The sequence below is a fragment of the Schistocerca piceifrons genome, chromosome 3 (genome assembly GCF_021461385.2).
Source record: "Schistocerca piceifrons isolate TAMUIC-IGC-003096 chromosome 3, iqSchPice1.1, whole genome shotgun sequence".
NCBI lineage: Eukaryota > Metazoa > Arthropoda > Insecta > Orthoptera > Acrididae > Schistocerca > Schistocerca piceifrons.
Window position 1 is genome coordinate 757,254,020 of NC_060140.1, and position 72,089 is coordinate 757,326,108.

General features: G+C 43.0%; 1 protein-coding gene across 1 annotated transcript; it reads left to right on the forward strand.

The window, feature by feature from the left end:
• Positions 1-6,276: 6,276 nt before the first annotated feature.
• Positions 6,277-53,822, forward strand: LOC124788361. Its single transcript, XM_047255626.1, has 3 exons — positions 6,277-6,456; positions 38,264-38,482; positions 53,580-53,822. Exons 1-3 carry the CDS (start codon positions 6,385-6,387, stop codon positions 53,760-53,762), a joined length of 474 nt encoding a protein of 157 aa, XP_047111582.1. The 5' UTR covers positions 6,277-6,384; the 3' UTR covers positions 53,763-53,822.
• The last annotated feature ends 18,267 nt before the right edge of the window (positions 53,823-72,089 follow it).

A 72,089-nucleotide genomic window follows, 5' to 3' on the forward strand; every position in this document is an offset into this window, starting at 1 on the left:
GCCGACCGGTCCGCTGGAACAGTGAACAGAAAGATGAAAAACCAAACACTCTGATTAAATAAAAGTCGGTACTTATCTTTATTGATGAAGATACAGAAACACAATAGTGAACTCCGTGTCTACAGAGATCTGTCTAGTTCGAGTCGGAGCGGCTAGGTCAGCGTCGGCTGACGACAAACAACAACTCTGCTGCGATGAACACACAACTGACTAACAAGTACACAATTCGGTGGCGAGTATACAACTGAGCGGCGAATACAGAACTGTCCTAGCGCTCGCGACTCCAGCGCTTAAGAAGCCAGAAGCCAGCGGTGGCGCGCGCAGACTTGCGGCGATTTCCTGACTCGCTGGCGCTGCTTATGCGGACGGCGTCCGGACTTTGATGCTGCCAACCTTTTGGCAGCGGGCTCGGGTGACATTACTGGCTAGGATATAACAAATTAAATTCAATATTTCTTCTGTTACCGAAAGATTTCTACTAGCTCTCATCTTTTTACCTACTTGATCCTCTGCTGCCTTCACTATTCATCCCTCAGAGCTACCCATTCTTCTTCTACTGTATTTCTTTCCCCCATTCCTGTCAATTGTTCCCTTATGCTCTCTCTGAAACTCTGTACAACCTCTTGTTTAGTCAGTTTATCCAGGTCCCATCTCCTTAAATTCCCATTTTTTTGCAGTTTCTACAGTTTTAATCTACAGTTCACAACCTATACGTTGTGGTCAGAGTCCACATCTGCCTCTGGAAATGTCTTACAATTTAAAGCCTCATTCCTAAATCTTTGTCTTACCATTATATAATCTATCTGAAACCTTCCAGTGTCTCCAGGCCTCTTCCATGTGTACAACCTTCTTCCATGATTCTTGGACCAAGTGTTAGCTATGATTAAGTTATGCTCTGTGCAAAATTCTACCAGGCGGCTTCCTGTTTCATTCCTTACCCCCATTAAATATTGATCTACTACTTTTCCTTCTCTTCCTTTTCCTACTATTAATTTTGTCTCCCTTCATTATCTGAATAATTTCTTTTATCACATCATACTTTTCATCAATCTCTTCGTCATCTGCGGAACTAGTTGGCATATGAACTTCTGCTACTTTGGTAGGCGTGGGCTTCGTGTGTATCTTGGCTACAATAATGCGTTCACTATGCTGCTCGTAGTAGCTTACCCGCACTCCTACTTTTTTATTCATTAGTAAACCTTGTCCTGCATTACCCCTATTTGATTTTGTATTTATAACCCCGCATTCACCTGACCAGAAGTCTAGTTCCTCCTGCCATCGAACTTCACTAATTCCCACTATATCTGTATTTAACCTATCCATTTCTCTTTTTAAATTTTCTAACCTACATTCCCGATTAATGGATCTGACATTCCACACTTCGATACGTATAGTGCCAGTTTTCTTTCTTCTGATAATGACGTCCTCCTGAATAGTCCCCGAATGGGGGACTATTTTACCTCCGGAATATTTTACCCAAGAGGACGCTATCATCATTTAACCATTCAATAAAGCTGCATGCCCTCGGGAAAGATTACGGCTGTAGTTTCCCCTTGCTTTCAGCTGTTCGCAGTACCAGCACAGCAAGGTCGTTTTGGTTAATGTTACAAGGCCAGACTGTTGCACCTGCAACTACTGAAAAGGCTGCTGCCTCTCTTCAGGAACCACACGTTTGTCTGGCCTCTCAACAGATACGCCTCGTGCAACTAGCTCCTCTTCTTCCTCTTCTTTCACCATTTCATTTCCCGTTCCTATTATAGGATCAGCATCGTTATACGACTTTTGGCAACGTTGGTAAAACTTATTGATCAGATGCCCTCCCAGGCGCCCCCCCCCCCCCCCCTCTCCTCGAGGACTGCAGCTGTTTATCCTGCCCGTCTGTGTCTAGAGTAATCTCAGGTCGACGTGTGGAAACGGTTTACTAAATGCTTGCGGTGAGAGTGTCTGAGGCGGAACGTTGGGAACAGCCAGGTATTTACCGAGTTCGTTGTGGGAAAAGGCCTAAAATCCAAATCTAGTTTGTCTGGATTACCTTGTTGCAAATCCGCGAACCAGATTTAAACTGGGTTAGGTTCGTCTCTCCGTATTCCAGTAGCGGAAAGTTAACGCGCTGGGTACTCCGGGCGGGGATATCATGCATCCAAGTTGCTGGCAAGTACAATATACAGAACCATGGAAAAGAAAAGCAAGGCTCTTTCAGTGGATTTGTCGATCTAGCAAAAGCGTTCGTTAATGTAAAACTGTGGAAATGTTAGCAATTCTGAGAAAATAGGAGTAAGCTGAAGGGAAGTCGAATAGTATACAGCATGTGAAAGAATCAAGAGCAAGAAAAAACTTAGCAGGAATAAAGAGCACAGGTTAAAAAGGGTGCAGGTTTTCGCCTCAGTGATCAATCTATACATCGAAGAAGCAATGACGGGAAAAAAAGTTTTAAGAGGGGCATTAAGATTCAGGATGAAAGAATATCAATGAGAAGATTCGCTGATGACACTGCTGTTCTCAATGAATGTGAAGAGAAATTACAGGATGTGTTGAATGGAATGAACAGTCTAATGAGCACATAATAGGGAATAATAAAGAAAGGTGAACGTAATGAGGAGTAGCAGAAATGAGTTTTGTGATAAACTTAACGTTAAAACCGGTGACCACGAAGTGGTCGAAGGAATTCTGTTACCGTGGAAGCAAAATAATACATGACGGACACAGCAATGAGGATATAAAAAACAGACGAACACAGGCAAAGAGGGTACTCGTGACCAAAAGAAGTCTACTAGTATCAAATAACAGGCTTAATTTGAGGAATAAATTTCTGAGATTATACGATTGGAGCACAGTATTGTATGGTAGTGGATCATGAACTATGAGCAAATCGGAAAAGAGGAGAATGGAAGCATTTGAGATGTAGTGCTGTAGAAGAATATGGAAAATTATGCGGACTGATAAAGTAAGGAATGAGAAGGCTCTTCACAGAATCGGCGAAGACAGGAACATATGAAAAACAATGACAAGAAGAAAATGTCAGGGAACTACTTCCATGCTGGGACCGGCAGAACGGAAAAAACTATAGAAGAAGACTGAGATTGGAATACATACAAGTAATATTTGGAAATGTAAGTGCAGCTGCTTCTCTGAAATGAAGAGCTTGGCTCAAGAGAGAAATTCGTGGCGGGCTGCATCAAACCAGTCAGAAGACCGATGACTCACAAAATAAAAGGTTGACAGTGGAGCCAAGATTGGACCAATTACTATGCGCAAGAAGCCATTTAAGCTATCAATGTTCCTGCATTCCATATGCAAATGGAAGAGGAAGAAATCTTAATAGGCGGTGCGATGGGAAGTACCTTCTCCCACGTGCTTCTCATAGGTTTGCAGCTTGGTTTGTAGAAGGGGCGTTCAAAAAGTAATGAAAGACATTTTTTTCTGAAAACAGGTTGCTTTTACTGAGGATTCTACTACACCATATTATTCCCCAATCTTTTGGCTACGAAACCCTATTTTTCAACATAAGCTCCGTTCAATGTGACGGACTTATGCCATCGTACGCCCGCATTATACCGTCTACTGGTCGACGTCAGAGCCAACGTCTTGCTGCATTAATAACCACGCCATCATCCACGCACTGCTTTCCCCCGGAGTGCAGCCTTCATTGGGCCAAACAGACGGGAATCGGAAGGCGCGAGATCCGAGCTGTAGGGTGGATGAGGGAAAACAGTCCAGCGAAGTTTTGTGAGGTCCTCTACCAACAGAGACACTTAGCTGTGCAGCCGGGTGTTTGATTGTGATCCGTCTGTCACCTCAAATGAGAGTGGCTGCACGTTCCAACATTGCAGGAGTCACAGCTGTGTGCGACCGGCCGGCACCTGGAAGATCGGACACGTTTGCGCGACCTATGACAGACGCCTCGCCCAACGACACACTGTGATTTTGTTTACTGCCAGGTCTCTGTAGACATTCTGCAAGCGCCTATCAATATCTGCGATGCTCTGGTTTTCACCAAAAGAAACAGATTGGAACGTACCTCCGTTACAGAAGCCATTTTGTAGGCTACGTATAGCGCCGCCACCTGCCGGTACTTCATGAAACTACAGGGGGCTCAAGTGGGAATATTCTACGATGTCCCACAACGAATACCACATCTTTTCAACCGAAATTAGCCGAGAAAAAGGTGAACGAACTTCCATCGTGCCAGAGTAGCTTGGTTCAGCAACTTTTGTTAATCAGTAGAACGAAAAAGCACTCCAATTTTTGTTCATTCGATGACTAGTCTCTGGCCGAGACCTATTTTCATATCATCATAGCATAGTCGAAAATAGCACATTTTCAGTACATACAGATATCTGTGTACAATGTAAATGTTAGTTGCACATTTTTTGACACCTTCGGAAATGCCATTTTCGACTATGTTATGATGATTTTACAATGGGTCTCGGCCAGAAACTAGTCATCGAGTGAACAAAAAGTAACAATTTGCAACTTGGACTTGATCGTCTTTTATATGTATGAAATGATAATTAAATCAAGACCCTACGCTGCCGACAGGGGTTGATATACATCAATGGGGACAGTTGAAAATGTGTGCCCCGACCGGGACTCGTACCTGGGATCTCCTACTCACATGGCAGACGCTCTATACGTCTTTCTTTTTTTCGATATAGTTCGTTGCATTTGGTCTGGGCGGACAAGTTGATCGTTGTTTCCTTTACTCAGTTTTTTTTTATTACAGAGAGCAAGCAGCCTTCTGACCGAACACGCTGAGCTACAGTGCCGGCCTACCGCCGAGGGCACAGAGGATAGCGCGACTGCAGGAACTTATCCCTTGCACGCTCCTCGTGAGACCCACATTCCCAACTTAATGTCCACACACTATACTCGTAGTGCCCCTTCCCATTACACTCGTTACTCGCGGCAGACAATATTACCGAGTCCGTAAGAGTTCGGGCAATACGTGTGCATCCGCACAAAAGAAGAAGGTCAAAGGCCAGTTAGGCTTAACCATATGAAGATGGTATCTGTTCTTTCGGACATGTGCGAAAGAACAAATACCATCTTAATATTTTATATGTATAGTTTTCATCCTTTTTATTACCTGCCAGGTTAGCCAAAAGCGTTAATGCGCTGCTTCCTGGACTCAGGTAGGCGCGCCGACCCCGGGTCGAATACGCCTGGTGGATTAACGACGAGGTCCGGTGTGCCAGCCAGCCGGGATGTGGTTTTTAGGCGGTTTTCCACATTCTACTAGGTGAATACTGGGCCAGTCCCAACGTCCCGCCTCAGTTACACTACTCACAGACATTTGAAAAAACGTTCACACTATTTCACGGTTTCCCCTAGACACAGACAGGTGGGGTACACGAATTCCATCTGAGGGGGTACGGGGTGGTGGCAGGAAGGGCATCCAGCCACCCTCTGACACTAGCATCACCAAATCCATAGTAAGAAGGCCGATTCCGCGTTGAAGTGGGACAAAGGCCCAAAGAAAATGATGGTTCTTCATCCTTTTTATTGTCCGCTCCCGGTAGATGAGTGGCGCCGGCACGGTAGCTCAGCGTGTTCGGTCAGAGCGCCAGTTGGCCTCTGTAATAAAAAACTGAGTGGAAGGATCAACCACCAAACTTGCTCAGGATGTCTTGCAACGTCCGCAACGAGCAAACACAACGATCAACAACGTAAAAAAAAAAAAAAAAAAAAAAAAAAAAAAAAAAAAAAAAAAAAAAAAAAAATGGTCAGCGCGACAGACCATCAATCCTAAGGGCCCGGGTTCGATTCCCGGCTGGGTCGGAGATTTTCTCCGCTCAGGGACTGGGTGTTGTGTTGTCCTAATCAACATCGTTTCATCTCTATCGACGCGCAAGTCGCCGAAATGCTGTGAAATCGAAAGACTTGCACCAGGCGAGCGGTCTACCCGACGGAAGGCCCTCGTCACACGCCATCATCATCATCATCCTTTTATTAGATGTATCACTCAGCTGAAGAGCAGCAAACTGTGCCGCTGGCATCCCTCCCATGCCTATATGAGGCAGGGGAATGAAATCACAATAAAGGAAAAACAACTCGGACTGGTTTTTCGTTCTGTTGAAAACAAAAGTGTTGTATTATTTATTGAACGCCAATCGTAGATCTGTGTCTTCTCTTGCAATTGCTGTTCAAGGTCGTGAGGCCGGTCGCTCGTACGATCGTTGGTGACGATAGTAACATGGCAGATGTGGTCGGGGCTCTGGTAACAAACAGTTGCCAGCGAGGTCGCCGCCGGCCGGAGCGGCAGCACTGCGCTCGCGACCTCGCGACCGCGCGTGCGTCGCGTCCCCGTCTACGTCAGAGGCGCCACTGGACGCGGCTGCCCACTCGCCGTCTGGCAGCCGAGGCCCGCACAGTAGCAGCGCCGCCATGGCAGCACCACGCGCCGCGCTCCTCGTCCTCGCCGCAGTACTGCTCTGCGCTGTCGTCGCTGCACCGTCAGTACGTACACCCGCTAGCCTCGCCACTCTCTCACTTCCATTCTACATTTTTTTTACCTTTTTGTATGAATTTACCCCTACTATGAACTGCATGACTCACTCACAACTTGACGAGCTCTTCTCTTATCGCAGCGCTCCCTCATGTATTCTTCCTTTGTCCGTTTCGCGCCTCATTTACAGCTTAATGTCTAATGGCCTGCTCGAGCGGTTCTAGGCGTTTCGGTCCGGAATCGCGCTGCTGCTACGGTCGCAGGTTTGAATCCTGCCTCGGGCATGGATGTGTGTTATGTCCTTGGGTTACTTAGGTTTCAGTAGTTCTAAGTCTAAGGTACTGATGACCTCAGATGTTAAGCTTAGAGCCATTTGAACCATTTTTGGCCTGCTCGAAGTTCTGTGTTTATCTCCGTGGTAGATTTCACTGCGATTGATATTTGTTTTAAATCTTTCCGAACTAATTTTGTCCATTCAGTGTTCGGCGCTCTCCTTATGTGTATAGTGTTGAAGTTTCTTGAAGGGAATCTTGGGTTGAGCATTCAACGTGGAGTACCGGGTGGCCGTATTGGATTGCTGCATAAGTTCGTAGCGTTTTCCCATCAGTTAAATAAGCACAACAGATACACATAACAGAGATTTTAGTCATGAATAATACATTCTCCTTCACTATTTACACAGTCTGCAAAGCCCGGCGTAGCTCTTAGAGTCCGCGTCTGTAGAGATCACGGGGTTTTGAGGCGAAGAACTCGTCGAGCCTTGTTCGGAGCGCATGTCCATCCGACAAGGAAGTTTCTTGAAGGTTGTTCGTTACAGAGCGGGAAAAGGTAAAATCTCAGGGCGCAAGAGCTGGTGAATACGGTGGATGCGGAATGACTTACCAACCTAACTCCTATATAGTCTCTTTTGTCAGTCTATCAGAATGCAGGCGGGCGTTATCGTGCAGTAGCATCACTTCACGCATGCTTACTGGTTTTTGTCTTTGGATTGTGTCTGCCAGACATCTCAGTTTTTGACAGTAAATTTCAACAGTGATGTTTACACCGTGGGTAAGCAATTCGTAGTACACCACACAGTCACTGTTCCGCCAGATACAGTACATAACATTATGTTTTATGGATGCACGCATGTCTTTGTGAAGGAAATTACTGCTTCGTCTAGGCTAAACCATTCCTGTCTTTTCCTTACATTAGCAGAAAGACACCATTCCTCGTCACCATTAAAAGCAGGATAGGAATGTTCGGGGTTGTTCACTAGCCTGTTGATGACGAACGAGCAGAGACTCACATATGGCCACCCGCTAATTTTTGTGAGTTTGGCTTAGAGCATAGGGTACCCAGAAACCCGATTTTTGGACCTTCCCCACTGCATGAAAGTGTCGCGCGATGGTGGAATGATCACAGTTCATTACATTTGCCAGTTCTCGGGAACATTGTGGATTAATGCGTTTAAACGATACTCATCAAACACCGAAAGTCTTCCTGAACGTGTAGAGTCACTAATGTTAAACGGTCCTTCCTCAAATGAGAGAACCACTTTCTTGCCGTGCTCTGTCCATTCATATTATCCTCATACATGGTGCAAAAATTTATGGCAGCCTCCGCTGCTGTCACCCCTCTATTGAACTCAAACAGAAGAAAATATCGGAAATGTTCTGATTTCTGCACTTCGCACTGAATTTTCCAGCATCCTCAGCTCCATTCAGCAACTGCAAATGACAAAATGACAATACGTAAACTCATATAGGAACAGTGAATTAGAAATAAAAAAACGACTATCGATAAATAAACCCACAGCAACCGCAATACCGACATGCAAAACAAAAATGCATCAACTTAATTAAAATGCCGCTACTAACGGAGGTCCAGTATGGTCCGAAACTGGTTCAAATGGTTCAAATGGCTCTGAACATTATGGGACTTAACATCTGTGGTCATCAGTCCCCTAGAACTTAGAACTACTTAAACCTAACTAACCTAAGGACATCACACACAACCATGCCCGAGGCAGGATTCGAACCTGCGACCGTAGCAGTCGCGCGGTTCCGGACTGAGCGCCTAGAACCGCTCGTCCACCGCGGCCGGTTGGACCGAAATTATCGTATGGCAGCGAAACGTCCTGTATGGGCCTTTCTGGATTCAGAAAATGTTCGACTCCGCCGGCCGCGGTGGTCTCGCGGTTCTAGGCGCGCAGTCCGGAACCGTGCGACTGCTACGGTCGCAGGTTCGAATCCTGCCTCGGGCATGGATGTGTGTGATGTCCTTAGGTTAGTTAGGTTTAAGTAGTTCTAAGTTCTAGGGGACTGATGAGCACAGCTGTTAAGTCCCATAGTGCTCAGAGCCATGTTCAACTCCTGCCCTGACCAGCACAATCTCCGGATCTCTCACCAATTGAAAACGTCTGGTCAATGGTGGCCGAGCAACTGGCTCGTCACAATACGCCAGTCACTACTCTTGATGAACTGTGGTATCGTGTTGAAGCTGCATGGCCAGGTGTACCTGTACACGCCATCCAAGCTCTGTTTGATTCAATGCCTAGGCGTATCAAGGCCGTTATTACGGCCAGAGGTGGTTGTTCTGGGTACTGATTTCTCAGGATCTATGCACCCAAACTGCGTGAAAATGTTATCACATGTCATTTCTAGTATAATATATTTGTCCAATGAATACCCGTTTATCATCTGCATTTCTTATTGGTGTAGCAATTTTAATGGCCAGTAGTGTATAAAAGAGTATGCAATTATTTCACTTTATACCTTATGAAATGCAGGCACATTAATGTGTTTTTACAGTCCACACAATATATAAAGTGGCTCTAAATATTAAAATGTTCTTGTGCAGTGCAGGAGCAGAAGACATGCTGCTGGCGAATAAGAGGGTTTAATTTAAAAAGGAAGTCTTCTTAAGATGGGCATGATAACTCTAAACGGGTAATGACAATAAAAAAGCTTTTTAAAGCTATTTGTGGCTCGTTTCGCTCTTCAAAATGGTTCAAATGGCTCTGAGCACTTTGGTACTTAACATCAGAGGTCATCAGTCCCCTAGAACTTAGAACTACTTAAACCTAACTAACCTAAGGATATCACTCACAGCCATGCCCGAGGCAGGATTCGAACCTGTGACCGTAGCAGTCACACGGTTCTGGACTTAGCGCCTAGAACTCTCTCGGCCACAGCAGCCGGCTTTCGCTCTTTGGCAACGAATCTCTTTGAACCGTACCAGACAGCACTAACAGGGGTACTGAGTATGTTCAAGGAAGGGCAACACCAATTTCCCGAGGTTCGTTGTTTGTTAGACTCGAAGGATTGCGTCACCAATATGCTCAGAAACCTGACGGGAACAAACTCTTTAACATGTCGCACAATGCTAAGTACACACCGTTATGCACTTCAATGGTTCGTACAGTTTGCATGTAAAGGTGGACCATAGAACACTTATCTCCTCTGTTCCCTGTTATATGTGCATTTTCGTGATTACGAACAGCTCTGCATCTATCTCCTTTCTAAAAAGGAAACACATTTTTTCACGGAGTCTTTCAGTTCCAGTTTCCTGAAGTAACTACTTCTCGGGGCTCTTTCGGTATACTGTTGGTGACAGTATGGAAGTTCTTGTTATAACAATATATTGTTTATGTTTCAGATTTTACACGTATACACTTATGAGCCAGGACAATTCGACCACCTACCTAATAGCCTGTATGTCCACCTTTGACACTGATAACAGCGGCGATACGTCGTGGCATGAAAGCAATGAGACCCTGGTAGGTTTGCTGAAGAGAATTGGCGCCACATCTGCGCACCCAAGTCATCTTATTCCCGTAAATTCCGGTGAGGGGGGCGACGAGCTCTGACGCCACGTTCAATCACATCAGATATTTCGATCAGGTTCAGATCTGGCAAATTGGGGGTTGGGCCAGGGGGCAGCATATCAATTGGCACTTGCAACTGTGTTCCTCGAACCACTCCATCACACTCAAGGCCTTGTGACATGGCGCATTATCTTATTCAAAAATGCCACTGTCGTCGGGAAACATGGTAGTCATGAAGGCGTCTATGTGGTCTGCAACCAGTGTACGATACCCCTTGGCCGTCATGGTGCCTTGCACGAGCTCTACTAGACCGCTGGATGCCCACGTGAATGTTCCCTGGAGCACAATGGAGCAGCCGCATGCTTGTCTCCGTCCCACAGTGCAGGTGTCAAGAAGCTGATCCCTTGGGGGACGACGGATTCGTGCCCTCCCATCGGCATGATGAAGGAGGTATCGGGATTCATCAGACCGTGCAACGCTCTGGCACTGCGCCAACGTCCAGTGCCGATGTCCACGTTTCCATTTCAGTCGTAGTTGCCGATGTCGTGGTGTTAACATTGCCACATGCATGGGTCGTCGGCTGCGGAGGCCCATTTTAGGGAGTGTTCGGTGCACTGTATATTCAGACACCCTTGTACTCTGCCCAGCTTTAAAGTCTGATGTTAGTGCCGCCACAGTTCGCCGCCAGTCCCGTTTTACCAGACTAACCGGCCTACGACGTCCGACATCTGTAATGAGGGTCGGCCGCCCAACCCCACGACGTATCGTCCTTGGTTTCGCCACCTGTTGAAGATAATCACCACAGTACTTGTCGAACACCAGAAAAGTCGTGCAGTTCCCAAAATGCTCGTGCCAAGCCTTCATACTACTCTGTCACAATCTGCTCTCGGTCAAACTCAGATAGATCGCGCACCTTCTCCATACTATACACAGGTAACACGCTCGCTGATACTACGTCCACCTTGCAAGTGTCTGACTAGCAGTCTTTCTTCGCCAGGTGTCGCTGCTATCGCCTGGACAGGTGTATATCGATTGCAGGGCGTGGTCATAATGTTCACGCTGATCAGTGCATCTGTTCTTATGGAAATGATAAGTTCTTTACAGTATGGTTTATCTGGCTTCAGTTGCGAGATATTTCAAGAATTATACCTTTAATACCACTTTCTTTGATTGTGTCGAGTGCCGCTTTGCTGTTGATTGGAATTCTGTTTTACCAACTACGATCTTGAACGCTGTTGTTGCTGCTACATAAGCGTAAGATGGAAAATCTGCCACATAAAGAATGCAGTGCACTGGTAAAATTTCTAGAAACGTTCAAAGTGTATTAGAATTTATGACTGCCGAAAGATTATACACATTTTGTTGTTGATGTTGTTTGACTGGTTTGATGCAGCTGTCCATGCTACTTTATCCTGTGCAAGCTTCATCTCCTAGTAACTGCTGCAACCTACATCCTTCTGAATCTGTTTAGTGTATTCATGCCTTGGTCTCTCTCTACGATTTTTACCCTCCACGCTTCGCTCCAATACTAAATTGATGTCTTGACGCCTCAGAACGTGTCCTACCAACCAATCCCTTCTTCTAGTCAAGTTGTGCCACAAATTCCTCTTCTCCTCATTTCTATTCAGTACTTCCTCATTACTCACGTGATCTACCCATCTAATCTTCAGCAGTCTTCCGTGGCACCACATTTCGAAAGTTTCCATTCTCTTCTTGTCTAAACTGTTTATCGTCCATGTTTCACTTCCCTACATGGCTACAGGCCATACACATTCTTTCAGAAACGACTTCCTGACACTTGCTTCTATACCCGATGTTAAGAAATTTCTCTTCTTCAGAAACGCTTCCCTTGCCATTGTCAGTCTAAATTTCATATCCTCTCTGGTTCGATCGTCATCACTTATTTTGCTCCCCAAATAGTAAAACTCATCTTTTACTTTAAGTGTTTCATTTCCTAATCTAATTCCCTCAGCATCACTTGATTTAAGTCGGCTACATTCCGTTATCCTCGTTTGTTTTGCTTTTGTTGATGTTCCTCTTATATCCTCCTTTCAAGACACTGTTCATTCCGTTCAACTGCTCTTCCAGGTGCTTTGCTATCTCCGACAGAATTATAATGCCATCGGCAAAACTCCAAGTTTTTTTCTTCTCCTTGGGTTTTAATTCCTGCTCCATTTTTTTTCTTTTTTTTTTCCTTTACTGCTTGTTCAATATACGGATTGAATAACATCGGGTACAGGCTACAACCCTGTCTCACTCCCTTCCCAACCCCTGCTTCTCTTTCATGCCTCTCGACTCTTATAACTGCCATCTGGTCTCTGTACAAATGCTAAATAGCCTTTCATTCCCTTCATTTGACCCCTGGCATCTTCATAATTTGAAAGAGAGTATTCCAATCAACATTGTCAAAAGCTTTCTCTAAGTCTACAAATGCTAGAAATGTAGGTTTTTCTTTCCTTAATTTATCTTGTAAGATAAGTCGTAGGGTCAGTTTTGCCTCAAGTGTCCAACATTTCTACGGAATCCAACGTGGTCTTCCCCAAGGTCGGCTTCTACCATCACATACACAGAGCAGTAGTCATTGTAGCCGATGGCTTACATATTTTTGGCAAAATAGTGCTCATGCGGTGGAGACAGGCGTCCCGTACGCAGAGAAGGTTCTTGATTTTACGTTTCTCCCGAAAGATGATATTGCTTTCTACTTGCATTAATCTCTAACTGAATCAATTTACCTCTTTGAAACTTTGCAGAGTCGTCAGACTGCTACAAAGTTTGTCAACTGAGGAATGTGAATCGAAAATTGAATACATTATTTAAAAATATAACTGTAACATCTTCTGACAGTACGATAAATTACACACACTTGCCATCAGTCACGTCATGCTGATACTAGGAAATAGCTGTGCACGTGTGTATGAAGTGGGACGGTGTAGTCTCAGATGAATGGGAGACCTCGCATTTTTGATAGCGTACTCGTTATCAGGAGAAAGAAAACTGGCGTTCTACGGACCGGAGCGTGAAATGTCAGATCCCTTAATCGGGCAGGTAGGTTAGAAAATTTAAAAAGAGAAATGGATAGGTTGAAGTTAGATATAGTGGGAATTAGTGAAGTTCGGTGGCAGGAGGAACAAGACTTCTGGTCAGGTGACTACAGGGTTATAAACACAAAATCAAATAGGGGTAATGCAGGAGTAGGTTTAATAATGAATAGGAAAATAGGAATGCGGGTAAGCTACTACAAACAGCATAGTGAACGCATTATTGTGGCCAAGATAGATACGAAGCCCACACCTACTACAGTAGTACAAGTTTATATGCCAACTAGCTCTGCAGATGACGAAGAAATTGAAGAAATGTATGATGAAATAAAAGAAATTATTCAGATTGTGAAGGGAGACGAAAATTTAATAGTCATGGGTGACTGGAATTCGAGTGTAGGAAAAGGGAGAGAAGGAAACATAGTAGGTGAATATGGATTGGGGCTAAGAAATGAAAGAATGGTAGAATTTTGCACAGAGCACAACATAATCATAACTAACACTTGGTTTAAGAATCATGAAAGAAGGTTGTATACATGGAAGAACCCTGGAGATACTAAAAGGTATCAGATAGATTATATAATGGTAAGACAGAGATTTAGGAACCAGGTTTTAAATTGTAAGACATTTCCAGGGGCAGATGTGGACTCTGACCACAATCTATTGGTTATGAGCTGTAGATTAAAACTGAAGAAACTGCAAAAAGGTGGGAATTTAAGGAGATGCGACCTGGATAAACTAAAAGAACCAGAGGTTGTACAGAGATTCAGGGAGAGCATAAGGGAACAATTGACAGGAATTGGGGAAATAAATACAGTAGAAGAAGAATGGGTAGCTTTGAGGGATGAAGTAGTGAAGGCAGCAGAGGATCAAGTAGGTAAAAAGACGAGGGCTAGTAGAAATCCTTGGGTAACAGTATAAATATTGAATTTAATTGATGAAAGGAGAAAATATAAAAATGCAGTAAATGAAGCATCAAAAAGGAATACAAACGTCTCAAAAATGAGATCGACAGGAAGTGAAAAATGGCTAAGCAGGGATGGCTAGAGGACAAATGTAAGGATGTAGAGGCCTATCTCACTAGGGGTAAGATAGATACTGCCTACAGGAAAATTAAAGAGACCTTTGGAGATAAGAGAACGACTTGTATGAATATCAAGAGCTCAGATGGAAACCCAGTTCTAAGCAAAGAAGGGAAAGCAGAAAGGTGGAAGGAGTATATAGAGGGTCTATACAAGGGCGATGTACTTGAGGACAATATTATGGAAATGGAAGAGGATGTAGATGAAGATGAAATGGGAGATATGATACTGCGTGAAGAGTTTGACAGAGCACTGAAAGACCTGAGTCGAAACAAGGCCCCCGGAGTAGACAATATTCCATTGGAACTACTGACGGCCTTGGGAGAGCCAGTCCTGACAAAACTCTACCATCTGGTGAGCAAGATGTATGAAACAGGCGACATATCCTCAGACTTCAAGAAGAATATAATAATTCCAATCCCATAGAAAGCAGGTGAAAATTACCGAACTATCAGTTTAATAAGTCACAGCTGCAAAATACTAACACGAATTCTTTACAGACGAATGGAAAAACTAGTGGAAGCCAACCTCGGGGAAGATCAGTTTGGATTCCGTAGAAACAGTGCAACACGTGAGGCAATACTGACCTTACGACTTATCTTAGAAGAAAGATTAAGGAAAGGCAAACCTACGTTTCTAGCATTTGTAGACTTAGAGAGAGCTTTTGACAATGTTGACTGGAATACTCTCTTTCAAATTCTAAAGGTGGCAGGGGTAAAATACAGGGAGCGATAGGCTATTTACAATTTGTACAGAAACCAGATGGCAGTTATAAGAGTCGAGGAACATGAAAGGGAAGCAGTGGTTGGGAAGGGAGTAAGACAGGGTTGTAGCCTCTCCCCGATGTTGTTCAATCTGTATATTGAGCAAGCAGTAAAGGAAACAAAAGAAAAATTCGGAGTAGGTATTAAAATTCATGGAGAAGAAATAAAAACTTTGAGGTTCGCCGATGACATTGTAATTCTGTCAGTGACAGCAAAGGACTTGGAAGAGCAGTTGAATGGAATGGACAGTGTCTTGAAAGGAGGATATAAGATGAACATCAACAAAAGCAAAACAAGGATAATGGAATGTAGTCTAATTAAGTCGGGTGATGCTGAGGGAATTAGATTAGGAAATGAGGCACTTAAAGTAGTAAAGGAGGTTTGCTATTTGGGGAGCAAAATAATTGATGATGGTCGAAGTAGAGAGGATATAAAATGTAGCCTGGCAATGGCAAGGAAAGCGTTTCTGAAGAAGAGAAATTTGTTAACATCCAGTATTGATTTAAGTGTCAGGAAGTCATTTCTGAAAGTATTTGTATGGAGTGTAGCCATGTATGGAAGTGAAACATTGACGATAAATAGTTTGGACAAGAAGAGAATAGAAGCTTTCGAAATGTGGTGCTACAGAAGAATGCTGAAGATTAGATGGGTAGATCACATAACTAATGAGGAAGGTATTGAATAGGATTGGGGAGAAGTTTGTGGCACAACTTGACCAGAAGAAGGGATCGGTTGGTAGGACATGTTCAGAGGCATCAAGGGATCACCAATTTAGTATTGGAGGGCAGCGTGGAGGGTAAAAATCGTAGAGGGAGACCAAGAGATGAATACACTAAGCAGATTCAGAAGGATGTAGGTTGCAGTAGGTACTGGGAGATGAAAAAGCTTGCACAGGATAGAGTAGCATGGAGAGCTGCATCAAACCAGTCTCAGGACTGAAGACCACAACAACAACAACACTGAGAAATCTTAGTGTGTTTAGTAATTGTACGAGATTGAGCCAACAGAGGATATCAAACGTATATGCATAAAAGGTCAATTGAAAAGGTGCCCGAATCGTCACCAGGCAGAATCGAATAAAATTACGAAAATGCTTAAAAAATAGCAACTGACCGACAAACGAAAAATGGCGCTCATTATCTAACGAACACCATACTCTGAATACTCTAAGGAACACTTTTCACTATGACGTCCACGAACTTACTTTAGTCCCTTATAAACCACTCCTGCAGAGACCATGAAGATAAAATTAGACAAACAAGGCTCCATACGTTCAAAGAAGGAGAAGAAATCTTGAAAAAACTCACAATAAAAAACATTCTTTGCGACACACTCTTCGCTGATTTACAGAATATCCGTGTCGACTGACAAAATCTTCAGTGACCATAAAAGTGAATGTCCCGTGATGACAAAGGGGGTCTGAGAGCAAGCTGTTCTAGGATCTCTGATAACTTTGCGGCGCTGTTCAGTCATCAGCTGGGCTGTACATTGCAACAAATTTTTAGGAACTTACTATTGTGAGGCATCATTTTGTATTCAGTTTCAAAATAAATTGTTGAAATAACGTTCCAAGAAGCAAATGCTTCATCGATAAATCGTTTTGACTGGAGTGTCACAATGCCTACAAGTAGTCTAAACTGTTTTTACTGTGTTTTTAATAGCATTTTATGACCGCTGAATTTTCACAAAACCATGTTTAAAAAAGTTTAAAAAAAAGTTAAATGCAGTGCCTAGTCAGGCGTATGGAATTTTAGAAAGTTTAGAGGAATCAGAACACAAAATTACGGAGTTAAATATTAATATCAATTTTAATTACGTAGTCCAGACTGTTTTTATAATACGTGGTTAGCAGGGGTAATACAGGAGTAGGTTTAATAATGAATAAAAAGACAGCTTACAAGCTACTATCAACAACATAGTGAACGTATTATTGTAGCCAAGATAGACACGAAGTCCATACCCACAACAATAGTACAAGTTTATATGCTAAATAGCTCTGCAGATGATGAAGAGATTGAAGAAATGTATGATGAGCTAAAAGAAACTATTCAGATGGTTAGAGCAAATGATAATTTAATACTCATGGGGCTGGAATTCGACAGTAGGAAAAGAAAGAGAAGGAAAAATAGTAGATGAATATGGACTCCGAGAAAGGAATGAAAGGGGAAGCAGCCTGGTAGAATTTAGCACAGAGAAAATTTAATCGTAGATAACACTTGGTTTAAGAACCATGAAAGGTCACATACATGGAAGAGACCTGGAGACAGCATAATGTTTGATTGATTATATAATGGTAAGACAGAGAGTCTGGAACCAGATTTTGATTTGCAAGATATTTCCAGAGGCAGATGTGGACTCTGACCACAATTTATTGGTTATGAACTATAGATTAAGACTCAATAAACTTCACAAACGTAGGAATTTAAGGAGATGGGATCTGGATAAACTGAAAGAACCAGAAGTTGAAGAGAATTTCTGAGGGAGCATTAGGGAACGACTGACAAGAATAGGGGAAGGAATACAGTACAAGAAGAATGGGTAGCTGTGAGAGATGAAATTGTGAAGGCAGCAGAGGATCAAGTAGGTAAAAAAACGGGGGCAAGTAGAAATCCTTGGTGAACACAAGAGATATTGAATTTAATTGATGAAAGGAGAAAATGTAAAAAGGCAGTAAATGAAGCAGGCAAAAGAAAATACAAATGTCTAAAAATGAGATTAACACGAAGCGCAAAAAGACTAACAGGAATGGCTAGAGGACATATGTAAGGATGTAGAAGCACATATCACTAGCGGAAAGGAAAATTAAAGAGACCTTAGGAGAAAAGAGAATCACCTGCATGAAAAGTAAGAGCTCAGATGGAAAACCAGTCCTAAGCAAAGAACGGAAAGCAGAAAGATGTGAGGAGTACACAGAGGGTCTATACAAGGCAGATGTACTTGAGGGCAATATTATGGAAATGGAAGAGGACGTAGATGAAGATGAAGTGGGAGATACGATACTGCGTGAAGATTTTGACGGAGCACTGAAAAACCTATGTCGAGACAAGGCCCCGGGTGTAGACAACATTCCGTTAGAACTACTGATAGCCGTGGGAGAGCGAGTCGTGACAAAACTCTTCCATTTAGGTGGCAAAATGTATGAATCAGGCGAAATACCATGAGACTTCAGGAAGAACATAATTCCAATCCCAAGGAAAGCAGGTGCTGATAAGTGTGAAAACTACCGAACTATGAGTTTAGTAAGTCACGGTTGCCAAATACTAAAACGAATTCTTTACAGAAGAATGGAAGAACTTATAGAAGCCGACCTCGAGGAAGATAGGTTTGGATTCCGGATAAATGTTGGAACACACGAGCCAATGCTGACCCTACGAAAACTTATAGAAGATAGGTTAAGGAAAGGCGAATCTACATTCATAGCATTTGTAGACTTAGAGAAAGCTTTTGACAATGTTGAGTGGCATTCTCTCTTTCAAATTCTAAAGGTGGCGGGGGTAAAATGTAGGGAGCTAAAGGCTATTTAAAATTTTCACAGAAACCAAATGGCAGTTAAAGAGTCGAGGGGCATGAAACGGAAACAGTAGTTGAGAAGGGAGAGAGATAGGATTGCAGACCATCCCAGGTGTCATGCAATTTGTCTGCTGAGCAAGCAGTAAAGGAAACAAAAGAAAATTTGCAGTAGGACTTAAAAGTCCAGATAAAAAAAAGGACTTGGAAGAGCAGTTGGACGGAATGGAAAATATCTTGAAAGTAGGATATAAGATGAAGATCACCAAAAGCAAAACGAGGATAATATAATGTAGTCGAATTAAATCAGATTAGGAAATGAGACACTTAAACTAGTAGATGAGTTTTGCTGTTTGGACAGCAAAATAACTGATGATGGTCGAAGTGTAGAGGATTAAAAATGTAGACTGGCGATGGCAAAAAGTGCGCTCCTGAAGAAGAGAAACTTATTAACATCGAATATAGATTTAAGTGTGAGGAAGTCTTTTCTGAAAGTATTTGTACGGAGTATAGCCATTATGTAGGTGACACATGGACGATAAACAGGGGTAGATCACGTACCTAACGAAGAGGTACTGAATAGAACTGGGGAGAAAAGAAATTTTTGGGACAACCTGACAAGAAGAAGGGATCTGCTGTAGGACACACTCTGAGACATCAAGGGACCACCAATTTAGTACTGGAGGGAAGCGTGAGGGGTAAAAATCGTAGAGGGGGACCAAGAGATGAATACAGTAAGCGGATTCAGAAGGATGTAGGTTGCAGTAGTTACTCGGAGATGAAGAGGCTTGCACAGGATAGAGTAGCATGAAGAGCTGCATCAAACCTGTCTTTGGACTGAAGATCACAACAACAACAGATTTTCATTAGTGATTTTGTGGAATTGCATTTGTCGCAGAAAATTCGCTGCCCCCTCACGGCCTTCGTGAAACTTCTGTTACTAATCAGCAGTCGTAGCACATAACAGGCTGCTATCCATACAATGGAGTTGTTCCCAGATGTTTAGCAATTATGCAGCGTCACTTCTTCGTAAAAGGAACTTCTGTTGCTGTTTCGTCCGATTTTGCTCAGCACGAGCCATCCTTTCACACTAATACCGCATGCATCCATCACATCATCACCCACAAAGCCTGGACGCAAACATCCGCTTTCAAAACACAACAGATACCGTATCACACGGCATGATTCCAACGGGGTTTCATTTGAACTCGCCTTGATTAATGAAGATATCTAAGTCGTTTCCAGTAATGTTCAACACTGCTGTAGACAGACGACTGTAAGTAATCCACTTTCTTTCTTTTTTTTTTACACATCGTCGTTTTAACTACACCGATATGCACCAGAAATTTAAAAAATGTAACACTTGTGACTATAATAGCCGTTCTAGCTGCAACATTTCAGTTGTTCATAGACAACTGGTGTAGCTTGGTGGCTAAGAGGATGTCAGACAAAATTTCAAACACGCAGGATTGATTCCTAAGGTGGCTTTAGAATTTTCCGTCACTTGTCGCTTTTTTTTATCTTCGGTAATCATTATAATGTAAATAATTCAAAGATGTTTCTTGAACTGTAAATCTCCCTATAACCGGCTGTGTAATACGGTTCAAGGATTGGAGAAAGTCGTTGACCTTGCGCACTAAAGCAGTGCGACGTTCAAACCAATATTCAGGTTGAGGATAGCTTTGCGTCTCAGACAATCCAGTAAATTAAACAGCTGACACACAATTACACGTCAGAAACTCACTAGAGTTATAAATTTTGTATGCAATAAGAAACATGACTTTCCGTCACTGTGATTACGCTCATTTGTACATGACAGCATTTCAGAATCAAAGATTTGCATGCATTCCTTTTTTTAATTAGCGTTCCAAATGTAACTGTAGCGGTAATATCCTCCATAAACAATGTATTAATTCACTTAGAAATTTTTCATTTAAGAAAGATCATTTGTATTACACTTCGCACAATCTGACTACTATGTTTTATTCCATAATGTAAAGGTCATAGAACCAAACTTTTCTGGAATTACTAATAGAATTCAGGACAATGGTTGTGTACAAATAAACTAGGACGTGGCCATTTTACATTAGTTTCATGCCTGCACAGTTGTCAAAAAACTGGATCGATTTTGTATAAAGTAACCCTTAAAATTAAAATTCTGTATCCATATAACAAACTTTTCGGCTTAGCAGAACAGAAAATGCGATTTTTTTCCAGAACTAACACGAAAATAACACTACTTTTGCACCAAGTTCGATCAAAAAAGAGCTTCGTCACATGTAGCGGGGGCTGCACACTAGCGACGCACATGTAAAGCAGCAACTGGTACAACTCTCCCGGACTTACTCTATTAGCACTGAAGGTAATCTCCATTGGAAACAATATACGTTTGGCAATGTTTATTAACCCTTGCGTGGTTAGTGGGAGACGTATGTTCTGCTAAAGTAATATGCAGTTTTGAGCTTTGGGACGTCTTGTATATTTGTCTATCAAGCAAGATGCCTTCATAGCTTGGAGAAAACTAATACGGACCATGGGGTGGATATATAGAAGGCTGTGAGGAATCAAATGGGGCGGCCTGTGTTTGTATGTAGCACAGTGCGTTTGTTTCACGAAAATCGGATTGAATCACCATCGTCAGCATTCCAAGAATGTCTGAAGTAACAAATCGTGTTTTCTTATAAATCATAGACATTGTTTTGAAACATCACTTCACACGTCAGTAATTCTGCTAGTTTGTACATAATTTGTATGTAGTGGGACGTACGCGCTCCAGAAAATTTGACAGAATGTAAAAGACAATGGTGTGTGGTACGTCACAGCCATCTTCAAATGTTATGCTGAAAACTTGTGTCAGATACTTCATGTTTTTGATTGTCAGGAGAACAAACATGATTTGGAACTGATGTGTTACACTTTTTTCATAAGAACTATCCTGCTAAAATCATTCGAAAATTAAAAACTTAACTCTGCAAATCCTAGGTTCACATGAAAGCATAGATCTGATTAGAGTCTTTGGACACATGCGACTAACATCACCGATTTTCAAACTCGGTCAGCTTAAAATTCTTTTGCTAATGAAAGTATATTGTCTATCACAAAGGAAGATAGTTTTTGACCTTTAGTTTTCAAATATACGCAGCATAAATTTTAACTATGAAAGGGTTAAACCACTGGAAACTCTCGGTGAACGTTTCTCTTGTAATCGATCTAACCATTGTAAAACATGTGCTCCTCAGCGTCCATAAATTTCAAGAACGACATCTTTTTTCCTCAGAAACACCATTCAGCTGCGTTTAAATAATTTTATTATCTAGACAGTGCTGTGGTTTAGACCACTATAATGGAATAAAATGTATTAATTTCCGGTTTGGATTATTTTATTATACTGTCCCGATCCAGCGATATTGTCCGTCGAAAAAGTTCCGAGACTGATTTTATTCCTGGCGTACAAGCGACGGCAGCGTAATAGCTACAGTGGCAGCTTGAACTAATAATTGTAATGAACAGATGTGCATTCGACCAGTCAGCTGTGAGCAGGCAGTGTTAACTATCGTACTTGGCCCCGTGGTGTGTAAACGTTCACATGTCACGAATCGCGTAGAGTAACATATTTCAGTCAAATGTTCAAGACAATCACCAGAATTTTTCAAGAAGAGAGATGTGTGTGCAAAGTTTGTGTTGACTGAAATGAAAAACGCGGACAATTCTTTTATGGAAAAAGTTCTCATGGGTGACGAGACTTAACATCCAACTTCATCGGACTTCTTTTTCTTGTAGACCGGTGTTTTCGTCTATGACCAGTGATTAAGGACGCCCAGGGTCCTAGGTTCGAAGCCAGACATTGTTTCAGTTTTGCATAAAACTCATCAGCAACAGCCGCCGAAAACTACCGGTATAACGAGTCACCCTCGTTCTGCGAACAGCTTTGTTAAAGAGGCCCCCTGAAAGGTGGAAGAAAACCAATAACCAATGGCGTGAGAATGCAGTAGGCAATGGAAACAACTGCTTTAACGGCACATAATGTATATCCACAGTACATGGAGCCGGAAATTGAAATAAGTGTCCTAATGACCCCTCCATTGATAAAAAATTCCAGATTAGCCCCCCACTCGGAACTCAGGGAGGGGGCTGCCAAAGAGGAGTTGGTTGACCATGAGAAAAAACTGAATAACCAATGAAAGGGTAATCTTTCACGAGCCAGAATGAAATGTCATACATTTGAACGTGACAGGGAAGCTAGAAAATCTGAAAATGGATAAGTGGACTATGATTAGTTACGAATAACAAGATACATAACAGTTAAGTTGCTCCAAACAATTCGGCGATAGGATTATTTTCATTTGAATCAACAGCAAAACCAACACCAACAACAATAGTTTATGTAAACACGCAACGTCTTAACAAGAATATGAATAGACATGAAAAGGATGTGGGGCAATTAACGAGTAGCTCAATATATGAAAGGAGGTGCCAAAATGATCATAAGGTTTTGGAGTGCGGCAGCAGGGGAAAGAAGTAACAATAACGGGCTTGCTGGTAAGAAAGAGAGAGCAGAAGCACTAATTGAATTCTACAATAAAATTCAGTAAGTAATAGCTGTTCAATAGGAGGAAACATACTTTTAAAAAAAGGCCCAGAGACACGGGTAGACTGCAACTAGATTATGTCATGGTCAGACACTGTACTGTAAGGCGTACGCAAGAGCAGATATAGACTTGGATCACGATTTGGGAATGATGAAGACTCGACTGAAATGCAATAGCACAGTCTTGAAGAACTAATGTGGACATAAATCTGATAATGATTTACCGAGGAATGATGCAATGCGTTTAAAGTTCTCGAGGGGTGTAGATGTTGCAATAGTGAATGCCAGAGTGGGTAGTTCAGCTGAAGAACAGTGGACATTTCTAAAAAAAGACTATCACTAATGTTGAACAAACACACGTAGGTACAAGGAGCGTAAATGCGAAGACATTTTTGTTAACATAAGAAAAATTTCAGTTCCTCGATGAAATAAGGAAGTGTAAAAATGTTCAGGGATACACAGGGATATAGCAATATAAGTCATTTAGGAATGAAATAAATAGCAAGTGCAGAGAAGCCAAGTCGAAATAGCTGCATGAAAAATGTGAAGATATCAAAAAAGGAAGGTAGTTATTCAGCGTGAGCAAATGTCAAAACAGCCTTCGGTGAAACTTGTGTTCAGATAATGCAGAAGGGAAAGATAACATTCCTTCCGAATTTCTGAAGTCATTGGTGGAAGTGGCAACCAAGAAATATTCAAGCTGTTGAGAAAATCTATGAGAATGGAGACATACCATCTGACTTTCGGAAAAATATCATGCGTACAATCAAGAAGGTGACAATAACATATAATTGTGAGAATTATTACACAATCAGTTTAACATGTCATGTACCCAAACTGCTGGCAAGAATAATAGACAGAATAATGGAAAAGAAATTCGAGCGTCTTTTAAATGACGATCAGTTTTGGATTTAGAAAAGATAAGGGAACCACAGAGGCACTTCGGCCGTTGAGCTTGATAATGAAATCAAAACTTAAGGAAAATTAAGGCATGTTCATTGGATTTATCGACATAGAAAAAGCGTTCGAAAATGTAAAATGGTGCAAGAAGTTCAAAATTCAGAGAAAATAGGGGTAAGCTATAGGGAAAGACGAGTAATATACAACATTTACAAGAACCACAAGAACCAAGAGGAAATTTACGAATGGAAGACCAGGAACGAAGTGCACGGATTAAAAAGAGTGTAAGACAGCTATGTAGTCTTTCGCCCCCTATGAAGAAAATAAAAGAAAGTTTCAAGAGTCGGATTAAAATTCAGGGTAAAAGATTCCAATGAGACTCGTTGATGACATTGCTGTCCTCAATGAAAGTGAAAAAGAATGACAGGACCAGCTGAATGCAATGAATAATCTAATGAGTACAGAAGATGAACTGAGAGTAAATTGAAGAAAGACGTAATAACCTTTATAAAAATTAGTGACCACGAAATGGGTGATTTGAAGGAATTGTGCTGCCTTGGTAACAAAATAACATATGACACACGCGGCAAGGAGGATACAAAAGCAGATTAGTACAGGTAAAGATGGCATTTCTGGCCAAAAGAAATTTCCTAGTATCAAACATAATTGAGGAGGAAATTTCTGATAATGTACCTTTGGATCGCAGCATTTTATAGTAGCGAATTACGGACTGTGGGAATAACGGAAAACAAGATAATTAAAGCGTCTGAGATGTGATACTGTAGAAGGATGTTGAAAATTAGGTGAGCTGGTAACATAAGGAATGAAGAGGTTCTCTGCAGAATCGGTGACGACAGGAACACATGGGGAACACTGTTAAGAAGATAGGACGGGATGACAAGACATGTGTTTAGATTTCGGGGAATAACTTCTTTGATACTTGGGGAAGTTGTTGAGAGTAAAACTGTAGGTCAAGACAGAAACTGGAGTACAGTAAACAAATATTGAAGACGCAGGTTGCAACTGTTAGTCTCAGATGAAGAGGTTGGCACGAAACAAGCCAGAAGTTTGATGAATCAAAAAGCTTAAAACTTACAAGGCAGTACTTATTCTACGACTTCTCTCAGAAGGTAGGTGAAAGAAAGACTAACCTACGTTTATTTCATTTACAGATTTAGAGAAGGCTTTTGACGATGTTGTCTGGAATAGTTCTTTGAAATTCTAAAGGTAACGATGACAAAATGCAGGATGCGAAAGATTTTACTATACAACTTGCACTGAAACCAGACGGCAGTTATAAAGAGTCGAATTACATGAAAGGAGAGCAGTGGTTGAGAATGGGGTGAGGCAGAGCTCTAGCCTACCCCGATTTTATTCAATCTGTTGACTGAGCAATCATTAAAGTAAACCGTGGAAAATTTGGAAAGGGAATTGAAGTCCAGGGAGAAGAAATTAAAAAATTCAGGTTTGTAGATGAAGTTGTAGTTCTGTCAGAAATAGCCACGGACTTTTAAGAAAAGTGGAATGGTATGGATAGCCTCTTGAAGAGAGACCAAAAGAATTTCAACAAGAGTAAAGTAAGAGCAATTGGATGCAGTCGAATTAAATCAGGTGATGCTCAAGAAATTAGATTAGGAAACGAGACACTGACAAAAGTAAGGAGAATATGGCTATAGTACTAAAAGGATATCTGACAAGGAGCATTCGTTCGCAAGAAAAAAGTATCACTCTGTGATTCTGCTTAAGCGTCACGCGGAGCCATAAATCTCGTTTCGTCACGCAGATAAACATGTCAAGCTACCGTCTAGTCACAGTACTAGATAATTCGGTAATTCATTACTACAAGGAAAAGTGAAACCCATATAAGTATCTGCTGGAGCACTGTGCGAGTGATACTGAGATTGTTCAATACCATACTCTACTCTCATAACTCGTAAGAAGATAAACAAGAAATGCTAAGATTATGTGAAGTTTGATACACGTTTTATGCGCCTGTATAGTAAAATAGTAACAGCAGCCTTAATTTTGTAGCACCTACAAAGACAGTACATTTTTCTGGATTTCTAGTCGAATCATTGATGCCGAAAACACATGACATCATCTCTCACGTTCTTCCAGCAACGCTATGAAAAGAGTGTATCCAAGAATGGAAGACGGAAGCTAGGCAGAGGAAGGGAAAGGGCGACGGGGGTAGCAGCTCAAATTGGTTTCGCGGTGAATTGCGAAATAGAATTGTACGAGAAATGACTCTTCGTATACTTGCTGCTAGTAAATAGTAATTAATTGTTTCAGTTTTCTTCAAACTGATAGTGAATTGATTCGTCTGTGCACGGTTGGGGGTCACATTGCCCTCGCTATGTACTCGCTTGACTACCAACAGAAACATGACACTTTCAGCCATTATAAGAGGTCTGTGAGAAAAGTAAAGAAACTGACAACCCTGCGAGCAAAGCTATGTTGTTCTACCTGTGTAGACCAGCGTGTTCGTCCTTTCAGACGCTCAGTCCAAGTTTCAGCTCTCTATAGCTGTCACGTGATTTTTGAGAGAGCCATCAGTGATGTCGTGTTTTTGTGTGTGCTGTGAAAATGGAACAGCAGAATTTAGAGCAACGTTATGCCATCAAGTTTTGTGTTAAACTTGGGACGTCTACGAGAATGATCTTTGAAAAGTTGAAACAGTTCGACAAGGAACATTCCCAATCAAGAGCACAAGTTTTTCGCTGTCACAAATCATTTTTGAGAGGCCGAGAACGCGTTGAAGAGGAACCCCTCTCAGGGAGACCGTAAACTTTAAAAATGTGGAACGTGTGCGTGATCTTGTGAGATCAGACCGACATTTGACAGTAAGGATGATGGGTGACCTGTTAAACTTAACACTTTCAGTGTACATCGAATTTTGACCTAAGTTCTGTACATGCTAAAAGTTTGTGCCAAAATGATGCTGAAAAATCTCACAACTGAGCAGAAGGACAATCTGAGAAGTGCAGCTACTGATGTCACGCTAGCACCACATTTCAAGACAACTCTGCCGAACGCCACCATGCATGTCCCAAACGATGGGAAGGTCATCACACTCCCTCTTGCCTCCGTTTCACCCCTTACTTTGAGGACCTGCGATGGAGGTCAGAACCATGACACCTAGCTTTGAAATCATGCAGTTGTCTTATGGGTGGCCGAAGAAAACATTTCAAATATACCGCCACTCAGAATTGCCAGGAAAGGTTCTCATGTGGTGGAATAAAGTGTGTCGATGAAACCACTCCTTTCTTCTGCACAGTCATTCCCTCACATTGCGCCGTTGAAAATGACAGTTCGCGTGGTGATAAGCAATACGGCTACGTTCTTGACAACTTTCGACTCTCCTGGCACCCTCTGGGCGTTTCAACCCTACCCTAAGGATACGGTGGGGCTGCAATCCCACTGAACCTGACCTGACCCCTTAGGGTGTAATGCAACTGCAATTTTCGCTCCGGTGTACGGCCTGGAGCCACTAGAGACCGTTGAAAACGATTCGACGAAATCTGAACGTGATCCGAAGTAGCAAAGGGTTTTATATTTTTTCATCCATCCTTTTTGGTGCCCTCGTATGGCTTGATCACTAGCGACAGGAGGGGAAGGGGTGTAACATTAAGATGTGCGTGAATAGAACGACAAAGAGTCCCTCTAAGACTTCCCAGCTCAGTAACACTCTGGGTGCCACACACACATCTTGGTTGAAGACGTTACATATGTACGTGTCAGAAACTTCGACACACATTCTGCCTTGTGGCTGCTGCAGTGCCTGAAGGCAGGCAAACACCACTGGAAGGGTGTCGAAGGGATTGCCATTGGAGAGCTTGGATATTCTGGAGACCGTGAGCTGTGTTGAAATTTGGTGTCAATGTGACATTATTAACCCCCCTTGCAGCTCGTATGAACTTCTGAGCTGCTGTTCTTTTTTTTTTTTTTTTTTTGTGTCGCCGACCCCGAGGGTGACGTCGCAGGGCACCACGTCTTTGCACAATTACAAAGGAATATTGTGGGCATCTTTGAGCAAAATTTCAAACTGATGCGTCGGAATGGAAGACAATTACAGGGTTTCGAAAAAAGGATCTTTTAATTTTGTTGCGCAGTGTTCGCTTTACACACAGTTTTGCTCTTCAGTCTCACTCATACTGAGCTACAAAATGCATTTATTTAAGAAACAAAATGAAAATCAACCACACGCATACAGCAAATTGGAACGATTGAGCATCAGCTGCAGTGTGTTAACTGTAAGGTGATCGATCGGTCTCCTGCAACTGAGTCGGCAGAAGCTGGTAAAAGTTAGAACCTCCAGCCGGTATTTGTTTTTGATTGCAGCCAGCGTTACCTAGCTGTCAGTATTTGCGAGGTGGGCATTGTTTTCTGCTGTGTTACTGGTTTGTACTTCATTTTCGTTCCTTGTGATTCCTGTACGTAATTGTTGCTGTTCGGATCTTTATTAAATATATCAATATATAAGACGATTTCAGTTTCGATCGCACATATTAAGGTGCCTGCACTGCGGCAAGAGCGTAGGGCTTATTCGTGTCTCACGGCTCTTCAGCCTACTGCGGTCTATGTGGGGACTGGGCTTGTTTGTTTCTTTTTCCAGAACCCTCTCTGGCTAGCTGCTAACTTACAGTCAACGTACTATACCGGACATGGTGACATCATAGGCCACAGCGTGAAGTGAGGTGAAAGGGATGAGACTAAGATGAGTGACACTGAGATGCCATTTGTATAGATACACATTATATTTCATTTCATAAAATATCCGTGACAGAAGAGAGGGGGCGAAAATAACGTTAAGGGGGGGGGGGGGGGGGGCAGGAAGGAGAGGCGTTTGCCGTATAGAACTCTCCAACACAGTGATAGTTTCATGCCTTTTAGTCTCCGAGGTACGTACCGGCGGTTCGTTATCACGTGAAGTAGCAATAAGTGAAGCACAGTTCCTAGAAATAAATGTTCTTCTGCCTCAAACATTTAGCTCTCTGGCAAAGTGTCATTGGCAAAGTAAACACACATAGTCAACTGGGTTTGCCTTCCAGTCATCCCTGTGTCGAGGTGACTGTACAGCTCCAGTTTTCCCCACTGATGACAGATGGAGTGAGGTGGAGCAGTTTCTGTCCTGCCATTTGGACTCACCATTTACTTTTCTATACTGCACTGTCTCTTATCAATGGCTGCTCATCGAGTTTTCCTCAAAAAGAAGTGTCTCACGATGGAATAGCGAACTCCTTGGTAAACGGTCGAGGACTATGGAAAAATAATCATTAACAAATATGTGAACTGAAAATATTCGCCGCGCTGGATTAGCCGAGCGGTCTGGGGCGCTGCAGTCATGGACTCGGCTGGTCCCGGCGGAGGTTCGAGTCCTCCCTCAGGCATGGGTGTGTGTGTGTTTGTCCTTAGGATAATTTAGGTTAAGTAGTGTGTAAGCTTAGGAACTGATGACCTTAGCAGTTAAGTCCCATAAGATTTCACACAAACTTTTTTTTTTTTTTTTTTTTTTTAATATTCCTGAAACATTCTCACACGCAAACCTCCAGATGTCAGGCTGTCAGATCGGTACCAAATGTTGTATATCGATGGAGTATCATTCAAAACACCGATATAGTTTGTGCTATGCACTATCGTCCAGGAGAACGTGCGTAAATGGTAAGTAATAGGCACCACATGATTTACCGAGCACAGGAAAAGCGTAACTGTGAGAGCCTGTCGTGTGACACTCTCGTCGGGAATTCTGTAGTGCGTTAGTTCTCATACTAAGGGTTCCGGTCTGAGTCCCGATCATGCCAGTTTTTGTAGTTATATGGGACTTGTCCCTGACGTAAAAGGGGTGTTCGGAGTTTATAGATGTATGGCGGTGCTGACATCCAGCAGTCAATTATTACTATTGTTATTATTATTATCACTATTAATACTTCCACACATGTGACGCAAGTGTTCCTTTAGTCTTCTGTTCCGATTGTTAGTATTTATTTTGCGAAACTACAGATGTACTCTATAGTTTAGCTGCTCTCAAATAAACGAAGTGAAAGCCTACTGCCAATGGAAAATTGCTGTAAACTCCAAACAGTCCTTTTATACGTCATGAACAATGTCCCATATAGCAGTTTCACAGTTAGTATTGTACAAAAATTGGCAAAACCAGGGCTCGAACCCGGGACCCTTGTTACTACCAACTAATGCTCTATCAACTTGTCGACTGGAGCTCTAAACGAGAGACGCCCACAGTTACTCTTTTCCTGTGCTCCGTAGGTGATGTGTTGCCTATACTTTCAGTTTACGCACATTCTCCCGGACGACAGCACACAGCGCGAGCTATATTGGAGTGTTAGTTGACACTCTGTTGATATACAACTTTTGGTACCGATCTGACTGACATCTGGAGGTTTGCGTGTCAGAGCTTACACACCCAGTTCACATACCATTTTCTTTCTTTTGGTGTTCAACCCTGAGGTTGGTTTGCAGCAGAGCGCCATTCCTCTCTTCTGTCTGCCTTCCTCTTCATTTCCACGTTTGTGTTACATCCAACGTCATTCATGATCTGTTGCATGTATGATATCCTTGGTCGCCCCAGCCGATTCCTTCCCTCAATAGCTCCTTCTGCTATTTTCCAATGATGTTGTTGTGTCGTAGGATGTGCCCTACAAGTTTGTCTCTTCTTGTTTGGATGTGCCTCCACAGAGATCTGGTTTCCTGTACTCTTCGAAACACCTCTTCATTTGTTACTTTGTCTCTCCAGCTGATCTTCATCATCCTTCTATAGCACCACATCTCCAGGGCTTCTAGCCGTCTTATCTCTTCTCTTCCTATTGCCCAAGCTTCACATCCGTACAGGTCCACACTCCAAACGAAACCTTTCGTGATACGTTTCCTTATTTTCAGACTGATGTTGTTGCTGGTGAGTAAGTTCCTTCTCCGATTAAATGCAATTTTGGCCTTTTGTATTCTGGTCGCAATTTCTTTCCGGCTTCTACCATCTCTTGTGATTTTGCTTCCCAGGTAAGTAAATTCCTCTATCACTTCCAGCTCCTCTCTTCCAATTCTCATTCTCAGAGGTTCATATTCTGCTGCTGTGCTGCATACCATCACTTTAGTCTTTTTCTTGATTATTCTCATTCCATACTGATTGCATAGAATTTTTTCCATTGTTCTGAGGACTTCCTCTAGATTTTCTTTTGTCTCCGAGACTATAGCAATATCATCTCCATAACGTAGCATGTCTATCTTCTGCCCATTAATTTTGATCCCCACCTCAGTAGTTTCTCGAACTTGGTCTATAGCTTCCTGGATGTAAGCATTGAATATAAGAGAAGAGAGAGCACATCCTTGCCTTACCCCTTTCCTCATATTTGCTTCTCGTTCATGGTGACGTCTTATAGAAACTGAGTATCACACGGATGTCTTTGTACTTTATTCCACTTTTCCTCAGCACTCTGAACATCTCTTGCCAGATAACGTTATCAAATGCCTATTCCGCGTCTACAAAGGCAGTATAAGTTAGTTACCACTACACACTCGTTATTGTTAACGTTAATGTGACACATCATATTCGTCTTAAAACGTTTCTTCTGACCTTCCACACATCATTTGCCCACTGTTAACTCAGACTACAACACCTGTTTCGAAATGCGATTATTGAGTACGGACTACATGCCCTGTCCATCGTAACTGGCGTCTTAAAACCATCTTTTATACTGTTTGTATGCCTGTTCAAGGGCGCTAGCATTTGTGAGTCTGTCTTACCATATCATATACAGAATCCTCTTCAAGCATCGCTGATAACACTATTCGAGCTTCTTAAGATATTTCCAGGATTCAAATCCATAAGGCAGAGCAACACTACAACTGAATTGTACACGAAGGTCTTTGTACGCCTATTTTAACATAGCAGAGTTGCGACTGAGGATCGGGACGGGAAACTCCTTCGGCTCCCAGAACAAAACATAGTTTTAATCTACCAGGTGACACATTTTTCACACTTTATTTTTGCAGACTTTTAATCCGTATGGTCAGAAGAACACGTGGCTCAAAGACCAGTTCGCCTGCGAGCAATACTGTGAGAATCGGCCCTACAGCACAGTGGCCAGCGTCTCTCAGTGCTGAGGCCCACGTCAGCTTTCCAGAACAGCCGGGCTACATGACCACACGCCGGCTGTTGGGTCATGAGAGGTTGATGGAAATTCAAACAGAATTCTGAGAAGTTGTTCCATATTAATAAGTAATGTCCGTAGTGACATAAGCAATGCATCACTGGCACAGGAAATTTTTCCACACAGGTTAAAATATGCAACTGTTAAACAATTTCGAAATAAAGGCGACAAGATAGACTTACACAATTATCGTCCAGTTTCCTTACTGACACATTTTTGCAAAATATTCGAAAAAGTAATGTACTCAAGTGTAGGCACACACTCAGGTGTAAACAATTTACTTAGCATTTCACAGTTTGGTTCCAGAAGGTTTGCTCGAGTAAGAATGTTATTTATACATTCATCCATCAAACAGTACAAGTGTTAAACAATAATATATAGCCAGTTGGTATTATTTGTGCTGTTTCCAAGGCGTTTGGTTGTTTAGATCATGTTACTCTGTAAAAAAAAAAAAAAAGAAAAAAAAAACTCAAGTTTTATGAAATTGATACCTTTACACATAGATGGTTTAAATCGTCCTTAACAATCAGAAAGCAAAAGGTTGTGCTGAATAATTCTGACTATGTAGGAAACGTAGAAAATTTTGGTGACTGGACAAAAATCACAAAGGCAGTCACAGGGTTCAGTTTTGCGTCCACTCCTATTATTTATATATGAATGACCTTAACTTAACAATCAACAAGTAAAATTGGCCCATTACAGAGAAAGCAACAGAAGACTTGGTAAATGACATTTTCCGAAGAATTATTAAGTAGTTCTTTGAAAATGGACTCTCCTTAAATTTTGAAAAAACACACAGTATTCAGTTCCGTACAACTGATCGGCATACCAACAATCGATGAAGCCATGAGCCGGAGTCAGTATATAGAGTAGAATGCTCCAAATTTTTGGGTATATATTCTGACGAAAACATGAAGTGGAGGAAGCATATTAATGAGCTTCTCAAACACTTAAGTTGGGCTACTTGTGCTCTGCGTATAATTGCTAATCTTGGAAACAATCGTATCAGCCTCTTGACATATTTGGCATATTTCCTCTCAATAATGTCTTGCGGAATAATTTTCTGGGTAACTTATCATTTAGAAAGAAAGTCTGATTGCACAAAAGCGATCACTAAGAATAACATTTGGCGGTCTTCATGCATTCGCTTATGAAATTCATCATAATAAATCCATCACAATTTGAGAAGAACAGTGACGTCCATACCTACAACAGTAGAGGGAAAAATGACTTTTATTACCCACTAGACTATCGCCCGCTGCTTCGCTCGCGTAGGTTGTATGGTCCGTACAGATGTTTTTTGTCTATCTTTAACCGAATTTTTGTGTTGTTCACAAATTGCAACATCTACTAAACTTTTCGCGCTAATTAAGGCCATAGAAGCATCGTATTTTCCGAATATACTTCTAGCCAAAAAGTGATTCTGCTAGGTGGAGTCCAAAGTTTTTCTTAATCATGCTTTTGTGTTCTGGCGGTGTTAATTCCATAGGAATTCTCATGCCCTAACACACATTTCTTTATAACTAACCAAGAAATGAAATACAAATTTTTATAGTTTATCTTTGAATATTTTTGATATAACGAAATATTTTCTTAAAAATTTTCATCCCTTATTTCAGTCCCTTAGGGAGACAATTTCCAAAAGTAGTGAAACGTGTATTTTTTATTCTTAACAGACAAGCCAAATAGAAATTTTCATAGGTTTAGCTTTGAAAATGCTTTCGTAATAAAATAATTCCATAAAATTTTTCATCCCCTTTTTCATTCCCTTAGGGCACTGAATTTCCAAATACACTGTAACACGTATTTTTTTTTTGTTTTCATGGATGTAGCTTTAAAAATGCTTTAGTAATTTTTTAATAATGATTTATTTTCAAACAAACTTTCATCCACTATTTTACCACTTTAGTGGTTGAATTTCCAAAAATGCTGATTAAATTTTTTATTTCTGACCGAAGAACGAAACACCAATTTTCGTAGACCTAGCTTCAAAATTGGCTTAATGGCGACATATTTTCAGAAAAACTTTCATCCATTATTTCACCCCCTTAGGGGTGGAATTCCGAAAAATCTCTTCTTACATGACGTCTATAGTATAAGATCAATACCCTCTGCAAATTTGCAGTTTCTATCCTTAATGGCTGGGTTGGGCGCTGATGAGTCAGTGAGTCAGTCACTCAGTGGGGACATTGCCCTCTGTATGCAGAGTTTGTTAAAACTGTCAGCGACTCAGAAAGGAGTTTAATATGCAGTAACAAAAATTTTTGATTATTTGCCCAATAATATAAAATGTTTGACAGATAGTGAAGAAAGTTGTAAATCTTATTTTTAAATCATTTCTCCTGGTCAACTCCTACTGTCCCACTGACGAAAGTCTGCTTAAAAACTGGTAGCAATTTTTAAAAAAAGTTTAATGTAGTTGTTGCACGAGTAGGATTAAAAACAGTAAAGTGTTCATAAATGTTAACACTAATCGTGTATGCATATCCCGTAAGCTGACTTGTTCCACATCATTTCGATAGAAGAATCGTTCAAAGGATCCGGGGAACACGTAACTATGAGATCTGAGTTTCTCCCGGAGAAACTTACGGGATACAGCCGGGCGACATCGTCGACGACCGCCGATATTTCAACAGGAGCATACCCTGCGATTTTCAAGGCAAAGCTGCAAAAGGTAAGAGCTGTTCAAAAAATGGCTCTGAGCACTATGGGACTTAACATCTATGGTCGTCAGTTCCCTAGAACTTAGAACTACTTAAACCTAACTAACCTAAGGACAGCACACAACACCCAGCCATCACGAGGCAGAGAAAATCCCTAACCCCGCCGGGAATCGAACCCGGGAACCCGGACGTGGGAAGCGAGAACACTACCGCACGACCACGAGATGTGGGCGGTAAGAGCTGTCCAAGAGAATTTAAAACCTCGGTTTTCAGAGAAACTCTGGGAAGACAGCACTCACGCACACTGTAAACACTAGCGCAATCACAGACCGAAGATGACCGACCTCTGAAGTTTTCGATAGCGAAATTACTACAGATGAGGTAGCATTAACTCATTCCCTCTGTTTGTTGACAGACGAGAGAGCAGGATTCCATACAGAATGTAAACAAAAACAACCGTCTCTATTTATAAGGCTACTTGCTAATCTAATTTCAACTGCTTTCTTAATAACACTGTCCCACTAGTTGTAAGTGCATCTGGTATAATCATGTTGTTACATTTCAATGGATGACCCGAGCCAAAACAAGGTGCTGCAATCGGGCATTTGCTCGGCTGTTGTACGGGCTTGTGCAATTTATGCTCAGTACACCGGTCCTCCACAGTCGTGATAGTCTGACCAATATATGATCATCATCGTCGTCGTCGTCGTCGTTGTCGTCGTCGTCGTTCGTGTGGCATGAGTGTAAATGTAGCTCGAGTCCGCAGTAAAATACAGCATATGCATCCTGGGTACGCTAAATAAACGGGACCGTCTTGGCAGCCAGCCCTTTGTTGGATTTCCTGGCTACAAACACGCAGACTATCCATCCATGAAGATATGCTGGTGATTTTAACAAACACTACGAGCGGCGAAAGTATGCACGCAAAAACGATTGTGACCAATATGCACCTGCGTACTATCTTGTAGGGCCCACTAATGTCTGAAATAGTGCTGGAGGGAACTGACACCAAGAATCCTGCTGCAGGGTTGTCCACAAATCAGTAAGAGTACGAGTGGGTGGAGATCTCTTCTGAACACCACGGCCGGCCAGAGTGGCCGTGCGGTTATAGGCGCTTCAGTCTGGAACCGCGCGACCGCTACGTCGCAGGTTCTAATCCTGCCTCGGACATGGATGTGTGTCATGTCTTCAGGTTAGTTAGGTTTAAGTAGTTCTAAGTTCTGGGGGACTGATGACCTCAGCTGTTAAGCCCCATAGTGCTCAGAGCCATTTTTTTGAACACCACGTTGCAAGGCATCGCAGATATTCGCAGTAATATTGGGGAGATTGGTGGCCAATGTAAGTGTTTAAACTCAGAAGGTAGTTCCTGGAGCCACTCTGTAACAATCCTGGACGTATGGGGTGTCGCATTGTCCTGTTGGAATTGCCCAAGTCCGTCGGAATGCACAACGGACATGAATGGATGCAGGTTATCAGACAGGATGCTTACGTACGTGTCACCTGTCAGAGTCGTATCTAGACCTATCCGGGGTCCCATATCACTCCACCTTCACACGCCCCACACCATTACAGAACTTCCACCAGCTTGAACAGTCCCCTGCTGACGTGCAGGTTGCATGGATTCAGGAGGTCGTATTCACACACGTACACGTTCATCCGCTCGATACTATTTGAAAAGAGACTCGTCCGACCAGACGACATGTCTCCAGTCATCAACAGTTCTATGTCGGTGTTGACTGGCCCAGTCGCGGCGTAAAGCTTTGTGTCGTGCAGTCATCAAGGATACACGAGTGGGCCTTTGACTCCGAAATCCCATGTCGATGATGTTTCTTTCAATGGTTCACACGGTGATGTGTGTTGATGGCCCAGCATTGAAATCTGGAGCAATTTTCCGAAGGGTTCCACTTCTGTTACGTTGAACGATTCTCTCAGTCGTCGTTGGTCCCGCTCTTGCAGGATATTTTCGGGCCGTAGCGATGTCGGAGATTTGCTGTTTTACCGGATTCCTGATATTCACGGTACACTCGTGAAATGGTCGTACGGGAAAATCCCGACTTCATCGCTATCTCGGAGATGCAGTCTCCACCGCTCTTGCACCGACTATAACACCACGTTCAGACTCACTTAAATCTCGAAAACTAGCCATTGTAGCAACAGTAAGCGATCTAACACTGCACTAGACACTTGTCTTATATAGGCGTTGCCGCCCGCAGTGCCGTATTCTGCCTGTTTTCATATCTCTGTTTTTGAATACGCGTTCCTATACCAGTTTCTTTGGCGATTGAGTGTATGACATGCCACAATTGCAAGAAATGCGGTAGATATCCATCTTGATCGAACAAGGATAACCCTTTACGGACCCTAAAGGGATCATGATCTTAGATGCTGCTCGAAAAACACACTTTACATCATATTTCCGCAAAATACGACCGGTCCTGTTCAAAAATGGTTCAAATGGCTCTGAGCACTATGTGATTTAACTTCTCCGGTCATCGGTCCCCTAGAACTAACCTAAGGACATCACACACAGCCATGCCCGAGGCAGGATTACAACCTACGACCGTAGCGGTCGCGCGGTTCCGGACTGTTGAGCCTAGAACCGCTCAGCCACTCCGGCAGGCCCATTCCTGTTCGAAACGCTTCCTACATAAAGCAAAAAGGCCATAGACTTTAGTGCCGCCTCGGTATTATCATCAATTCATTACTCACTCGGTGCACAGTTGATCGATAGCGCAGCGCACTTTTGAACTTTCTTTCACTGTAACCATTCTGACGAAATGTGTGACTACGAGATGGGCTGATTGGATTGACAAACTCTCAGGATCCGAGGTGACATGTATCGCATGAACCAAGGTACGAAGTACCCCTTCACGTTGAACTAGATGGTGATAACTGTCTACCCGCAGGCACAAGTCTGTGTGAGTAGGCTTCCTATAAACAGCATGTCCCAAAGTACCACCAACCTTCCTCCTGAGCAGCACATCAGGGGTGGGAAGACGGCCATCGTTTTCCACGCGAGCTAAATATTCGAGTGGGTTGAATTCAGGTGTTCTAAGAAGTCCTTCTACAAAAGTATTGTCTAAATAATTGACGAACAGCTGTTGCTTGGCCTCGTGGCTCTAAGAATCTGAACGACTTTTTAGAACACCTGAGTGCAGCTGCACAACGCTTACCTGCTGCAGTTTTGCATTGAAAATGGCTACTCCTCTCGAAATATCGGCTTTTGTCGACGACGTCACATGGATGCATTCCCATAACTTATTTGAGCATGTAACTAACTACTTGCGACTGGCGACCATTTTGCAGGGCACCAAGCTGACGAAGGAGCAGCTGCGCGCCATGTTCATGAAGAACCTGCGCCGCTTCCGGTCGTTCCCGTGCCGGGAACCGCAGAGGCGCTCCGTGATGGTGGGCGACCTGCTGCTGCGCAAGGGCGAGCTGTCCCCCAGCCAGACGATCGCGCCGCCGGCCACGGTGCTGCACCTCTGCGGGCCCTCCACCGGCTGCTGCTACAGCTCCGACACGGTAACCCCACTGCAGTACTCGTTACTCGACATCTCGCGCCTTAAACCTTAGTTCCTCCACCCAGAACACCCAGTGTTACACTTCAACTGTCCACCTAATTTCCAAAGGGTCCTAACGTAGCGGCAGCCCACTTTGCAGTGTTCACTTAGGGAATACAAGCGTAGTCTGTTATAGGGCACTGCCGGCAGCGTACTTCGGGGGCTCTGAATTCTGATACAGTACATTTATCTCTTTCTAAATACAACCTACTGTCTTGAAAAATGATTGATTGACATACACTGACCAGCCGAAACATGGTGACCACTGCCCACAGCGAGAGTGAATGCCGCCTGCTGGTGTTTGGGGGCACACGACGTGGTAAGGAAGCGCGAGGTGCCGGGGCTAGCAGTGAATCTAACACTAAATTCGTCTAGAAACTTCATATGGAAATGACGCTCTAAACCCCCCCTTTTCTAACTCCGACTTCTGCTGTTGCACATGGATTAAGAAGAAACGCGAACTGACTGTAATCGACCCTGCGAGTGGAGCAGAAAAGAGTTTGGCACCTGCAATAATTTAATTTGATAGAAATTAATTTGGTAAAGGAAAGTTTCATTAACGTGGTGAGAAATGAAAGGGTTGCTGTACCGATCTACAGAATGAAAGTTTTGTCCAAAATAACAATTTGATTTATTATAACTAAACTCAAAATAATAAACAAAACACATGAAACCTTTGCAGTACGTCAAATTGGATACTCAAATAAATCCTGTGAAGGTGGAGTTGTCCATAAAGTAGCTTGTGACATTTATGACCATGTGGTATGTGTAGCCAATTCCTTGCAACTCAAATCTTAAGAGAAACACCCAGCCAACCCAACATTAATTGCTGCTTCAGAAGTGAGAACTGAGACAGTGAACACCCAAGACAGAACCACGTTAGAAAAGACGGGAACACGCGCGCTCTGCTGAGCTCTGATTATCACATAGCAAAATTCCATAATCTGCCAGAGCTGCGGACATACATTACCAAGCTGTCTTCTTAACTGCACGGACACGATCTGGCTTACTGGAGGCGATGACTGGTTGCTTCGACGTCCCGTCGTGGTGATGATAATGTCTTGTGTATAGCCCAAAACAAATTGTCCTGGTCTGGTTGTTTCAGACTAAAGACTTCCTAGCAATACAAATGCGCCTCTGAGGTAGACGAAGAAGGCTCGCCACATAATCGCTGACGTTACAGTGATTGATTTTAACAAGCGAAGTCACACAGTAACTTCGATATAGTCAACTTTAGCCAAAACTGCTCAAGACGGACAACATAGGCCGCTTGTACGCAGAGCGCTCAATTGCCAACTGTACTCGGAAAGTTACGTTGAAGACGAAACTTCAGCAAATTCGTCAAACAGTTACAATTAAATGTAAGTCCAATGGAAGACAGGTTGTCCAAAGCAGCGAGAGCTCAGTCTTGTAACCTACTCCGACCGAAAGGCGACAGTCGACTCTACCAAGAGCACCCGTACAAGCCAAACGCAAAACATTACCGCCCCCATCACAGTGGCCGTGGTTAAACATGCCAATCAGCAACTGCTACTCGAAAACCGGTGGAAAATTTCACTCTCTTGCTGAAGCACTACTATTCCACCAATGGAGTTACTTGGCTCCAATTTCTGCGCCGATTTTGCTACATCTCAGAGCTATCCCCTGGGCAAGCCAATCACAGTTATGATTTTGCAGAGCCGTCTGGTGTGGCCTTGCAGTTCTAGGCGCTACGGTCGCAGGTTCGAATCCTGCCTCGGGCATGGATGTGTGTGATGTCCTTAGGTTAGTTAGGTTTAAGTAGTTCTAAGTTCTAGGGGACTGATGACCACAGATGTTAAGTCCCATAGTACACAGAGCCATTTTTGATTTTGCAGAAAACACGGGAATTTGGCCGCGAAGACTGCCTGGGAACACAAGTCATTCTCACGCCTCGCTGGTAGCCCGTCAGAAAGTGTTTTCACTAAGTTTCTGTGAAGTAACGGAATCTCTAACCCCAGCCACTCCTTCAGGCCCCTGTGGGCGTGTCGCCCCCACTCTTACGACAATGTCGGCTTCTGGACAGCATCCACTCAACTCCCTCACAACCGTCGGCATAACCCTTTCAAGATCAGCAGAACCCGCCTGTCACTGGACCACCCGGGTGATGAGAGACGCTGTGTGGGAAATCCATGTGTGAAGGAATAGCAACTTTTCATTGCATGCAATTAGAGAAAAAAATATTCATATCTTCTGACTTCTCAATACTAGCCTTGCAATGACCATATTCAGCTGTACTTCCCCAAATCGAATTACTCAGAGTAAGATATAAATATGAGAGGGGGCAAGTCACTGTGTGGATCGTAAAGGCATACCACCTCTCAGAAGGCAGCCAGGTTATTTACACTGAGATGACAAAAGTCGCGGGATACCTCCCAACATCGTGCCAGACCTCCTTTTGCCCGGCCTAGTGTAGCCTTTCGCCGCTACAGTTCAATCTGTACATCGAGGAAGCCATGATGGAAATAAAAGAAAGGTTCAGCAGCGGAATTAAAATTTAAGGTGAAAGGATATAAGTGATACGATTCGCTGATGGCATTATTATCTTGAGTGAAAATAAAGACGAATTACATGATCTGCTGAACGGAATGAACAGTCTAATGAGAACAGAGTACGGATTGAGAGTAAATCGAAGGAAGACGAAGGTAATGAGAAGTAGTAGAAATGAGAACATCAGGATTGATGATCACGAAGTAGGTGAAGTTAAGAAATTTTGCTACCTACGCAGTAAAATAACCAATGACGGACGGAGCAAGGAGGACATCAAAAGCAGGCTAGCAATTGCAAAAAGAGCATTCCTGGCCAAGAGAAGTCTACTAATATCAAACATTGGCCTTCATTTGAGGAAGAAATTTCTGAGAATGTACGTCTGGAGTACAGCAATGTATGGTAGTGAAACATGGACTGTCGGAAAACCGGAACAGAAGAGAATCGAAGCATTTGAGATGCGGTGCTACAGACGAATGTTGAAAATTAGGTAGACTGGTAAAGTAGGGAACGAGGAAGTTCTGCTCAGAATCGGAGAGGAGAGGAACATGTGGAAAATACTGATAAGGAGAAGGGACAGGATGATAGGACATATTTTAAGACATTTCCATGGTACTAGAGGGAGCTGTAGAGAGCAAAAACTGTAGAGGAAGACAGAGATTGGAATACATCCAACTAATAACGGAGGACGTAAGTTGCAAGTGCTACTCTGAGATGAAGAGTTTACCACAAGAGAGGAATTCGTGGCGGGCCACATCAGACCAGTCAGAAGACTGATGACAAAAAAAAAGTGCAGCAACTCGACGTGGCATGGACTTAACAAGTCGTTTGAAGTCCCCTGCAGAAATGTTCAGCCATACAGCGGCCCGTAACTTCATAAGTGTTACCGGTGCAGAATTTTGTGCACGAATTGACCGTTGAATTACGTTCAAAAATGTTCGATGAAATTCATGTCCGGCAACCTGGGTGGCTAATCCATTCGCTCGAAATGTCCAGAATGTTCTTCAAATCAGTTGTGGCCCAGTGATATGACATCGCTGTTTGGGAACACGAAGTCCATGAATGACTGCAAATGACCTCTGGAAACACGAAGTCCATGAATGACTGCAAATGACCTCTGGAAACATCCCCCAGGCTGTGGCTAAGCCATGTCTCCGCTATATCCTTTCTTTCAGGAGTGCTAGTTCTGCAAGGTTCGCAGAAGAGCTTCTGTAAAGTTTAGAAGGTAGGAGACGAGATACTGGCAGAAGTAAAGCTGTGAGTACCGTATGTGAGTCGTGCTTCGGTAGCTCAGATGGTAGAGTACTTGCCCGCGAAAGGCAAAGGTCCCGAGTTCGAGTCTCGGTCGGGCACACAGTTTTAATCTGCCAGGAAGTTTCATATCAGCGATCACTCCGCTGCAGAGTGAAAATCTCATTCTGGAAACATCCCCCAGGCTGTGGCTAAGCCATGTCTCCGCTATATCCTTTCTTTCAGGAGTGCTAGTTGTCCAAGGTTCGTAGGAGAGCTTCTGTAAAGTTTGGAAGGTAGGAGACGAGATACTGGCAGAAGTAAAGCTGTGAGGACCGGGCCTGAGTCGTGCTTCGGTAGCTCAGATGGTAGAGCACTTGCCCGCAAAAGGCAAAGGTCCCGAGTTCGAGTCTCGGTCGGGCACACAGTTTTAATCTGCCAGGAAGTTTCAGACCTCGAAGTAATTGAACATAACCAGGATATAAATTGTAGGCTGCCAATGGCAAGAAAATCATTTCTGAAGAAAAATTTTTTTTAATATCGAGTATACATTTAAGTGTTAGGAAGTCTTTTCTGATGGCATTTGTCAGGAATGTAGCCTTATACGAAAGTGAAACGTGGATAATAAGCAGTTCAGAAAAGAAGAGAATAGAATCTGTTGAAATGTGGTGCTACAGAAGAATGCTGAAAGTTACATGTCTAGCTCGCGTAGCTAATGAGGAGGTACTACATAGAATTAGGGGAGAAAAGAAATTTGTGGCATGATTTGACTAAAAGAAGGGGTAGGTTGATAGGACAAGTTCCGGGTCATCAAGAAATCGTCGGTTTAGTACTGGAGGGAAGGGTAGAGGGTAAAAACTGCAGAGTGAGACCCAGAGATCACTACAATAAGCAGGTTCAAATGGAAGTGATTTGCAACAGTTATTCAGATATGTAGGGGCTCGCACGGGATAGAAGAACTAGGAGAGCTGCACCAAATCAGTCTTCGGACTGAACACCACAACAACAACTACGACTACAAACATGCCTGATAATACACAGCTAATAGAGTCATTGTTAACCTTTTGTTTTCAATGCGATTCCAACGAAAATCTGTTATGTGACCCGTTGGGTGTCACCAAATCATGGAAACAACAAAGGACATGTGACATAAACCGTTTTATCCAGCTTGTCAGTAATGTAACACAAGTAAAACAGCAAACATAGAGACCCCGTTTCTTGTCCACCAACATTACACCCAAAATGAAGTTCGCGGCACTTCTTTACAAGAATATTCAACTTTTGTTCCTCACTTAACTATAAAAGATATGACAAAAAGAATTTTTCAAAAAGGGTTTTTTCCGTCACCTGAGAAACAAAGAACATTGGTGAGCCTAAAGCAACAAGCAGTCGCCTACAACAATTCCTGTTAGAACTCTCATTTCTGAAACGCAAGTGGCAAGTAACATAATACAGTGTTCAAGCGTGTCTAATCGGTAATGTTGCTAGGCCTTCATAATTTCCTTCGGGTAGATTTCCGAACTTGGGGTCGTTTGTGAGAATCCATGTACTTGATTCGGTTGTTTCCGACATTTGCAACAGCAGAATAATTAAAATGAGGCCCAGCACAATTATCAGACTGCAGTATTTCAAAGGATTTCGGCAGGGTGGTGGATGTGTACCACAAGAAAACTTAGCTCCAAAGGAAAACAACTCATTTCATATTGGAATACAGAAACTACAATTGCGCAAATAAAATTATTCAAATTCTGTCTGACTGAGATGTGATTTATCTGTTTAACAGAAGAATCTGGTCTTTGTTAGACGACGTCATGATTAAGGTCGACTACGGGAAGCTATTTCGCTATGGTGTACACAAATCCTCAAGCTCCGATGCCACCCATGGAAATTTCGCTCCAGCGTGGAACACGTACTGAATCTGCAGCTGCACCTTCTAATGCTATCGCGATAAATTTTCGCCATCGAAACAACTAAATCAGTGTAGGGATATCTTGGGTATCTGTGATTGTTATTAATTATATGCTCTACAAGCAAAACATTTTTCGGGCAGTATCCACACTTGCCGCTGAATGTACCTATAAAATTATAACTTGGTATGAGACATAGATCAGGAGATATAGTCATAGACTCTGAGACGTGTGAAAAAATGCCGTGTCATGCATGACATTTATTACTTCTTTGCTGCTAATTCTATTCATAACATATTTCGTAGACAATATCCACTTATGCGACTGAATGTATCTCTACAAATGTATCATTGTACGCACATAGTTCAACAGATATGATTTCATAAACACTAAGACGTATGAAAAAATGCCGATTAGTCATGAATTTTTAATACATTTATTCTTTACTACTAAGACACTTTTACAGTCGAGTCAGCATCAGGAAACCCCTGACACCCGGCAGCAGCGTTTTGACAGCTTTCAATAGCGAAGCGACAATAGCCGCCTGCAGAACTGTGAAGATGGCAGCTGTGGTCACGAGGACGTACGGTCGCAAGAAGACCGGGTTCCGGACAGCCATGTCCCACTACCGGAAGGGAAGACCATCGTGTTCGGTGTATGTCTCTGGCACATCGTTCTTCATCTGCAGCAGCAATTTGAGCTGCAGTTTGCACCACAGTGACACAACCGCTACTTCCAGGACATGTCCGAGCCAGACGCCCTGTAGCGTGCATTGCACTGGTGCCAAATCACCGCCATTTGCGACTTCAGTGGCGTCAAGCGAGAGCTCAGTGGAGAGCAGGCTGGAGGTCTGTCGTGTTTTCTGATGAGGGCTGGTTCTGCCTCTGTGCCAATAATGGCCGTGTGTTGGTTAGGAGGAGGCACTGTTGAGGGCCTGGAACCAATCTCTCTGTATGCTAGACACACTGGACCTACACCTGCAGTTATGATCTGGGGAGCGGTTTCGTAGGACAGCAGGAGGGCTCACGTGGTTACCCCACGCAGCCTGACTGCAAATTTGTACGTCAGTCTGATGATTCGACATGTTGTGCTGTCATTCATAAACAGCAGTGCAGAGGATGTTTTCCAACAGGACAATGCTCGCCCACACACCACTGTTGTAGCCCAACATGCTCTACAGTGTGCCGACATTTTGCCTCGGCCCGCACAATCATCATATCTGTCTCCAATCGAGCACATATCGGACGTCAACGGACGACAACTCCAGCGTCATCCAGAAACAGCATTAACCGTCCCTTTATCCCTTTATTGACTGATCAAGCGTAACAAGCATGGAACTCCATCCCAGTATTGCTGTGCGGTGTGGGATTTGCATCAGGTGAGACTGACGGATGACATCGAAAAAGTACAAAGAAGGGCAGCTCGTTTTGTATTATCGCGAAATAGGGGAGATAGTGTCACAGACATGATACGTGAATTGGAGTGGCAATCATTAAACCACAAGGCGTTTTTCGTTGCGACGGGATCTTCTCACAAAATTTCATTCACCAGTTTTCTCCTCCGATTGCGAAAACATTGTGTTGGCACCCACCAACACAGGGAGAAATGATCATGATAAAATAAGAGAAATCAGGGCTCGCACAGAACAATTTAAGTGCTCGTTTTTCCCTCGTGCCGTTCGAGAGTGGAACGGTAGAGAGACAGCTTGAAGGTGGTTCATCGATCCCTCTGCCAGGCACTTTATTGTGAATAGCAGAATAATCACGTAGATGTAGATTTAAACCTGGCACCTGTACAAAAGAATGCACGTACGTTTGCATGCTTGCATTCAACATTCTGGCAGTTACCCCTATTATTAATGTAGCAGCATTTCACATTTGCAATGGCTTATTTCGCGCTTACGTTAGGCTGTGATCGTATATTGTTAATCACTTATGTTACATAGTGAAACGTATTGTCGAAGTTTCATTACTGCACATTAATTTTGGTGTTGCGTTTATTTTTCCCGTCAATGTACGAGGGCTATTCGGGAAGTAAGGAACGATAGGTCGTGAAACGGAAACCTCAGTGAAAATCAAAACTGTTTTATTTGCAAGTTAGCTACAACTTCCAGCTACTTATCTCCATAGTCACCGATCCTACTTAGACGTCTGTCGTAGCGTTGTACCAACTTTCCAATACCCTCGTTATAGAACGCAGCCGCCAGTGCTTTCCGCCAATTCTCTACGCTGGGCTATAGCTCGTTGTCTGTGCCAAAATTTCGTCTTCGTAGCCAGCGGTTCATGTAGGTAGAGATGAAACTCAGAGGGAGACAATTACGAGCTATATTGTGGGTAATCAAACATTTCCAATTGCAAACGATGCAGGAATATTTTCATTGCCCCTGCAGAATTCGGCTGAGAATTGTCTTGGAGAAGAAACTGCACGGCAGTTAAGTAATGTTGGTTGCATAGCTTTAGGCGAAATTTCTTACCAGGCCCTCGTACTTGGTGAGAGACACTATTGTTCTAGGTATCTTTATGTGCTCCCTCCTTGCTTAGAACCAAAAAGAACGACGTAACGCGATCGACGAGCATACTAGAGACATTGCCCAACACTCCTGTGCAAAACTTCATCGGATTTTCACTGTGGTTTCCATTTCGCCACAGATCTTTCCTCACTTTCTGAATAACGCTCGTATAAAATTTCGTTTCTAGCAGAAAATCGGCAACATGAATACCCAGTCAATGCCGGGTTGGTCAGCTAGTAAGAAAATAAGAGACGTAGACGAAGGTAATGACTGTGCTAGAACAGAAAGAAATCAATGACGAATTTTCTAGGACAAGAGCACTAGCTCGAATTCTCAACAATACGGCAGAAAAGCAACCATGATCTTTTCGAAGGAAGCATTAAAACTTCAGCTTAAGTGATTTAAGGTAAGTGCGGAAAACTTAATTTCACTTTGTTGAACGAGGATCTGAATCCGACTACCCAAATATGAGCCTGTTTTCTCGAACACTGTCCATCTCGCTCCAACATCAAATCAGTGAACTGAGGACACACACATACAAGTATACACGTATCGAACACTACTGTACATGAATCGGAAGCAGCAAAGCCTTATCTTTTATCTCGAAAGAGATGTTGTACTCTACTATCTGAACACTGATTTGTTGCGGCTTTCCACACTAGTCTATCACATCCAGATTACTTTATCTTTGCGTAACTGCTGAAACCTCTACCTTTCTATTCCCATAACTGCCTCCCCTAAGGAAACACGGCTGTTAGCTGCGTCACAACACAGAGAAACGCGTAAAGGAAGAGGATCGGATCTGTGCGCATAGCGACTTCGTTGCCTACGTGCGTACGCCAGACATACGCGTGACTGTGCAAGCCACGCAGGCGATGTGTCATTAAGCGAGATTGTGTTGGTCATTTTCCGCAACTTCCGCCAAGCTGTCCGCAGCTTATTCGCCCCGCACTCGCACACTGCAGCCGAGTGAACACTACTTGGATCAGGCACGCGCCTGCTGTGTTCTACATAGTAATCCTTGAAACAGTTTTCAGATCCTGAGACTAAGAAATTGAAAAAGGAATGCGTTTGTATGGAACATACTTAATTCACCTTCTATACAAAGACGAGATGTTGTTTCAAAAATCTCTAGAAACTCTAGAACCGATTTGCTTCAAAGGAAATATTCTTAGCAAAAAACACGAATAGTTATTGACCGATTTACTTTAACTTTTTACACGGCGCTCCAATAAACATTCGGACGGATGTAGGCTAAATATACAGTATTTTTAATATATATAGGGTGTAGGGGTGTAAATGCAGATATTTTTGTATGTAGTACCTTAGTATGTACACACATCAATATGTTCGTTGTTTCTTCTCCGTGCCGAACGTTCTTCCCAAAAACACGTCACAAACCTTACGAACTAACGTTTTCTGTATGGCTGTAACTGCAAAACTAAGTGGAATATGCCTGTCAGTCTAGGCCATCCATTTTGTGTCCACACATCTACAATTCAGTATCCGACCTGCTGCCCAGGGAAAATTAAGCATTAATGTCTTGCTCTAGTCACATGTATTTGGAGACACTAACCAATCTAAAAGGATACTAATCCCATTAGTCCGCAAACAAAGTAAGTACTAATGTCGTGTTGTTCAGTACACCGTCGTCGCTCACGAACAGAAATATCCGTTACACCCTGCATAGTACATAAATATATATAATCATAATAGGGAAACGTTAGGAAATTATTTCGAAAAGCGACTGATCAATTTACTTCAAAATTTTGCGCGATACTCTAATAAACATTAAGATGGATGCAGACTACACATTTTTAACAGACATAAATTGTGCTAAACAAGTTATTGATTGAATACCGTTAACAACTAACAGGTGATTTAAGATGACACTGGACAAGGATCCTAGGTGGCAGAGACAATCTGAATTGATATGACGCTGAGCAGACTTTGATTGTTCAAATCTTCTGAAGTCTCTCTACTCAGGTGCAGCTGAGAGCAAGTGGCGATTGAGATCTGTACAACCTGACAATGCCGGAGCAGCAGTACATTACCCTGTTTGCAACATGCGGCGATGTAACTTGCAGCTGGCGAGATGTGGGCGGCGGAGGTGGGACTTGGAGGCGACACCTGTGAATCGATCGCGGCCACGAAAGAAATGCAAAAATCTCACAGTCTAGCGATCAGATAGACAGGTTGCAATTTACTCTCTACCAGAGCCTTGAAAACACGGTAGATTTCAGCGTCTGACACACCCGTTCGTTGATCGTACCAAGAACAAATCTGGCTCACTTACACGACAGAGCGCACGAGGATACCAAACGTCAAAGCTGGTAAACCAAAAACGCGTAAGTGTGCCCTCGGGAAACGAGTAGTCCGAGACGTTTGAAGTCACACTGTCGGTACGGTAAGAACTTCACCACAGGCTCCCCAGTCTAAACTACTCGCAAATGAAGTCAGTCTCAGGACAGGCCCCAAGTACCAATCATACATGTCAGAGTTTCGACCAGAAGTGCTTACCCAAGCAAAGTCCCGCACCCGAGTGCTTTGCACTACTCCAGAAAAAAATCCGTTTTCCTGCAAAGTTCACGAACGACACCGCCTTCATCCCGTCTTGAGCCAATAACAGGGCTCTAGAGGCGCTAAATCTCCCCTCCCACACTACAGCACAAACTCATGTCGAACCAGTGCAAGAGTTAAGAAACATATTTTTATTACATGTGGCTCTGCCCAGTTGACAAAAAAATGGCTCAAATGGCTCTGAGGTCATCAGTCCCCTAGAACTTAGAACTACTTAAACCTAACTAACCTAAGGACATCACACACAGCCATGCCCGAGGCAGGATTCGAACCTGCGACCATAGCAGTCGTGCGGTTCTGGACTGAAGCGCCTAGAACCGCTCGGCCACCGTGGCCAGCTCCAGTTTACAACTCCACTGTGTAGACCTGTTCCTTCAGACCATCGCCCCTCCCCAGGCTTCCACTGGTGCTGCAGCAGGTAGCTCTGCGTTGTTCTGCTGGAGACCTGTCTCGGCGAGGGGCTCCCTGTCTGCCCTGTACAGCTGTGGACCTGTCCGCCAAGATTTACTAAGGGATGGGCTTTCAACTCACAACATGCTGTTTCTATGAGCTAAGAATCATAAAAATACCTCATGCTTTTAGCGCCCTGCCAGGCACCATCAATGTCTGCTCAGGCCATTAACTTTCTAGAGTCTCGCTCAAGATGCATCAGGTTCTAATGAAATCTTTAATAATTTTCTGTATACGAAAAATACGTGAGAGAGTAACTTGTCCTCTCTCAACACCACTGAAGTCGCAAAAGGCGATCGTTTGGGATCAGTGGAATGCTTGCTGCAGGGCGTCTGGCTCGGAGCTGTCCTTGAAGTAACAGATTTGTAACAGTTCGTTGTGCCACTGTAGTGCAAACTGCTGCTCAGATTACTGCTGCAGATGCAGTACGATGCACTGCAGTCATACGCCGAACACAGTGGTGTCCCCATTTCGGTAGTGCCATGTGGCCGTCCGGACCCCGGTCTTCTTTCGACCATACATTCCCGTGATCACCGCTGCCAGCTGTCATGTACAGTGGCTACATTCCTGGCAAGTCTTTCTGCAATTTCGTAGAAGAAACCTCCAGATTCTCGTAACTCTATTACACAACATAGATCAAACTCAGTGAGGTGTTGATAATAGTGTCTTTGCCGCCTTAAAGGCATTCTTGACTAACATCAGGTTACTACGTTCAACTCCACAGGTGCTCAGTACCGTTACAGCGAGAATTTAAAGTAAACCTGATTTGCATCTTCATAATGTCGCTCCTAGCGCCACTCTTATGCGACTATCACGAAATTGGAGCAGACATCATCTTTCAGATATACAAACAACCAACATTCGTTTATATCGCACAGCTACTTCTTGGTGTTGCGATTTTTTCCGTCAGTGTAATGTAAAAATATATATAAAATGTATTATATTTTTAAATATTTTAAAACTATTTGTAATACTATAATAGCTTGTGGCTGAAGAGCGGCATGTTGTCCTGCTGCACTCCTCACAGGCGAGGGAATGGAAGAACAGTGTAGGAGGGAAAACTGCGCTTGACAGTGTTTGCGATGTGTAACGTGGACTGTTAGGGTTGCGAGCACCAAAAATACAGTAAAGAGCCAAAAAATCTGGCACATCTGCATAATATCGTGTAGGGACCCCCACGCCAATGCAGAAGTGCCGCAACACGACGTGGCATGGACTCGACTACTGTCTGAAGTAGTGCTGGAAGGAATCGACGCCATGAATACGTCTGCAGGGTTGTCCAGAAACCCGTAAGGGTACGAGGGGGTGGAGATCTCTTCTGAATACCACGTTGCAAGGCATCCCAGATACGCTCAATAATGTTCATATCCGGGGAGTTTGGTGGCTAGCGGAACTGTTTAAACTCAGAAGAGTGTTCCTGGAGCCACTCTGTAGCAATTCTGGACGTGTGGGGTGTCGCATTGTCCTGCTGGAATTTCCTAAGCCTGTCGGATTGCACAATGGACATGAATGGATGCAAGTGATCGATCGGACAGTATTCTTACATACGGGTTACCTGTCAGAGTCGTATCTAGACGTACCAAGGGTCCATTATCATTCCAACTGCTCACACCCCACACCATTACAGAGCCTCCACCAGCTTGAACTGTCCTCTGCTGATATGCAGGGTCCATGGATTCATGAGGTTGTCTCGATATCCGTACACGTCCATCCGCTCGACATAATCTGAAACAAGACTTTTCCGACCAGACAACATACTTCCAGTCATCAATAGTCCAATGTCCGGCCGCGCAGGGTAGCCGCGCGATCTGAGGCGCCTTGTCAAGGTCCGTGCGGCTGCCCCCGTCGGAGGTTTGAGTCCTCCCTCGGGCATGGGTGTGTGTGTTGTCCGTATGGTTCGTTAGTTTAAGTTAGATTGAGTAGTGTGTAGGCTTAGGGACCGATGACCTCAGCAGTTTGATCCCATAAGACCTTACCACAAATTTTCAAAATTTTTGCAATGTCGCTGTTGACGGGCCCAGTCGAGACGTAAAGCTTTGTATCGTGCAGTCATCAAAGATACACGAGTGGGCCTTCGGCTCCGAAATCCCATATCGATGATGTTTCGTTGAATAGTTCGCACGCTGACACTTGTTGATGGCCCAGCACTGAAATCTGGAGCAATTTGCCGAAGGATCGCACTTCTGTTACGTTGAACGATTCTCTCAGTCGTCGTTGGTCCCGTTCTTGCAGTATCTTTTTCCGGCTGCAGCGAAGTCGGTGATTTGATGTTTCACCGGTTTCCTGATATTCAAGGTACACTCGTGAAATGATCGTAGAGGAAAATCCCCAGTTCATCGCTCCTTGGAAATGCTGTGTCCATCGCTCGTCCGCCGACTATAGCACCACGTTCAAACTCAAATCGTGATAATCTTCCATTGTACTAGCAGTAACCGATCTAACAACTGCACCAGAAACTTGTCTTATATAGGCGTTGCTGACCGCAGCCCCGTATTCTGCCTGTTTACATATCTCTGTATTTGAATACACTTGTGTGTACCAGTTTCTTTGGCGCTTCAGTGTTATATAAATTACTCTTGAAATAACCTTTACTTATTTGGTCTTGACTACTTTAGTAAATTGCTTTCGTAGTAATATAACCTTTTAGTAACTGTTGGAGAGTTCTATTCCTGTTTGTTTCTTTAGGTGTAACTGAGATGGTAATGCCTTTTTACTACTTTTCCCAAATGGTGCATCACGTGTGGAACCCGGCCAACAGCTTATCATGTTTAAAAGTTTCGTTTTGGCATCAAAGTTGGTTTGTATATTTTTAATGGAAAAGAAATTTTTGCAGTTTCCCTATGGTTCTGCTTCTGCTCAGAAAGACAAAATGAGGGCATATGTATACAATTTATGGCCTCCATGATATTTTGGGATACCACTTCGATAGAACTGCCTTTTTTTTATATACATATTCTTGTGGCATGGACACATACAGTGGTTTTAAGGTAGTTAAACTGTTTATCGCACTGTTAAAAGCTCTTTCAGCAGTGTTATGATGAAAGTTAGTGAGATCGCCTACTACGATTTGATAAGAATCAGTGCAAAAGATTCATAGTCCACAAATAATTCGCAGTTTATGAGAAAAAGCGCGATTCCTGTTAGAGTTAAGCTGCAGCAATGGCTTCGCCATAGCAAGCAGTGACAAAAGATTCCAATCGAAACCCAGTCCGCTCACTGAAACTACTCTCGCTATATATCGCAAATAGGCCTCTTCTCTCCAATAAAAGTCTCTTTTCTGGGACGTCTACCTCTTTCTTTATTTTCACATATTCTTCATAGTCCATGTGATCTGTAGAATCTGATATTTAACATGCAGAAACATACTTTACTTTCTAACTTTTCATCTATAACTGCTGAGGAGAAAATTTTAGCCTTATTTCCTCTTTCAGTTAATAAAGTCGTAGCTTACTCTTTGATGGAGCTCTGCACAGTTCTGGAGTGAATTGATTTACTTCACCAGTAAATGAAAAATTTACTCCTGCAGTAATTTACGCCTTTAGTTCAGTACTTTCGACTGGAAGTTAACGATTTCCTTCTCTCTTAGTAAAGTACTACTTCAGTTTCACTTAACGCTTGGTTGGTGTTGGTCACTCTTAGTGTTCTCTCCTCACTGCGAGTAACGAGTCTGGTTTACTGCCGCGCGGAATGGCCGCGCAGTTTGAGGCGCCATGTCACGGATTGTGCGGCCCCTCCCGCCGGAGGTTCGAATCCGCCCTCGGGCATGGGTGTGTGTGTGTTGTTGTTAGCATAAGTTAGATTAAGTAGCGTGTAAGTCTAGGAACCGATGACCTCAGCAGTTCACACACGTTTGAACATATTCTCGTTTACTTCCGCAGGTGTGTGCGCCGCTGGAAAACCAGACGGTGACTCTGCCGTTCCGAGTGCAGGACACCCTGCAGGGCTCCGACTTCAGCGACATGTCCATCAACTTCGTCAACCACACGCGCTGCGGCTGCGTGTCCAGGACTGAGGCCCGTGACACGGAGGAAGTCGTCTGGGAGACCAACAGCGTCGCTTGACTCGCTCCGGGGGCGAAGCCCGCGTCGACACGCAGTGCCGGTCTGCGACACGGTAGCCGACAGTGTGCCAAACGAGCGAATTAACTGATCTTGTTGCAGGCTGATTCTCTGCAACATTATAAGACTGCATATCATTTGTTGTATTCATAATATTGTTAAATACTTAAACCTTCTTTAACATCTTCCAATCATGTATTTTTTTTCTTTTGTGAATCACAATAAATGGCACCTAACACTTTCTAATATCAATCATATTAATTGCCAAAAGCAGTCTTTACTTGGCACTGATAAAGTAATAGAACGCTATATTGTTGTCGAAATGTACTACCACACGTAAACTGACTGACACACAGTTTCCGTATCCCAGGTCGCTTGAATGAAAAGAGCTCGCGCGCGTTAGCGGATGAGGTAAATATTGCGAGGCCATCGGGATCTCATGCTATTATTCTACCCAATATCAGACCTTGGGAAGGCTACTTTCAGGGATACATTGACTTGAATAGATACTCAGGGAAGGTGCTAGAGTTAGCAACACAAATAAAAGACTTAGCGCAAAGAGATATATTCTGAAATTAGCACAGAACAACGTACTCTCAACCGTGGGCAGCCTCCACTGATACAGACACGTTCGCAGAATGACATATACACCCCTAGCTACATAAGTTGAACTGAGAACACTTCGGAGTACGAATTCTGAACCATGAGAACTAGGGGGGGGGGGGGGGGGGGGGGGGGGGGGGGGTCAGAATAATCCGGTGATGAACCTTACTTACCACATGACAGGGGTTGCTACTCTCCCACAAAATCGCGAAGTGCTAGCGATCGCCAAACAACTGAAACGGTGATCGAATGCGAGCGTCATTATTAGACTGTGTCTGAAGTCACGATCCATTAAGCTTTACCCTCACAAGGCGGAGCGTGCCTATGGACAACAGGAGATCGCGGACGAGGTGGCAGCTAATGACCTTCCAAGAAGAGGTTCAAGAATGAGCTCGGGCGGCGATGCTCAGGGCCTTTGTTAGCTGGTCGGCACCTCACACTAGCGTGTCTATGAGTGATAGAAGTAGTTCCTGTGTTAACTTCCTGGGTAGTCAAGCGGTTAGTTGTCGCCTGCTGGGCCATAGACCTGGCCGCTTCCTTTTCTCCCCAGAAGTTTTCTTACCTGGTGCATCCCCGGCCGTTGGGTCGGCAGGATGTTCTCCATTCATGCGCGCCTCAAGACGAAGAAAACGCTCCGTTTAAACTTGAATCTTTTTTAATGGCCGCTGCCATTTTGAACAATGTATTATTTCGCCACAAAATGACGACAGCCGAAATCTGTTTACAAGCTTTAATTTGCTGTTGAATCTTTAGTTACTTCGAAATAAATTTTATATGCGAATTATTGATAGAGCAACGGTTTTTTTCCTCGTCAAAAGGTTCCGCATCTATCACATGATTTCATATTCATTAATTACTCTCGACACATTCTTTGTTTCCGGCCCATTCGGAGCCGTCCACGCACTCATCACTGCACGTGGCATTCTTGGGAGGGTTCGTAACACGATGTGTTATAGACAGCGAGATAGTATCCTGTCTGAAAGTAGAATTAAAAAAAAAAAAAAAAAAAAAACACCGCCGTGTCTGTAACCTGAGCCATTACTATTAAGATCAAAATTACGACCATATTTCAATTACTTGTGATTATATGCCTTCTGTGTTCACTGTTGTCACCTTACAAGTGTATTCATTAGAAAAAGCAATGTTTGATGTACTTTTGTGTTGGGGACGATCATGTATCAGTCAATGATAGTTTTCTAACATGTTGCAAAGTAATATTTATGATAATAAATTTACTGTGTTTGGCAGGTTTTGTCTCTCCATGCATCTGACAAAATGTTTCATTTTTCCTATGGAGACGCTGGTAAAAACGAAAAAACTACAAAGAACGATACTTGTCTAGCTTGAAGGGGAAACCAGATGGCGCTATGGTTGGCCCGCTAGATGGCGCTGCCATAGGTCAAACGGATATCAACTGCGGTTTTTTAAATAGGAACTCTCATTTTTTATTACATATTCGTGTAGTACGTAAGGAAATATGAATGTTTTAGTTGGACCACTTTTTTCGCTCTGTGATAGATGGCGCTGTAATAGTTACAAACATATGGCTCACAATTTTAAACGAATAGTTGGTAACAGGCAGGTTTTTTAAATTAAAATACAGAACGTAGGTACGTTTGAACATTTTATTTCGGTTGTTCCAATGCGATACACGTACCTTTCTGAACTTATCATTTCTAAGAACGCATGCTGTTACAGCGTGATTACCTGTAAATACCACATTAATGCAATAAATGCTCAAAATGATGTACGTCAACCTCAATGCATTTAGCAATACGTGTAACGACATTCCTCTCAACAGCGAGTAGTTCGCCTTCGTAATGTTCGCACATGCATTTACAATGCGCATGTTGTCAGGCGTTGTCGGTGGATCACGATAGCAAATATCCTTCAACCTTCCCCACAGAAAGAAATCCGGGAACGTCAGTTCCGGTGAACGTGCGGGCCATGGTATGGTGCTTCGACGACCAATTCACCTATCATGAAATATGCTATTCAATACCGCTTCAACCGCACGCAAGCTATGTGCCGGACATCCATCATGTTGGAAGTACATCGCCATTCTGTCATGCAGTGAAACATCGGCAGAACATTACGTAGGAAATCAGCATACATTGCACCATTTAGATTGCCATCGATAAAATGGGGGCCAATTATCCTTCATCCCATAATGCCGCACCATACATTAACCCACCAAGGTGCTGATGTTCCACTTGTCGCAGCCATCGTGGATTTTCCGTTGCCCAATAGTGCATATTATGTTACCGCTGTTGGTGAATGACGCTTCGTCGCTAAATAGAATGCGTGCAAAAAATCTGTCATCGTCCCGTAATTTCTCTTGTGCCCAATGGCAGAACTGTGCACGACGTTCAAACTCGCCGCCATGCAATTCCTGGTGTATAGAAATATGGTACGGGTGCAATCGATGTTGATGTAGCATTCTCAACACCGACGTTTTTGAGATTCCCGATTCTCGCGCGTCTGCTACTGATGTGCGGATTAGCCACCACAGCAGCTAAAACACCTACTTGGGTATCATCATTTGTTACAGGTCGTGGTTGACGTTACCGAGCAGCATACACAGCACACGCCCATTGGGCATTTTGATCACAACAGCCATACATCAACACGATATCGACCTTTTCCGCAATTGGTAAACGGTCCATGTATCACGAAGCAAATACCGTCCGCACTGGCGCAATGTTACGTGATACCACATACTTATACGTTTGTGACTATTACAGCGCCATTTATCACAAAGCGAAATATGTGGTACAACTAAAACATTCATATTTCTTTACGTACTACACGAATATGTAATAAAAAATGGGGGTTCCTATTTTTAAAAAACCCAGTTGATATCCGTTTGACCTATGGCAGCTCCAACTAGCGGGCCAAAAATATCGCCATCTGGTTTCCCCCTTCAAGCTAGACGAGTTTCGTTCTTTGTAGTTTTTTCGTTTGATGCTTATTTCGCGAGATATTTGGGCCGGTCACTATCAATGGACCACCCTGTATACTTTTCATTCTACCGCTTATTAACATGAAGCTAGGAGTATACAATGCACATCATTTTTCTACGTAATCTCCCTCCTTCTCAATGCACTTGGCCCAACGGTCAACAACGAGCTTACATATTCCTCCCAGATAAAAGGTTTTCGGTTGGTCGTGAAGCCACTTTTGCACCTTTTGCACTGCATTTCGCACGTCCTCATCTGAGGCAAATCTGTGACCACTCAAAGCATGCTTGAGTGGCCCAAACAAGTGAAAGTTACTTGGAGTAAGGTTTGGGCTGTAGGGAGGGTGTTCCAGTACCTCATTTTTCGTCTTGTTGATGGTTTCAGTAGTGTGACGGGCCGTGTGTTGGCTTGCATTGTCGTGCAACAACAACACCCTCTTCGACAGCAAACCTCGGCGTTTGGTCCGAATTGCTGGCTTCAGCTTCTTTTCCAACAATTCGTTCCCTTTCCGATGAACTCTGCCAGTATGGGTCCCTGTCACGGTGAACATAACCTCTCCTGCGGATAGCCCAGTCTTGAATATTTTCCTCGGCGGCGATCCAGGATGTTTCCACTGCATACTCTGGCGCTTGGACTCAGGCTCGTAGTGATGCCCCCATGTTTCATCTCCGCTGACAGTTCTGCTCAAAAATGCATCACCTTCGTTGTTTAAGCGAGTGAGTAAGCGTAGACAGACCCTAACACGGGTGAGCTTATGGTCGTCGGTAAGCGTTCTTGGTACCCACCGGGCACAGACCGCATGGAAACCGAGCTCGTCGTGGATGATGTGATGGGCGGAGCCATGACCGATGTTCAGAGCGGATGCTACCTCATCGATAGTGATTCGCCTATTCGCGAGAACCATCTCTCCAGCTTGCTAAATGTTGTCATATTTAGTGGAGGTTGACGGCCGTCCCGCTTCCTCTTCATGCGTTATACTTGTCCGACCACTTTTAAACTTCTCGATCCACAAAAACACAGTTTTACGTGATAGTGCAATTCTCCCATATGGCGATGATAGTCTGCGATGAACGTCTGCCACTTTGACACCCTCCAACCAGAGGAATTGGATCACCGGCCGTTGTTCCTCTTTGGTGCCCACTTCTAAAGGAGCTGCCATGCTATATCTGCAACAGGAGGAAGAACAAGGCGGAAATAAGATCAAAATGTCACAGCATTACCACAACAGCAGTATAACACTGGCATGTGCGAGGACAGAAGACATTGTCCGCAATGTAACAAACGTTATGGCAAAATGTAGATAAATTTCGTATTGCCCTCATTTATATATAACCTTTGCTGTCATCAATCGTTTCTCGTTTATCGACTGGTTTTGACAATTTTGTTGTGTCCGACACAGTGTTCTAATTCTATTTCACGAACAGATCACACAAAAGATTCAAACCAACCGTTGGTGCTAACGGGTATTTTTCACAAACAATTCGAATACTTTTTATAAAATAAAACATAATTGTATTTCCCAGGTTTAACACCTCGACAGGGACATCGCGAATCACCAAATACTGAAGTAGAACATTTTTGTGAACAACTCATTTATAACAAGATTAGTAGAAAAAGAGGAAAAGGATATCTAACAAACTGTTCTGAAATTTTTTCAAAGACATGGTTCATAATTATTTTGGTTCATTTTGCACAACAAATTTCGCACTCCACTCCGATCTAAGGTATGCATTTAGGAAAGCTAGAGAACCATACTCCTTAATACTACTTCAAACATGTAAAGACAAAAATAATTAATGGAACATGAAAAGCTCCAGAAGTACACAGAGTACAATACTCGTGCTCGTTAGCATAGCTGTGGTACATACCATACGACCAAGCCAAGACATAAATGTAAGTTACCAATTAATTTAAGGCTTTGTCACCGCTACGACTGAAAGAACCAGTTTCGGTACTTCGACCCTCAGACAATTAAGAAATGTCTTCGCACACAGTTTAGGAGAATGTTACACAAAACTAGCAGTACCGTATGAAACGAAGCGTACGCAGTGCGGAGTTGAGCCAAAACAAATCATTACATGCAAATGAAATTGTATTTCAACCGTAGCGGATGCAGTTGAACTCCATGACTGCCCCTTATTAGTGTGCAGAATAATGCAAGATTTTATTTAACACACAGTTAGTTCCTCGCCTGTGCTCATTTTCAGGCGGTTTACATTCACTTACGTGTTTCCACACTCCGTCCTGGAGTTCACTGTATAAATAAAAAGCAAATAATGTGATGACGACTAAATAAACGAATTTGAAATAACTGGAAGTGGCTAAGCGACGTGTACTTACATATATTTTCACATTATATTTATCACATTTTTTTACAAACATATATCAATTTTTCACACGTTAGCTGTATATTAGTCACCATGGTAATTACTGGAACTTCCATATTATGGCTTTGTTTACATTGGAAAACAGAGGGTATGGATTGTGTACTTCTGCAGTTACTAACATCTATAGTGTCAATATTGTGTCAAAGGCGCAATATGAAAGTTGTAATTACCATGGTGAAAAATATACAGTTAATGTGTGATAAATCGAAATACGTTTGTAAAAAATGTGGTAAATGTAACGTGAACGTGATATGGATACTCCAACTATTATGTGAAACCACTAATATTTTCAACATAACTCGCTTAATCGCTTCCTATTGTTCCAGCTGTGTCTGTTTAGTGAGCATCACATTATTTGCTTTTTATTTAAAAAGTGAACTCCAACACTGAGTGTGGAAACATGTAAATGAATGTAAAGCACACGAAGATGGGTACAAGCCCGAAACCGGTCGGGTGTTAAATAAAATCTCCTTGTATTGTGAGTAGTAGTAGTTATTACTGCAAAGCCTTTAATAATAATATTTCTTAGAACAGAAACGCACCGTCATGTGGCTCGATGTTTAACAGATTTTTTAATAGACTTACGTAATCTGAGATCTACTTTTCCCATGAATGTGTCTGTGTTATTGTTCTAGCTTCAGGAACTGATTACACAATTTAGAAATCAAATATATCTCACTGTAAACGCAGGTAACAATCTGAAAAATTGCAATCATGAAGTATCTACTTTTATTTTTCCCATAATGGATGTCTCCAGCCTTTCTACTTTTATTAATTTTATTTAACTTTGTGTCTTGGATCCCAGGAAATTTTATAATAAATATCACTGTTACTTGACAATACTATTACTAAATTTTAATATTATGGAGCATGAAAAATAGCAGAATATCAGAATGAATGCTATATTCCCTGTGTCCCACTTTTATACCGGTATCGCGGCGGCGGAGTACTGTTTCCACATCATCCAAGATGACGTATTCCCTTATTTGAGTAAGAAATCGCGAACTTCTGCGTGACAACAGCAATCGGTTTCATGTTCAACACAGATAAATTCTAAATTCCAAGTATTTTAATTACTCATAACTAGTCATCGGATTTTGGAGAAGGAAATGCCATAGAATTCATCTCTTTTAAAACTACGACAAGAGGAAGAAATTAGAATACTTTCATTTGAAACAGCTAAGTTGCTACGGACAGCTCTGTAATTAATGTAACTGAAGAATGAAAAGAGACCATATCACACCCTGGCAAGAACAGTGACACAACTCAAAAATGCACTACTTCAGATAAATCGACTAAAAGAATTCTATGAAGCTTATATTGAAATAGTAGTAGCGTCTTTTAAATTCTAAGTACGTAATTTTGCCAGTAAAGTCCATTATAGTCTTTACAGCGCTAATATAATTATGTTCTCGTCGATTGTGAGGTATTGAGTTGTGTCACATTTCTTGATTTTCTGAAACCTTTTTTGTTTTTATTATGACCATTCGTGTAATACATTTGCCATTTTTTCCACGCCCAAACAATATTTTTTTTACTTATTGTAGTATAATACGCCATTCAGACATTCATCAGACAACATTAAAACTTAAGTTAAAATAAAAAATGGAAAAGAGATGGAAACTGTTTTATTAGAAGAAAAACTCAAAACTGTAATTTATGAAAATTCATAGAATTTAATAAGGAACATCAATTAGGTAAAATGTAACCCTTTCAGACCCACTGGATACAATCGCGTACATTAATACACAACTGGCCTTTAAAATTGCTACACCAAGAAGAAATGCAGATGATAAACGAGTATTCATTGGACAAATATATTATACTAGAACTGATACGTGATTACATTTTCACGCAATTTGGGTGCATAGATCCTGAGAAATCAGTACCCAGAACAACCACCTCTGGCCATAATAACGGCCTTGATATGCCTGGGCATTGAGTCAAACAGAGCTTGGATGGCGTGTAGAGGTACAGCTGCACATGCAGCTTCAACACGATACCACAGTTCATCAAGAGTAGTGACTGACGTATTGTGACGAGACAGTTGCTCCGCCACCATTGACCAGACGTTTTCAATTGGTGAGAGATCTGGAGAATGTGCTGGCCAGGGCATCAGTCGAACGTTTCCTGTATCCAGAAAGGCCCGTAAAAGACCTGCAACATGCGGTCGTGCATTATCCTGCTGAAATGTAGGGTTTCGCAGGGATCGAATCAAGGGTAGAGCCACGGGTCGTAACACATCTGAAATGTAACGTCCACTGTTCAAAGTGCCGTCAGCGCGAAGAAGAGGTGACCGAGACGTGTAACCAATGGCACCCCATACCATCACGCCAAGTGATACGCCAGTACGGCGATGACGAATACACGCTTCCAATGTGCGTTCGCCGCGATGTCGCCAAACACGGATGCGACCATCATGATGCTGTAAACAGAACCTGGATTCATCCGAAAAAATGACGTTTTGCAATTCGTGCACCCAGGTTCGCCGTTGAGTACTCCATAGCAGCTCTGTCTGTGATGGAGCGTCAAGGGTAACCGCAGCCATGGTCTCCGAGCTGATAGTCCATGCTGCTGCAAACGTCGTCGAACTGTTTGTGCAGATGGTTGTTGTCTTGCAAACGTCCCCTTCTGTTGACTCAGGGATCGAGACGTGGCTGCACGATCCGTTATAGCTATGCGGATAGTATGCCTGTCATCTCGACTGCTAGTGATACGAGGCCGTTGGGATCCAGCACGGGGTTCCGTATTACCCTCCTGAACCAACCGATTCCATATTCTGCTAACAGTCATTGGATCTCGACCAACGCGAGCAGCAATGTCGCGATACGATAAACCGCAATCACGATAGGCTACAATCCGACCTTTATCAAAGTCGGAAACGTGATCGTATGCATTTCTCGTCCTTACACGAGGCATCACAACAACGTTTCACGAGGCAACGCCGGTCAACTGCTGTTTGTGTATGAGAAAGCGGTTGGAAACTTTCCTCATGTCAGCACGTTGTAGGTGTCGCCACCGCTGCCAACCTTGCGTGAATGCTCTGAATAGCTAATCATTTGCATCTCACAGTATCTTCTTCCTGTCGGTTAAATTTCGCGTCTGTAACACGTCATATTCGAGGTGTAGCAATTTTAATGGCCAGTAGTGTATTTAATATGTAATAGCTGCAAAAGAAATATTTTTCCTCAATGGAAATCTCGTGTACAAAATTTCTGCTGTGCGTGCGTGCGTACGTGTGTGTGTGTTTGTTTGTGTTTGCGCTGTCTTCTGAACATTCATCACGCTTTTTCATGGGAAAAAGTCGATATAGTCATTTGAATGGTAACTGAGACCTCTGATTTATTTTAAGTGCTTCTACGAATACCTTTCGTAGTGTGTTTTTACGTCAGTTATGAACTAAATATTATGAAAAAACTTTGCACTATGTCCTCTCCTCAATGGTTGGATCTGGACGCAACCAGCCCTTATAGTTTGCAGTTCTGACGATTTTTACTATATCTTTCTGGTTTCGGAGTTGAAGACCTTGCTGCAGTATCATAAAAACAGGAAAGTACCACTTGCAACGCTTCTACAGCGGTCTGGTACTGGCCACTTCCATTCCATAAGAAGCAATTAATCCCTGCGTGACACTGTGTTCTCAAACCACACGTTTGTTGTTAACCTCAGGTCAGTGGGTAGCCATTCTGATTAGGTAATATAACATGCGTTAAAAGTAAGTTTAGTCGAAAGAAAAATAATAATTTGCATATCAAAACATAATGTCTTTCTTTTGTAGTATTTATTTTTAAAAGATATTCACGTCGCATTTAGCCCAAATAGTTCGATTGTACAGCTTCCAACGATGTTACAAATCTCTAAATCTATTGTCGACACAAAGCGGCTGGTAATGCTGGAGCATTTCGAAGCAATGACTCGGAGCAGTCTGTTACGCACCTCAAAAGGTTTACATTTTAAAGGAAACGCTGAATCAGGACAATAATAAACGCAAAAGTAAAGTAAAAATGTATAAAATTTATCATAATGATCAAAATAAGCTGTGACTGTTTACGCTGCCTTGACAACCAGAAATGAAGAGCGGAGTTACAGGAATGATGTGACCATCCAGATTTAGGTATCCATTGTACCTTGCACCTGTGGGTTGGGGATAGCGACTTTTATTCTCTTCAAAACGTCTTCGGTCCCGGGTTCGAATCCCGACGCTGCTTACATTTTGATTAATAATCAGCACTGGCGGCCGAAGACTTCCAGCATTCTGCCAACGGCCTTGTCAAAGAGGGCGGAGGAGCGGGCAGAGGTTCAGGGCACTCTCTTGTTCTATGGGTGGGAAAAGGCGGAAGGATCAGCAATGATCAATGGCATGAAGATGCAGAAGGCAATAGACACCACTGCATTAAAGACATGTAACGTGTATCCACAGGACATGTGGCCTGTAATTGAAGAAGTGTCATGATGACCTCTCCATTGGCGAAAGATTCCGGATTAGTCCCCCATTCGGATCTCCAGGAGAGGACTGCCAAGGGGGAGAAAAAGACTGAATAATCAACGAAAGGATAACGTTTTATGAGTCGGGGCGTGGGATGTCAGAAACTTGAATGTGGTAGGGAAACTAGAAAATCTGAAAACGGAAATGCAAAGGCTCAATCTAAATATGGTAGGAGTCAGTAAAGTGAAGTGGAAAGAAGACAAAGATTACTGGTCAGATGAGTATAGGGTAATATCAACAGCAGCATAAAATAGTATAAAGGGAATAGGAGCCGTTATGAATAGAAAGATAGGGCAGAGAGTGTGTTGTTGTGAACAGTTCAATGACAGGTTTGTTCTTGTCAGCATCGACAGCAAACCAACACCGACAACGATAGGTCAGGTTTACATGCCGACAACGCAAGATGAAGATGAATAGATAGAGAATGTGTGTATGGACATTGAAAGGGTAATACATTATGTAAAGGGGGATGAAAATCTAATAGTCATGGGGGACTGGAATGCATTGGTAGGGAAAGGAGTAGAAGAAAAGGTTACTGGAGAATATGGGTTTGTGACAAGGAATGAGAGAGGAGGGAGACTAATTGAATTCTGTAACAAGTTTCAGCTAGTAATAGCGAAACTCTGTTCAAGAATCACAAGAGGAGGAGGTATACTTGGAAAGACCGGGTGACATGGAAAGATTTCAGTTACATTACATCATGGTCAGGCAGAGATTACGAAATCAGATACTTGATTGTAAGGTGTAAGGAGCAGAACACAATTCAGTAGTGATTAAGAGTAGGCTGATGTTTAAGACATTAGGCAGGAAGAACCAATACGCAAAGAAGTTGGATACGGGACTACTAAGGTATGACGAGTATGACGAGATATGCTTGAAGTTCTCTAAGGCTATAGATACAGCAATAAGGAATAGCTCAGTTGGCAGTACAGTTGAAGAGGAATGGACATCTCTAAAATGGGTCATCACAGAATTTGGGAAGGAAAACATAGGAGCAAAGAAGGTAACTGCAAAGAAACCATGGGTAACAGAAGAAATACTTCAATTGATCGATGGAAGGCGGAAGTACAAAAATGTTCCGGGAAACTCAGGAACAGAAAAATACAGGTCGCTGAGGAATGAAATAAATAAGAAGTGCAGGCAAGCTAAGACGAAATGGCTGCAGGAAAAACGTGAAGACACCGAGAAAGAAATGATTGTCGGAAGGACAGACTGAGCATACAGTAAAGTCAAAACAACCTTCGGTGATATTAAAAGCAAGGGTGATTACATTAAGAGTGCAACGGGCATTCCACTGTTAAATGCAAAGGAGAGAGCGGATACGTGGAAAGAACACACTGAAAGCGTCTGTGAGGGGGAAGATTTGTCTGATGTGATAGAAGAAGAAAGAGGATTCGATTTAGAAGAGATAGGGGATCCAGTATTAGAATCAGAATTTAAAAGAGCTTTTTGAGGACTTAAGATCAATTAAGGCAGAAGGTATAGATAATATTCCATCAGAATTTCTAAAATCATTCGGGGAAGTGGCTACAAAACGACTATTCACGATGGTGTGTAATGTATGAGTCTAGCGACATACCATCTGACTTTCGGAAAAGCATCATCCACACAATTCCGAAGACGGCAAGAGCTGACAAGTGCGAGAATTATCGCACAAAGAGGTTAACAGGAAAGGCATCCAAGTTGCTTACAAGAATAATATACAGAAGAATGGAAAAGAAAATTGAGGATGCGCTAGATGACGATCAGTCCGGCACGAGAGAGGCAATTCTGACGTTGCGGAAGCAAGACTAAAGAAAAATCAAGACACGTTCATAGATAGGATTTGTCGACCTGCAAAATGCGTTCGACAATGTAAAATGGTACAAGACGTTCGAAATTCTGAAAAAAGTAGGGGTAAGCTGTAGGGAGAGACGGGACATATACAATGTGTACTTCAGCCAAGATGGAATAATAAGAGCAGACAACCAAGAACGAAGTGTTCGTATTAAAAAATGTGTAAGACAAGAATGTAGCTTTTCGCCGCTACTCTTCAATCTGTACATCGAGGAAGCAATGAGGGAAATAAAAGAAAGATTCATGAGTGGAATTGAAATTCAAGGTGAAAGGATATGAATTATACGATTCGCTGATAACATTGTTATCTTGTGTGAAAGGAAGAAGAATTACATGATGTGCTGAACGGTATGAACAGTCTAATAAGTACAGAGTATGGATTGAGAGTAAATCGAAGGAAGACGAAGGTAATGAGAAGAAACAGAAATGAGAACAGCGAGAAACTTAACATAAGGATTGATGGTCACGAAGTAGATGAAGTTAATGAATTCTGCTCTCTAGGCAGTAAAATAACCAATGACGGATGGAGCAAGGAGGACATCAAACGTAGGCTAGCAGTAGCAAAAAGGGCATTCCTGGCCAAGAGAAGTCTACTAATATCAAATATCGGCCTTAATTTGAGGAAGAAATTTCTGAGAATGTACGTCAGGAGTACAGCACTGTATGGTAGTGAAACATGGACTGTGGGAAAACTGGAACAGAGGAGAATCGAAGCATTTCAGATGTGGTGCTACAGACGAATGTTGAAAATTAGGTAGACTGATAAAATAAGAAATGAGGAGGTCCTGCGCAGAATCGGAGAGAAAAGGAACATATGGAAAAACTGATAAGGAGAAGTGACAGGATGATAGGACATCTGTTAAGACATCAGGGAATGACTTCCATGGTACTCGAGGGAGTTGTAGAGGGCAAATACTGTAGAGGAAGACAGAGATTGGAATACATCCAGCAAATAATTGAGGGCGTAGCTTGCAAGTGCTACTCTGAGATGAAGAGTTTAGCACAGGAGAGGAATTCGTGGCGGACCGCATCAGATCAGTCAGAAGACTGATGACCAGTAAAAAAAAATCTCTAAATCGCTTAAGGCTGTTGCCAACGATAAGTTGCCGGGCCCATCTTTGTCCAGACAGCACTGATGCTCTTTCTGTAGTAACCATAGAGTGACATGGTTTTAAACCCCAATCATCCTTCGTTCTTGACAAGCCGATGTACATCCTGTACATACGGAGTAGTTAAGCCGAACACCAGTCAGAACAAATCTCTGCTGTGACAACCACCCTAACACTGTGAAGACCTCAACTTCAGTGGCGGACGCAGGATTTTTTTCCAGGGGAGGGGGGTGAAGAGATTTGAAAAATTACTAAAATGTATTAATCGAAACTAAAGTAATATATTCATGAACATTATAATGGCTTTAATACACAAACAATGACGAAACGTCACTTACAGAAGAGAGCGACGAGGCTTCTTACACATTTCATCCAGTACTTCACCAGTTTTTATTTCTATATTTTTGTGGTGATACAGCTGGGCCAGTCCGCTTAACCTGTCTACTCCCATTGTGTAAGTCCTCAAATACCACAATGTTGAGAACAAACTGTCTGGTGTTTCTGCATTTACTGGCAATGTGCAGAAAAGGTTCAGCGCCTACGGACTTTGGGGGGAAAATAATTTAGTTACACCTTTTTAAAGGCGTAATTAAATCCGTGGGCATGCTGGAAGATATACTTCGAGCGTGTGTTGCGAGTAGACCTATTTAGTTGCTTTCAGTTTGTCTATTCGCCTGCTTAGCTAACACGTACTTTTCTGCAATTATAGGTCTTGTCTGGGTGGTTTCATGGCATAAAATTATTACGTCTAACTTCTAAAACGTCAGTTGTTATAAGGTATGGAAATCTACCATTGGGGCACATACTCTGGAATACTCTTGAGTAAATTTCCACATACACTTTAATGTGTATGTGGAAATTTACTCAAGCTCTCTTTTACATTGAAAATGGACACTGATCAGCCAGAACTTTATGAGCCCCGACCTAATGTCGACAAAAACCCATCCAGGATACAGCAGTGTCACCTGGCGAGGAATGGCTGCTTGGCAGACACACATACAGTACAAGTATTATCAGAGAGCGTGGTCTCCTTGTGTAGAATGAGGAAAGCGTGTGATGTATCAGAGTTTAGCCGAGGGCAAATTGCAATGGCCCGTTCGCTCGGCATGAGCATTTTGGAAACTGCACAACTTGTCGGGTGTTTGAGGACTGCTGTGATGAGTGTCTTCAACATGTGACGAAACCAAGGTAAGTTCACATCCTGAAGCCATGGGATTGAACTGCCACACCTCATTACAGATGTCGAACATAGTGGGCTACACAGACTGGTAAAACAGGACAGCTGGCGAAACGTGGTGGAGCTAACAATAGACTTGGAAATTTTGGAAATTTGTGGTAAGTTGCTATGGGACCAAACTGCTGAGGTCATCAGTCCCTACGCTTACACTCTACTTAACTTAATCTAAGGATAACACGCACACCCGTGCCCGAAGGAGGACTCGAACCTCGGACAGGAGGAGCCGACGCGGACCATGGCAAGGCGACTAAGACCGCTAGGCTTCCCCGTGCGGCCATTAGACTTAAATGCTGGACAGAGCACAAGCGTGTCTGAACACACAGTGCACCAAACACTCCTAACGATGAGCTTCTGCTGAGGACGACCTGTGCATGTGCCGGTGTTCACATAATATCGGCAACTACGGCGGAAATAGGCACTTCACCATCATCACTAGATACTGGTGCAGTGGCAGAGCTTTGTATGGTCTGACGAATGCTGATACCTTCTTCATCATGTCGATGGGAGGGCACGAATCCGTCGTCTTCCAGCGGAACAGCTCCTTGACACCTGTGCTGATGGATGGAGGAGACAAGGTGGCAGCGGCTCCATTATGCTCTCGAGAACGTTCATGTGGGCATCCATGGGTCCAGTGCAGCTCGTGCAAATCACACAGGTGGTCAAGCAGTTCATACACTGGTTACGGACCATGTACATCCCTTCGTAACCATCACGTTTTACGACAGCAGTGGTATTTTCCAACAAGATAATTAGCTATATCACAAGGCCAGGATCGTGATGGTGTGGTTCGAGGAACACAGTGGCGTGTTGCTGTTGATGTACTGGTTCCCCAACTCGTCAGGTGTGAAACCAATCGAACACAACTGGGATGTGATTGAATGTAGATCATAACTTTCTTTTACATTGCAGACTTTTTTGCAATATTGTGACATCAAACAGGGTTTTTCATAATTAACCTTAAAAGTCAATGTAAACATCGCACTTTTCCGCACTGTTGATATATTTTATAGCATTCTAGGATATTTTCAACGTCCTAGATCTGGAAATATAATTAATTTATAGCTCTGTAGCGTTTTTTAACCATGTAGCAATATACTGGCGGCAGTACGAAACCATTGTCTAAAAATCTAACTTCCCTTCAACCAGATGTGAGTATTGGAACAAGGTGGGCACCAGTCCAAAGTACCGTTATCCAAGATGGAGGCGATGACGTCAACCAAGGTGGCGACTTGATGTCAATCAAGATGGCGGTCGTGAAGTCAATCAAGATGGCGGATTTTGGCGGGAAGTTTGAATTTTGGCAGGAAAGGGCCACGCCTCCCTCCCCAAGAAAAAGGGTTCAAACTTCAAATTCGAAAATGATAATGCATCACACCAGGCTTATCTCTACTAAGCAAAGTACTTGTCTTTATTATTTAACCAATTTCAAGCAGATCTGTTCGCCACTGGCTCTGGACTCCAACTGGCTTAGTTCATGTCGTCGCCACCAGAGAGCTCTCTCCTGATGTCAGGTGATGACACAAGTACCGTTAGTCAACATGGCTGCACCCATTGTGTTCACCACTTAGTCCACAGCCCAACTGACTTAGTTCATATCACCAGAGGGCGCCACCATGATGTCAGATCATGACACAAGTGCAGTTATTCAAGATGGCTGCACCCAGTGTATCCACCACGAGCTCCAGAGCCCAACTGGCTTAGTTCATATCGTCGCCGCCAGAGGATGCTACCATGACATCTGGTGATGACCCAAGATCGTCTGCTCTATTCTCTCTCCCAGGCGTTATAACTGGACACGTGCCACGTCAGCGGCCCGCGAGTGAGTGGCCACTGACCTCACAGCCTCCAGCCTAGACCTTTATACACGCACCAGACATAGTCTTCTGTAAATATGCTAACTAATTTAACTGAACAAAAGTGACGCCAACATCGCTCATCTAACCTATCAATGGCCTAAGTACTTAATTCCATTTTAATTTTAATCATATTCAATAAGTGAACTTACAATTTCACTATTGAATGATCAAATGAGAAGTTCCACATTTTCGCACTATGAGCACAGTGTTCATTCATGACCTAGCACACCCCACCTCTAGAATCCTGCACTCCTATTGGTTACTGCATTAGTCATGTGATTCGACTTCGTAGAACTGAGCACTAGGAAACCATTTTCGACAATGCCACACCCACCTGGACTTGAATATCAAATAGTTAAAGTCTCCACCATGATCCCGAACCCAGCAGTACGTCCCCTTACCGACCCATGTTGGCAGGCTAATGTGTACTAATGTGCACTAACCTGTATTAACGTGTACTAACGTGCACAGTGCATCACGCCATCCAAGATGGTGGGGTGAAATGGCGGGAAAACAGATCTGAACACAAGTCTTTATTTTGCAGACAGTGTCTCCACCACGAGATTAAGTGTCTAGCTGGTGTAGTACACATTACTGCCACCAGATCGTACTGTCATCCTTTCTACAACCTAATCCCAGATCATGGTTTTTACGGGCGATAATGGTGCCAAAATGACTCAGGCTGCGATGAGCTGCTGGGGAGAGTAAAGAAGGAGCTCACTCTATTCAGTTTGAAACATTTTATTTAGGGATCCAATATAATTATCACACAGACACGAAACACTCGCCATGTTATGCTTGAGGTCACAATACACAGTCTGCAGACATGCAAACAACTCCTAATTTACGCAAATAATTTAAGTACAGACATTCAGATTCCCCCTAAATAATGCAGCACCGTGATGTGTAGACACGCTCAATACATGTAAACTGTCCAAATAACGCACAGCACAGCCTACAGACCTGCTCGAAAAATAATGCAATCAACGCGCACAAGCTCCCTCCGCTGTCAAACCGCACACAGCTGCCCACAGGCATGAAGCGGATACATCCCTTTTCATACTTGACACTAGAGAAATTACTGCCCAAATATGTGTTCACCTAGACGCCGATGATGACACTATCGGACAGGAGTGAAGACTTACATACAGAGCGCACACACTCCAAGTTTTTCCGCGTGCGCGTGCGATTGACGCGCCTGACGCAGGTGAAAGTTACATCTATACAGTTTCCCTTATACCGACGTCACAGAACTCCAAGGTGCAGTCCCCATAGTCGAGACACCTCAGGCCAGCATTGTCTTTACCGCGGATGGCAGAATAGCACAGTCTGCTTGCATCTAACGTAACATACATGACGTGTTCAGCCGTGCGTATCCGCCTCAGCATGGCTCACGCCTCGTCTTCCGGCGAAACGTCTGTGTGGGGGCTCGCCATCTAACAACGTTCCCAACGTTCCCATCGCGTTGTAAAAAAATAAGAGCCAAGTCGACTTCTTGGGAATTGTATACTGTCCCAGAAATAGTTGACGCTCGCTTTCTTCATCCCTTGGCTTGCATGTGCGGAAATTCGTACCCTTACAGAACCTGTACAGAACCTGTACAGAACCTGTTTACGAAAATAACGCAGAATGCAGTCTTCCCAGTGCTCCCAACGTCTTACCCTTCCAGATTTCAACATACGCAAACGTTCCCTCCGCTATGTAGAGACTCCTATATACCAGCACAAACGATGTGAATGAATCGAGCATCTCATTCGCTCTTATCGACTTTACACGGTGAATTACTTATGCCGCTGGTATCGAAGCACCATCCACCTATTCTTCCTCAGACTTCCAGCGGTTTTTTTACACAGCTC

Bases quoted from the DNA above. Each gene is read 5' to 3' on its own strand.
- LOC124788361 (XM_047255626.1), top strand. From the start codon at position 6,385: ATGGCAGCACCACGCGCCGCGCTCCTCGTCCTCGCCGCAGTACTGCTC. The intron at 6,457-38,263 runs GTACGTACACCC...ACCATTTTGCAG, and splicing joins CTGTCGTCGCTGCACCGTCA to GGCACCAAGCTGACGAAGGA. The intron at 38,483-53,579 runs GTAACCCCACTG...TTACTTCCGCAG, and splicing joins GCTGCTACAGCTCCGACACG to GTGTGTGCGCCGCTGGAAAA.